Source organism: Mizuhopecten yessoensis, unplaced genomic scaffold (genome assembly GCF_002113885.1).
Source record: "Mizuhopecten yessoensis strain PY_sf001 unplaced genomic scaffold, ASM211388v2 scaffold10793, whole genome shotgun sequence".
In the NCBI taxonomy this organism is placed as follows: domain Eukaryota; kingdom Metazoa; phylum Mollusca; class Bivalvia; order Pectinida; family Pectinidae; genus Mizuhopecten; species Mizuhopecten yessoensis.
The window spans coordinates 34,386-89,796 of record NW_018408724.1 but is presented as its reverse complement, the minus strand read 5'-3'; the positions used below and the strand labels follow the sequence as shown (position 1 = coordinate 89,796).

Here is a 55,411-nt window from a genome sequence, read left to right as displayed (position 1 = left end):
CAATATGATGGTCGAGTTCTGCTTGCAATGTCCAGTTTTGACCACTGAAATCTCGGGGGAGGCCTTGCTTAAATTTAGCGCAGATCTATTTATATATGTCACGTGGTTGTTTCGAAAGTGAGGAAGTGATGGTAACAACAACAGCACGTCGCCATGTGCCATGTCGGACTCAACTAGCGGACAAGACAGCAATACTATACGTAAATAATTGTTTTCAAAGGTCATGTATGATGCAAGTGTAGTATTCCTACCTATATGTTGATGACGTGCCTGCGGTAAAATTACATCACTAATCTGGGTTAATTGAGAGTTTTAGACTGTCAGGTGACGATTTAGGATTTCTTTAATATAATTATAATTTTTACCCTTAGGGAGTGAATTTCAGCAAAGTTTGAATCGGTATATTTCATAAGAAGGTATTTTAAACATGTGTATGCCAGTTAAACAAATATGACATTTTTTCCCCGACTAGTCCCTTTAAATATCAGATATCAAAAAAAGCAACGCTCTTTTTAGGCTTTGCCTTTTCATATTACAACGGAAACTTGAGAAGTCACAGCTTACATGCTACACACGTACATGTGGACGGTCCTATATGTAATCATAGAATATAGTTGTACACGTACTGTAGCTCACATGTACCCGTAAGGTTGCAAAACCTCTGTAATAACAATCGGAAGCGACTTGTTACCATGTAATAGTTATACAAGGAAATCACAAGTAATCGACAGTACAATCACTAGTAAGTATAGCCAAATTTATCATATACACAAGCAAGTAACCATACTGTAGTCGTCGATTAAGAGCCACGGTTGTTCAAACTTCAGACATTAACTTAACAGGAATTTTTGCATGTCTCCTCATACACTCTTTTTTCATCATCGTCCCTGAATTCAATCAAAATTTATCAGATTTTTTTTAATCAGAATTGTAGAAATTAGATCGACTTGGATGTCAGCGCTTGTAATTAATGATCGGTTATGTAAGATTAAGAAGTGAATATAAATATAAATTACAGTTTATCGGGTTGAAAAGTTGCAACATAATACCGTTTTGACTAATTATACAACATGGGTAAAGATTAAAATAATCCAATTTACCTCGACTGGAGGTGTACAACAACATGATATATTTAGCTCTCGCTTCGGTGATCCCTATTTCCGGGATCTGTAGTGCCGTTCGACCAGTGCTTTTGAAACAATAATAAGTGAAATTAATTCGAATTAATATTTTATCACAAGAATAAGTTAATCTATTTATTTTTTATTTTTCTTGTAAAAATCTTAAATGGTATTGGTAACAGGATGGAACTTTTGTAAATATGTGTGGTATGTTTTAGTTATACCTAGGCTACCAAAACAACAATTTTTAGGAAATAACACTTCAAATGTTTATTAAAATTCATTTGATGTGTTTATACTGTAAATGAAAAAAAAAAAAATGCAGTAACAGCACAGGACTTTGTTTCGAGTTTTCCTTTTCCAAAAAAATGTGACAATTTTTGATATTGACTCATTAGAGTCATCGTTGTAATTGACCCTACAATCATTGTAATAAATGCTCAGGTAATATGCTAGTCGTGCGTGTAGTTATGTCTACTCAAGCTGGGGATTACCGTGGCTATTTTTAGACGTAAACAAATTATCACAAATGAGAGCTTACCACAAACACTGAACAGGCTTCACACACCGAAATCTTAATTTAATTAAACGTAGAAACAAAAAATAACGAATTTAGATATTGAAGAAACGGGAACTGTTCCGCAACGTCAACAGACATGTATAGGCCTACGGGATTTTGCTAGAGATTTTAAACGCTTGGTCATATCTTGCATGCATGATTGTGATCATAGCCATAACGTAGAATATCTTAAAATGGTAGAAATTACTGGCACTAGTCAAAATTCCATCCAACTCACCGCTACAAGTTGAACCTGATAAGCGGCTAGAACATTTCTTCGTATTTCACTTATGCGCAACAAGCTCTTATCTCAATTCTAGCCTAGAGGGGGTACCAAATTGGCGCTGGACTACGGGGAAATCGGATCTTCTGGAAAATTCCACGAAACCCAAGAAATATACCCTATTTTCAAAACCCTCTCAGGACCGTTCTTTGAAAGATATCGAATAACCAAATATATCGTTTTCTTTAGAATAACTTGGACTACTTATGTTTGGAGTTTCAGTTCGTCAGCTTTAAGTGTTAATTCTCCAGGGTGAATTATACAGCTACTAATGGTCAAAATGCCGATTTTGGCGTGTTTTACACACAATATCTCAATAACTAGATTTTTCCCAGATATAACAGATACCCAAGGAGGTAGATCGCGCTGAGTTCTACAAACCTTGAAAGTTTCAGCAAAAGTTATGGAGCCGTTTTTTTCGTACTCAAATCGCTGTTATATGCGGCAAATTAGCTACATTTAGCCGTGTTAACATTTCGTTCAGAGGAACGATAACAGAGTTATAACAAATAAAGAATTATGTTATATTGTAAAAAAAATATATATATATCGGCGTGCACTTGTAGGTGTTTCGTATTATACACAGAACCCCTCATTTTCACGTAGACATGATTGCAAACCATCTACAGAATGGAAAACCACAACCGGAAAAACAGAAGAGAGCCGAGAGAATGCGTCTTCTAATGTTTATTTTGTATATGTACAATGAAATGCATTATGATTCTTTCTTTTTGGCTTCTTTTTACCCTCACAGGGCCCAGTGTTCGTTTGAAGCTCCCAGGGTTGTATACCTTAAGCAGGGGTAAGTGTTTAATACACAAATCATTAATATGTGAGTATCTCATCAAAACACACATGATGAAGAGACGTTTCTGTAGGCCGTAGGTTTAGTTGGGTTGCTAAGGTCGGCCGCCATCTTGGATCCGCCAACTTGTTGATTGCTAAGGGAAGCAGACATCTTGGATTCAAAATGGTTGCTAGCAACCATATTGAAATTTTGAATCCAAGATGGCGGAGCAACCATCAAGATGGCGGATCCAAGATGGCGGCCGACCTTAGCAACCCCGCCCCACAGTATCGTCTATTCATCAGATGTCTGTCCGGTGAGTCTGATGTTAAGGCCAGAGGAAACCCGGGCTGACAAAAAACGATAGCTGAATAATTTACGTAATATAAGATAAAGTACAGGCTGTGTACGACGTGAGGTTTGGCTTTACTGAAATGAAGATGCCCAGGGGCGAAAACTGAAGTACCGGTGGGTGATGGTGGACCCCCGCTGAGGTAATTGGCCACCCCTGATAACAGTCATGGTCATCGTCACTAACACACCGATCTGTTCTATTTAAATATTCTTCACCAGAGTTGATAACTATTTATTGTACCTTGTTTAATGTTAAATTAGATACTGATATTATACCAGAAAACTGGACTATTGGTATAATTAAACCGATGTACAAAAATAACGGGAATCCAGAAGATCCTGACAATGATAGGGCCATCACGCTCATAAGTTGTTTGGGTAAGTTATTTACATCTATCACAAACAATCGCTTGAACAACTTTGAAAAACAGAATAACTTGATATCTAGGAATCAAGCGGGGTTCCGAAAGGGACATTCGACTGCTGATAATGTTTTTATTTTACATATATTAATTTCACTCTATCTTAATTTAGGGCACGGAGCGCACTTCAAACTGATATTTTAGAAACAAATCGTCACTTTAACACACATGTCGCACATGGATCGAAAGATCTATTCTTTATGCACTAGGTGGTATCAATAACATGATTCAAAGATCATTACGAAAAGTAGTTTCCAACGTTTTGTATACCAACCCATGTTTTTAATGGAAATTAGGCCATGCGCAATGTCACATGACTTGACGAGATCTCGCGTTACCGAAGGTATTTCGAAACGTTACGACATAGGCCGGCGATATTTTAGTCACGTGGCATTATAAGACGGGGCTATCAAAAAACTAGAGTAAAACAGAGTAAGTTTGAAAAAATATGTTTTTAGTGATTGTATTGGTTGTTTAAGGCATGTTTTGCATGTCCATCTTGTGCATAAAGAATAGATCTTTCGATCCATGTGCGACATGTGTGTGAAAGTGACGATTTGTTTCTTAAATATCAGTTTGAAGTGCGCTCCGGGCGCGGGTCGCATATTTCGGACTATCTACATATATGTATGCATAGCTGTGTCTTATTACGAAATAGTTAATTTGTACAACATGTTATCATGCATATATATATATATCAGTATCTTTACATACATGCACCTGTCCATCCTGTCATTAAATAATATATGAAATCATGTTCATGTACCTCATGTTACACATTTTCATGTGTCTGAGTGTTGAAAAAATAAATTGAAAAACTGTTACATATCCAGGTAAGTGACTCGACACGTTAGCATTTGCATTGTGATTTTTCTGAAAAATAATTCTAACAAGTTACAAACATTTTGTCAACTTAAAACATAGATTATGATTTTAAAGTAAAATAAAATCGTGCTTAGAGATATAAAAGAAGTTAAAAAATATGAAAATTTTAAATAAATTCAGTGTAAAATTGTATTTGCTTTTTTGAAATGCGAAATGAATACTTAATTATCTCATACAACCTTTAGATTTCACCTACTGAAACACGAATCAGTAGCATACCGTATATCTGAAAGAAGTTGCATGAAATTACAATACAAAAGGACGGTTTTATATACTGGGCATGTTTGTGTCAATTATAAGATATTGAGGATATATTTTGTTTCCTATCAAATTATTTTTTGATGCAGAATTAAGAAAGGAAAAATGCAATTATTATGTTAGACAAGTATTTTAAAAGAAACGTTGCCGTAATTCTTCAGATACTGTCGTTGTATAGGAGGTTAAATTCTTTGGAGATAAGGAGGCGTTGACATCGATACCGCCAAACCCAACCCCCACAATCTTTTTGAATTTTTACGGTATTTGTGATCTGAAGCTTATATGAATTCAATTGAAATAAAAAAACACATATAACGCATACAGATAGAAACACCAACCATACGTTTCCGATTCATAATGAAAAGGGTATGTTAGTGTTACTAATCTTCATTATTCACTATTATATACCCGAAACTACACACACCCGTGCACAGTGGTCGTCTTTATACTTTCTTTGTTCAATATTTGAATTAAATTAAAACAATACGTAAAACAGACGTTGTACTTCAGTCTCATAATTCAATCAGAGACGTATACAAATAGACTATAAACTATACGGACCCGCGAATTAGTTACAATAATGTTAGTTTGGACTTAATCCTGATATGTCGGAATAATCATTCTCCCGGGTGTTGGTTGAGATACATCTAATTTATACGATTTCGTGGTAGAAACCAGATACGCCGGCAAAAGACGTCCTTGCGACTTGAGACGCTTACACCATTTCTCGGGTGCTGTTGTCAGGAGGGGTGGCATTTATTTCGAGAGATATTACTCTTTACACAGCGGGATAGATCCAAACAAACCAACTGTAGCCGGGTCCCTGTGACTGAACTTAACCTTCGAAATAGCAGTTGCCGCAGGTATCAGGGGTTATCCCACGTTTGATAAATAATAAACTATATGTATCTGTATCTGTTTAACCAATAATAAAGGTAAGGCCAGGTAAGAGAAAATACCACTATTGTAGAGGATAATGAAATCAGTGCAGTATCTGCGTATACACAGCCGGTGCACGTGTTACTGTGACGTTGTTTGTCTCTTCCAATGTTTTCCTGATCTTTCTAATAGCGTAGCCTTTGTCACTGTATCTGATAATAGAGGTTCGTAATTCTGGACATAAGCGTGAGATCTTCTGCAATGCTGCCGTTTGCCTAAGTGAAATAATAAACTGCGTGCGCATCCTAACCCAAAAAGACGGAGTAGACGATCGAACTAAACAGCCGGACGGAACAGTCAGACGGAGTAGCCGAACTGAACGACCCAATGCAATAATTGCACGAGAGGGACGGCCGAAATGACCGAACGGAACGATTTAGCTGATACGAACGAAACAGACGAAAATTACGAACGGTGATCGAACGGTGAACGATCGCTTTCTGGACGCTAGACTACCGCTAACCGCACGCAAGGCGCACGCAGAACGAACTGAACCTAGGTAGATACTTGAACGTAATTCTAACTGTATTGTCCGGATGTTATGACAAAGAGATACGTATATATCCAAACACACCAACAGGCATGATATGCCCAAATCGCCACAATGGTGTACATGTAACCGAATTACATACTTTAGATATGCAACTGACGTACCCTAAAGGAACCGGTGTTTTTCGTTTTGAAATACTGACCATTGCCCGGCTGAAATTTGACGTTTGCAAAATCCTTACTTTAACCTTTTGACAAATCCGACCTTTTCGCTGCGGAATCTGAATTTTGACTATAACGATGGGGCTTTTGCTGTGTAATCGTGCATCACCTATTGAACCACATCGGCATACATTTTGCATGAATATGCAACCAAAAATGTACGTATTTATATCTTGAGAAGGCTTACATAGGCATTACTAGAACTTTAACTGTGAACACTGTTTGTTTGATAATTTCCTTTGCAAACTAAATGTCTAAGAGATGTATGAAAATGTGAGGCCTTCGGCCCGTCTACTGACATTGGAGTCTTGAGTTCATTGAAAAAAAGGGTATTAATGTTCGTATCAAAATAAAGTTGGGTTGACATTTCGTAGCGATAATGACCTCACATTATGCAATGGAACATTTTCTGTTTTAATATAATAAGATAAATGTGATTTTCATAAACTTGTTCTAAGCAACTGTGCTAGTCGGTCACATTCAATATTACATGACAAATTGAAGAACCTAATATAGTTGCAGTCATGAAACCACAAAAAAAAAAAATAGCAAAATGCTATTGCAGTTAGCCAACAGATGCATAGGCTAAAAAGTCAAATGGTGGCATCAACCAGTGTCTTCGCAAGATTTTTCGACAGCATCCTTTATTTTCTAAACAAGTCAGATTAGTTCATGTATCACAATATATACAACAGTCGATTCAAACGGTTCATGGTTATTATTATAAAAGTCCACATGATAAATTGTTTACTTTAGGTTATTACACGTCCTAGTAGTCGGATATATCACACGCTACCAAGATTCCAGATTCCAACATATTATGTTAATACAGTGTTTGGTTCATATATCTTGTTTCATTGAATATGTATTTATATTTACATTCTGTATGCTTAGACCCATTGACAAAAATTACATTCATAAATGCATAACACAGGTGTTCATAGAATCTCAGCACGTGGGAACTGATAGTAACCTGATCACACTGCGTAGTAATACACTACAAAAACTACTCACTCGGAACGACCGACCTAGATGCTTACTTCTTACATCTTAAAATATTATTGAACTGTGCTTTGTGAAATATGCACGTATTCATGTGTCCTGTGCTACAAATAAACATTGGATATGGAACTAAATTTTGTTGTGTTATTGTTGTTGACGGTTGCTAAGATCTCTCACGATAGTGTCACATTTCCCCGCGAAAAAACACTGTTCTCGCCACTGCGTTGCCCCCGTGTATAAGCAGGAACAAACCCTGTTTATTTGTTTTATTCGTTGTTATATCGATCCACTGAAAGGATTCGTCAATGTAAATATAAGGAATGATATTTATTTTTTCAACATTTATGAGGACATAACAACAATGGGATTTTGGACATATTTTACATGAATCGCTAACGCGATTCATTCAATATGTCCATAAACCCAGTGTTGTTATGACCTCATAAATGTTGAAAAAATAAATATCATTCCTTAAATAACATGTTTTCTTATTATTGATAGGTGTTTCATGTCGATATTGTACATACTACCACTCTGATTTACTTAATGTAAGATAGTATCATTGTTTTTGATCGAAACATTGTGAATAATGAATACATGTATATACCGACAATTACGCACGTACTATATAATGACCCGGTACACAACGATTTATAGATGTGTCACCGATCAGGAAGTTAATAAACAATACAACATGTAATGTGTACATACGCCCTGTAAATTTATTATTATATGTCAGTGTGTACATGTTTATACACGGGTGTATGTACACGGCAGGATGTCTGACATTTACCTGCAGCAGCAAATTGTTTATGTAACTCATCGTGAACCAAGCTTCTACTTGTTCATCGTACTACTTACAATCCGATCATCGACAGGTAGGTTGTGTTGTATTCCAACTGAATACTGTATGTTTATATCGGTATATTTTGAAACGCGATTGATTACGTATCTAATGACTAAGTATGTAAAATGTACAATATGTATAGGGGAGATAGCGACATAGGAAGTATGATTATGATTTAAACCGAGGCTTACCGAGTGTTAACGTTCAAATTCTACACTCACGGGAAAAATGTATATCCCCTATACTCACCGAAGCTTTCCATACATTCAGCGTTGCCTGCAAAGGAAACAATATACATATGTAGAGATAACGTGCACAATAATTAAACACATATTTCAAACCCGATAATATGAAATATGTGAGACATAGTGATTGTATGTACAGTCGGAAATATTTAGTCCTTGCATAATTCATTAATACATTTTTTGAGGAGGGGGGGGGGGGGGGGGGGGCTAAAGTTTCATCAATCATCCCTCCCCGTGCCACTGCCAGTCTGTGGGATTTTTCTTTCAAAATATCGGGTAGACAGGAGCAAGTTTGGCCAGTTTTCATTAAAGTCGTTCTGGACAGCAATTGTTACATAAATAGTTTTACTTTAAAAATCGAAAACAAATTTGAAATCAGTTAATATGGATAAATATTTATTTTTTAAACGGGGCATGTTTGGGAAAACCTTTTTTTTCATTTTTTTTTTTTTTGTAGAATAAATTCAAGCCAGCAACAATTAATTTATGTCTAACAATATCAATCTCTTAGTATCCGAGTCCAATAGTATACGTTCATAATTGTACTATTTTCGCGGTGCCCGGATAATGTCTTAGCATTAACTACCTGAAAAATGGAATGGAGTACAAACAAATGCAAAAAAATCTTATTATTTTTTTTATTTATTTTTTATTTTTGCGTCATTGCAAAAGCTTAAAAAGAAAGACGAATGATAAAAATAGAGAAAAGTACACAAGAATCAAAGGTCTTAACCCATAGTTGATGCTTAAATGGTAACAGTAATATAGTGTATGTAAATAAGCAGTTACCATAATGATTACATTACGAAGTACATACTGAAGATATTCTGGCTTTTCTCAGCTTTAAATGACAAAGAACAATCAAAGACACGAAAGTACAGATGAATTGTTAAGTCCTGAAGAACAATCGAATATCCAATAATGAATACATTTATAAAAAAAAATTGACCTAGGCCTTAATTTGGTGTTCCTCTTGAAATTACATGTATTTATACTTGCACATGTCAGTTATAAGCCGAAATATCTTCCTATCCATGATTATGCCGCATTTCCATTGTTTTATATTCAATTAGTTTGACGCCTATAGTGGTCATATTACAAAAACATACATACTGCACATTTTCTCTAAAATAATATGAGAAAAGTGAAGAAGCAAACGGCGCAGCAAAATGCGCCTTTTAAAAAATAAATCATGTTCTTTAAAATCGAGTAACAGAAAACAATGACAATATTCTGAGATGAAAATTCAGAAAAAAATAGCTTTGTGTTTGTTAAAACATTCAGAGAGAAAAATTCTTTGTTTTTGATCTTGTGTTAAAATGACTCCAGACGAAGATATTCAAAGATATTCATTATGTGTCCATGCCTACAATGTAGTAACAAATAAAAGCATGTGCATTGAATTGTTTGAATAAGAATGAACTAAATCAAAATATTCTAAATAATGTGGTACAGCTGCAGAAAATTCGAGTTGGCTTTAGTGAATGTATTGTCAACACTATATGATGACGCGTGTTAACAGTGATGTAACAGTCGCGTCACAACATGTTGTGAACATCAATTCGGATTATTTTAACGCAAAATACGTATGACTGGTATATATGTACTGACTTATCAGTATCAAATGATGCTATTTTGAATCCAAGGGCAAGAAAACAAGCGCATGTACTACATGGAAACAATTTTCAGCTCGAGAAAAATGAAAATATCAAAATAATATGTAGAACATCGAAGAGTTTCATCAGTAACATCGACTTGTAAAAAATGTAGAATTGTTTCTGATCATAAAAATCAGCCGGCGTTACGACAAAATGCAAGGTATTCATTGAAAATATCAAATTAATTAATTGTGCAAAAAAGGAGTATCAATGCAGGCATGGAACAACGCATGCCTTTTACGAGCCTGCTCGACCAGAAGGACGAACGATTTTGAAGCCTTCAAATAGCATAAAACATGTGACTCAGGTACGTTTTCGACAATTAAAAAACGATCCGGGTACGTTTTCGAACACGAAAGTTTGACCCAGTACATTCACTTACAAGTGTAATATTTTTTATCACATAGCTCATATTATCAGAACATTCGCAATTTGCTATAGATGTATGGAAATCTAGCAAAGACAATAGTATTTGTACACGGTCGTGTTATGGTGTTTATTACATATTCGTATGACACAATAATTTGTTTTTCATTTCGATGCAACTTTTTTCCGCTCATCTCTTTAACGCATTTAAAGAACGTGCGTTTAATTTATTGACAATACATGTACACTTAATCGGTTAAATATGATCCAATAACAACTAAAAACACCGGATAATTAGATGACGCGGTAAACTACTATTTTCCTTGTACTGTGGTATACAATAACTTCACACGTTTGATGATTAACGCGTTGAAGGATGCTAGCTCGTTGGTATTTAACGTTTTAGTTTTTTCATAAGCCATGCCACAGATATGAAATTCAAATTGCCCTCAAAGTATTTTCGTCATTACATACGCAGTGTTATTTTCTTTACATTTTTTAGATGGCTTATTCCTGTTTAACTGTTTTATCTCGCCGATACTTGCTCAATACCAATCAAGAGGTCTAGGAAAAAATGTTCTTGTCAGAAAGTAATTAATAACAAATAATGTTCGTTTATGTTGTTTCTAATCTCCTCTCTAATTTTGAGTTGTTATAATTTAATATTTCAGCGTGCCAGTCGTTTTGAAGGTCATACATTTATCATGAATATTCGTGAAAGAAAACTTAAATGTCTCTCCTTTATATGTGATACTCATTTACTGAACTGCTTCTGTTAGCAAGTGTTCAATGTATTTCATATCCCGCCAATACTTTAACATGTCAGAAGTGCATAAAAGGAAAATAAACTAAAAATCCCTGTAAAGTTAGCTTTTCTGGTAAACTTCTATTTTATGGTAATATCGACCTTGATATTTGACTGATCACATATATGCATGTATTTGCAGTTATCATATGCATGTCCAGACAAACACTCGTGTGACCCTTGGCGAAATGCCACTGATGGAGTGATACAAAACTATGTTCGATAATATTTTATTTTTATTAAAAACAATAATCAACATTTGACCGTTCAGGCACGTCATTCTAACATTCGAATTCATGTACAAAACAAACATTCTTGAGAAACTTAATAAAACTTCATTAAGACATACAGATACCAGAATACAACAAAACTGTTCGGTGAAATTATTATTATCATTATTATTTTAGTAACAGTAACATTGACTGGTCACGCACACATTTGAACATGTCTGCGTTTTGTCAAAATCTGTGAAAAGGCTACAGATTGTTCACAAGATAGTATGTCCGACGGGCGGACGGACAGAAGACTGGGCAGGTTAGGTAAACTAAAGGAGTGAAATCAATATCATTGATGTATATTTGTGCATAAAGTTTGATCTTCCTTTTCATAAGATTTTAGTCACTATTCTACGGGAGTCACTTTTTCACATGACAAAAGATTAACAAATAGTTAGGTGGTATGCTTTTTACGGCTCCTCGGGTAGGATTTCTACGAAGAGAAATGACCCCCGGGTAGGTTTTCTACGAAGAGAAATGACCCCCGGGTAGGTTTTCTACGAAGATAAATGACCCCTGGGTAGTTTTTCTACGCGGAATATTTTTTTCATGTTACACATTATGATAATGAGTTTCCGTGTAGATATATTGTTTTTTAACCAGCAAACATTTGATAAGTTTTTAATTATAATTAGTGGAGAAAATGAACGGAACAATTACCATTTATAGAGTCTTATTACAGTCTTAACATAATATAATTCATATATCACCACTCATAAATAACTATTGATAATGCATTTGTGTCGAAATCAACACAGATTTCTCCAGGTCACATCAACGAATCTTAACGCCATTTTTCAGCAAGGTGTTACTTTTTCACGCCGCTTGTGTTATGGTGTTTATTACATAGTCGTAGGAAACAATGTTTTTTTTTCACATCGATGCAACTTATATTCGATCATCTCTTCAACGGATTGAAAGAACGTGCGTTTAATCATGATCCAATAATAACTAAAAACACCGGATAATTAGATGATAGATCATGTTAAATGCTGACGCGGTAAAATACTATTTACCCTGTACTGCGTTATACAATAGCTTCACACGTTAATGTGATAACGTTATTGTAGTACATAATGATTAACGCGTTGAAGGATGTCAGCTCGTTAGTTTTTTAACGTTATAGTGTTTTTATAAACCAAGATATTCAAATTGCGCTCAAAGTATTCTCGTCATTACACACGCAGTGATATTTTATTTACAGGTTTGCTTTGGATTAATCCTGTTAAACTGTTTTTATCTCGCCGTGACTTGCTCTGTACCAATCAAGAGGTCTATGATAATTTAGTTTTAACAGAAATTAATAATAACAAATAATGTCCGTTTATGTTGTTTCTAATCTCCTCTCTAATTTTGAGTTGTCATAATTCAATATTTCAGCGTGTCTGTCGTTTTGAAGGTCATAAATGTATCATGAATATTCGTTAAAGAAAACTTAGATATCTCTCCTTTATATATGATCCATGTAGCTGGTGTAATGCATCTCATTTACTGAACTGCTTCTGTCAGCAAGTATTCAATGTATTTCAACTCACGCCAATACTTTAATATGTCCGAAGTATATACAAGGAAAATATAATAATAATCCCTGTAAAGTTTAGCTTTTCTGGTAAACTGCTATTTAATGACAATATCGACATTGACTTTTGACTGATCACATATATACAATGTATATGCATTTTTAGTAAGCATATGCATGCCCAGACAAACATTCATGAGAACATTCATGTGACCTTCGGCGAACTGACACATTATTGAGAAGCTTATGCCAGAAGGACAACAGTTGAATCGGTACGGTACTCAGAGCTTTTCCGACTATCACAACTTCCGAGGTAGATGTCGATTGCTGACGGACAAACTGACCATACAGGGTTTCCAATGATGGTTAAATAGTTCTCGTTTGGATCTAATGTACTAGGCTTTAATTAAGATAAACAAAGTGATGATTAATTCTAATAATAAACATGCATCTGGAAAAAATGTGTAAAAAATAATTTAAAAAAAACTATAATTTGTGAGGCCGTTTTGGAAACTGTGAACTCATTACTCTTCATGAAACGTCGAAATTGCATCCCTTTGGCGTTTGTCCAACCACTGAAATTGTCCTTGCGTCCCATATTTAATTATAGCAAGCTTATATGCTTTTTTTCTTTACAAGTTTCTTATGTCTAGTAGTTTGAAAATAATATGTATAAAGGAAGGTAGTATTGACGCAATATTGGTATTTCCTCGAATAGTTCGCTTGGTTCCGACTGTGTTTTTATATATTCTTTGTAAATTAACATCAGATTACTCGAACTGAAATTGCTCGAATACCAGTATTTCTCGAACTCTAATGTATCCCCGACCAATCAAAACCTTATCATTTAACCTATCGATTCGCCGAACAGAATGTCTTACCTGTGTATCGCACCTACCGTGTACCATCAGCATGCTCATTGTGTTTAATAGGAGGAGTAACGGCAGTTCCATTAACAAGCTGTATTGTTACCATGTTTTAGCTGCATTATCATTTTGTGTGCATATGCATTATTCCCAGACGATGTTTGACATCGACGTTTTAGCGGAAGTGTAAATTCAATGGGTGTGTATAGCCATACTTAGGCATTGCAATACTACGAAAAGCCTTAAAAGAATGTATCTTTTGTTAATCTCTGATATTCACTTATTTTGAATGAGCTAATAATGATTCATATTGAGATAAGATGGGCGGATGGGTCGAGTGGTAAACACATAATTGTACGAGGGGGAACAACTCTTCAGGTCTCCCTCACACCAGGGCAATAACTGTTTTATTATTCCGAAATTTCATCTGTGGCGTCTCTTTTATATACATATAACAAAAATACATCAACGTTAGACAATGCAAAGATCCCCTTTGATGTCACTGACCTGTTCGCCCTTATCCTATTAGTTCTGGTAGCATATATATACTACAAATACCTATCACTGTCAGTGTTTTGATTTTTACATCAAATTGAACAACAATTATAGCCCTTTAAGTTCTTCAGCAGTTCGCAGCCATTGTTGATGGTTGGATGTCATCCTGAACACATCGGGCGTTAGAGAGTCTAACAAAGAAAGACAACTCGTCCGATAATGTGCGAGGGGTACCGAGAGGGATACTCGACAGGGAAAATGGATCGCGTGAGGGATACCCCATGTTTTTTAGCCCTGTCATGTGATGTGTCTTAACCAATCAGACACGTTGTAAAATCGATGAGGAATAATAATAACGGTTTCCCCACTAGACATCTACGTTCCAGACGAAAACAATCAAGGCAAATGTGTAGCAAGGGGAAGTAACTCTGTTTACGCAAGCATGTGTTACTATTAAAGAGCTTCGGCGCCCGAGAACTACGCCCTTATTAAGCGGAATCACATCGTGAAGTATCGATTATCTTAAAAGATATTCAATGTTGAATTCGTCATGATTGTTAATTCCGTTATCAAATAACGTTATTTTAATAGGTATTCAAGATGTTCGTCATTTTGGCATGATCGAAGAGTTTTTGGGCATTAAACATAACTGTTGAGATAATCTGGTAATGGAATAACAAAGTTGTGCTAAAAATAGCCGCGTAGAGCAATTTTGAGGTAAAAATTCTCGCTAATGAGTTACAATAACATGTTTAAGGGCAAACATACAAACTAGTGTGATGTTTATGTTGACGATAGGCAGCCAATTTCGTTCGTATAAGTCCTAGTTTGATCGCATCATGTCATGGTGGCCTTTGAAACGTGACGCGAAGCGTAACCGTATCACGCTTCGGGCTTGAATGGAGCTGCTTGTAATCCTACCGCGGGAAATATTCCGGTTAAAAGAATGCGTTTTATGTAATATTAAAGAAAAAGGACTATAAATATAAGGATTAACTTTCTATTTAGTTTAAGTTATCGGGTGATAACTACAATGGAACTAGGGTAAATTAATCATAATCCGCTTCGCACGTTATGTTATACAGTTGTGTGACCGCACAGCGCACCAGAAATAGCGTGAGCACAACGTGCATACATCGTTCACACACCGTCCGCACATCGCCCACGCATGGTGCGCACAACTGTGCAATTAAAAATCGTTCGCCCCGTTATGCGCTTTTTTCCTAACAACTTTGCGAGTTGGTACAATTTGTAGATCAATATTACAGAATGAAAAAAATACGGAAAGCTTGTATGCAATAATGCACACTGTATATTTTACTGTAATTTCTCATCACAATGATTAAGTTTCTGTATATTTTTACAATGCGTGAAAAACAGCATTTCTGTTAGACTGTCAATAATGGGTTTGCCTCTAAGGTAGCATAACAGGTAAATAACAATTTGAAGAGTGACTGGAGATTAACCATGCCTGTGCCTGACACATAGAGCAGGTATACGATACCGTATGACCGTAATTTAAACACAAATCGACGTTTGTTATTTGCATTAAGTTTGCCTATAGCTCCCCTATACCTGGGTTTTCACACACACCGGTCCTACCCGACGAGTACAAATACGGTCAAGGTACATGTACAAAGTGGCTATGTTTACACATGTACCTGTATACGGGACTGTGGTAAAATGTTACATGTGTCGAGTAAGGTCGTTTAAAAAACTCCGAAAACACAATTTCTAAATTTAGGAAAGTATAAACAGAAATATAAGTTTACAGATGTAGAAACATACGTAAAAATCAAGTTTATATGTTTAAACACAAAACCGTATATATATTGTTAAGGCATTCCTCAATTTACACCAACCACGATTGTTATCGCACAATGTTCGTCCATCGTGCGCACAAATGTATTCAAGCAATGATTGCCAACTTGTTATCGTTCGCACATCGTGCACTCATCTTGAACCGTTGTGCGATCCCATAACTGTATATTAATGAGTAGCATGGTAAATATCGCCTCAATATGAAAAATTCACTGTAAGGGGGAACATGCAACCATTGTCGATTTCTTTAATGGTGCACCCCTTGCTATTGCAACAATACGTTTATTGAAATTAAATGAAATCCGCATTATTATTCAATGATATTTTGGGGTAGTGGTCAGATTATTTTGGTAATTGCATTTAAGCATGTACATGTAGTACACCAGACTTAGGTATACACAGACCACTACATGGAGGTGTCGTACATATAAGACTACATCTTTTTATTTTACAACAATTCATCTCCTGTAACACAGATGCTGTCACATTGACGGGGTCGTCTGAGTACGCTGTCCCCGGGAGTGAGTTTACACTGACGTGTGATGTACCAGAGGAGGCAAACAGTGACCAGTTGTACCGCCGTCCTGACGTGACTGCTGTAGCTAGTATACAAATAGCTGGTAGTCAATGTTACAACACCGCTACTGTTCCTCCTGTTCTCTGTAGCCCTGATGTGTGCTCCTGTACTACCACCTCGACTAACTATGGTACAGTGTTCCAGTGGGTCATACAGCCACAGACAGGGGACCATGGATCTGTGTGGTTTTGTCGTCGTTCCAACCCAAGTCTACCTGAAGCTGACAGGATTGTAGAGAGTCCTGACTACACACTTAACGTTGCAGGTAAGTAAATTGTTGTTTTGCGTACAAAACTGTCGAGTCTCATATATTTACTTTCCTCTATTTATCTGAATTTGACTTTAGCTTTCACATAATTGTACCTTAATCTAATTGATAACGCTGCACTGGCATTCGTATTACAGAAATTAGTTTCCCATCTGATAGTTTATCATACATTTCAATTATTGCAATATTGTAAATTTTCGTTAAATTAAGTTTGTTCCTCTTACAATATACTCGGAAAATGTTGGATTTTTTATATTAAAGAGATGTTGATATTGAGGAGAGGGGGGGGGGGGNATTGGGGGGGGGGGGGGGGGGGAGAAAAAGTTTTAACACCAAATATATTTTTGCAATGAGAATTGGTGTAGCATAAAATGTGTATAATGGGATAAATATGTATTTATAACTTTTGTTGTGTTGTGTATATCAAGCGTTAAATCTGCAGAAGAAAATTTCGTAACAAAATACGGGTACTCAAATATCTGGTCTGTGTTTAAAGAATAAGCTTAAGAATTTTTACTTACAAAATTTAAAAGAATTTTATTTTTTTTTTCAAATCTGCAAACTGGCAGTATGTATATTTGTTGCGCAAATGGTCGACACCAAAACAATCACCTTAAATCACATTCAATGCGAAATTGGTATCTTTGACCGTTTATTGCACAGAAACGAACACGTTGACATGTGATTTTATTTACGTTTTCTGCTATACCATTAACTCATTCTTCCAAAAATGAATATAGGAAAACAAGTTTAATACAGAAATTTGTCGATTTCTTAGAAGAGTTTATCCTCAAGCAGATTTCTTTGCTTTTTTTATTAACAGCATGGGACTACTTACTGCTATTATGTACGATAAGCCGGACAATTTGACTTTCCGATCGTGAACTCCCCCTTTTTAGAGCATCATCTCTGCTTCCGCTTATTACGGTGGTCACATGTCGTAGTTGATTGGGTACTCAAGTATACAAAACTGCAAAGTTTCCTGACATATCTGCATCAAATAACATGTATAATATAATGAATTTGCTTATATTTTAAGGAAGTTAATGAACACTTCAAACGAGTAGATCATTTGAGAGGTCGATATATTTTTCAAGAGACTTATAGGGATGAGATTTGGATATTTTCAAAGTTATGTAGTATGCATAGAGGTTAATTAAACGTGTTTCTTTTTGTATTATGACGCTGCCCAGATTGGTACACACCAAGGAGAGAACTGTCAAATACCACTGATATTTTGTACAATTCATACGATGGTTCTTTAAGTATAGATATTTATCAGCAAGGCTTGTGTTCAGAGAATGTGTTAAAGAGTACACGGTGACTTACAAGTATGCATGTAAACTATTTTATTACAGGTATATTGTAGTGATAGATTCTGATCCATATATCTGTACATTAGATATGGTTTTATTTGAAGATTATAATTGATGAAATACTTGCACTTCAAAAGCTTATCTTGGTTGGTAGGTAAGATTAACATGATGATAATGAAATTTACTGTAAAACCTTTGCTCTGTATGCTTTTGAACTAAATCGACGGCTATAAATAGTTATGACACAGAAACACATGAAACCGTACCAACTAATAATTTATCAAGTTTGATTAATTATCAGTTGATAAAGCTGTTTTTACAAACAAATTGCTTTGCTCTTAAATATTGTGTGTAGCTCACATTACATTCATTCTCACAATACATTCATTCATTTAATGTCGTTCAAAGAATATACTTATTGTTTGTACAAGAATAAAAATGTTAGAGACTCCTATCTATATTACAGTCTTACAGACAATTATGTCTGTTAATATGTGTAATTAGAGTATCAGGTCCTTTTAATCGCGACCAGGCAATTAGTCTATGCAAAAGAACGACAGAGATAAACGAGCGTCATTTAACATCATAAGAGGCATCACGCTTGTAATAGACTGCACATTTGTTATCTGACTCTATAATAGTATAAATAGTTGTTTTGAATGTCTTCCTCCATAATTCACTAAACATAACAGTGTATTGATACAGTTGACTGGTCACGTAGTGAACTGGAGTTTGCTACCCTACGACGTTTAGCTGAGCACACGTGAAACTGATATTTGCTACGATTCAACTGTTTGAATCATAATGTGCATAATGCAATCCAACTCACCTATATATTTTAAACATCTTGATGACAATGATGAAGAATGCAGGTTATTCGTTTACCGCTGTAATCGTTATGCCCGAATGATGGAATAATTTGAAGATATGAATGACGAAGCATCAATGCAGTAAATTAAAAATAGTGACGAAGTAAACACTAAATCATAACATATAAAATAACGTTAAAATTTTTGAATGCTAATGATTTTGATGACCCCAACACAACCCGAAACGTCATGAACGTTTTGAAAAATGACGTCACAAACAATAGCATGGTCACAACAGTTCAATGCAATTGTGCATCAATTTGAATGTTGCAGACACATTTGATGAGTTAAGCTAATTTGATTTATAATTGGAATAACTCTACTTTATTTTGAGATTTGCTTATATATATCGTAATTATACTGTCGCAAAAATCCATCAACATGGGCCATAGTAGAAATGTATGCCCAGATGAAGTTTTTGTTTTTCTATTTTGTTCATACTGTTACTCTCCCTCTTTCTCCATGTTAAATCCTGAAAATAACTGTAAATCTAAATGTAAAATAACGTTTAGACGCAATATGTTAATACTTTGTAGACAGTCCTGGTACTGTAACCCTGTCCCCACCGGGCACTACCTACACCAGGACTGAGGGGGACACGTTACCGGACATCACCTGTACAGCTGACTGTAGACCTGGCTGTACCTTTGTCTGGACAAAACCTGACAACACCAACTTTACTGCCTCAGCTGTGTTGTCACTGGGACAACTGGACAGATCAGAACACGGGACGTACAGATGCACGGCTAGGAATGTTGTAGGGGAGTCAACTACAACTACAAGTGTCACTGTGCAGTGTAAGTGCTCTAGAATTTCTTCTGCTTGTTGTGTTTTAGGCAGAATGTATCTTCCACTCGGTTTACCATCTACTTTAGCATTTTGAGCTGACTATTTGAAATTTAAAAAGGCCAAGAAAAATCAACTGGTTAATAACCTTTGAATCAAATAATTGAGAAAAATAACTTGTTGAGATTTGTATGTTCTTGATTAAGATTACTAATACTTTTTTCTGTACCAACGTTGTATCAGCTAAACATGTTTTTATTTTATTTTCATTATAAAAGTGTTGTATAATGTGCTATTCCTTGGATGAATCAGTATGAAATTTGTACAGTCGAATTAATTTAAGTTACAGAGGTTCAACTATTTTTAATATCCAAGTAGTTTCGTCCAATAAGCCATGTTGCAATGTGATGGTAATTGGTTAAACCAAAGTAAGAATAATTTGCCCCTGTCCTTTTGTCTGACGATTTCGTGTCAAAAGGTATCATATAGGAATACATTTTTTCTTTACACCTGTATACTATTTTAAAATGTTGAAATGACTGATTAAGAATTAAGGGATTATGTTTGAGCAATCTTGTATTTGCCAGTTAATCATTTTAACCTTTGATGACTCGTATATATCAAATAAGAAATCCAAGAGAGATCTCCACGCTCATCATCGAACCGTCTTAATAGTTATGTTTTAGTTTGATCTATTCATTATTGCTAGCATACAACTTCGTGTGTAAAAAGAGGAACCTAAAGTTGATATCTGTCTAATACCTCTAGTATAATAGTAATAACAGATTTGAACTGTCGAGAACCAAAATGGCTGCTAAACGACCATATTGTTTTTCTGATCAGTTCCAAAAAAGTTTTCCCATGGATAGAGTTCAGGGGACATTAAGAAAAAAACACCTCAGGTACTTCCTTCTTCTAGCTCTTGATTTTAAACTCAAATGAATATGTGGTTGGAAACAGTACGTTCATCGTACACCTTAGTACATTGTTGGTCAATTCGTTAGTAATGATCGTGTCAACTGGCTGATGTAAACGAGTTTAGTTCGTGTTGTTTTATGTAGTGGAACAGTTTCGTGTTGTTTCAGATAAAAATTCATCGATACATATGAAAGTGAGATAACAGGGCTCGACAGGCGGTTGTTACCAGTTACGATATGTGTTAGCTTTTCAGCTAGTTAAGTATCGTCTGAAAACACATCGTAATACTTGTTATTGTAGTTAACTCCCCGACAACATTTCTAGCCGTACATCTGTATGTCCCGTGTTCTGATACTAGTTAAGTATCGTATGAAAAATTTATTGTTTATTTTTCACATAACTTTGTTGATTATTTGAAAATGTGAAAGTGCTAATGTATGCTATTCAGAAAATATGTGCTTATCTTACGTCTAAAATTCAGAGTATATAGCTATTCATGTTTATTGTAGATGGTCCTGGTACTGTTACTCTATCCCCGCCAGACACTACCTACACCAGGACTGATGGGGACACGTTACCGGACATCACCTGTACAGCTGACTGTAGACCTGGCTGTACCTTTGTCTGGACAAAACCTGACAACACCAGCTTTACCGCCTCAGCTGTGTTGTCACTGGGACAACTCGTCAGATCAGAACACGGGACATACAGATGTACGGCTAGAAATGTTGTCGGGGAGTTAACTACAATAACAAGTATTACCATATTATGTAAGTATATGGTTTGCAAAATACTACTATTTCTGCATATTTTAAAAGTTTCTTTATTGACAGGCTCCTCTCACCATATTGATTTGTATCAATTCAAAGGATCTTGCTCAATTTCGTATAAGAATGTACTGACGGGCAAATATTCTACAGAAAAAAATGAATTTTATGTGATTACTTCCGGGAGGTTTCCTTTATTATTACAGAATAACTGTGTTACATAGTACCACCTCACTTAATGGTTGACTGTACACGTCTGACTTGCTTCTGATTGATCTATTTCCTGCTTTTAACATGCTCAGATTCGGTTGATGTTGCATTTTCTTTAGTATTTTTAAACCGATACAATGATAATGCTCTAATTAGGGGATAGTACATTGTTTTTAGTGGCTGTACTGGCGATTAGAACATGACATTTGGTTTGAACTTGCAATCGATAGGTCGATAGTTTAAACCAAATCTCATGTTCTAATCGCCATTATAGACACGAAAAACAACGTACTATCCCCATTCTAACACACTACGCTAAATATTTACCTTGATCGATCACCTTGTTAAGTTAAAAATACAGGTTGTCCTGGAGGTAAACGGAATAACTTTTTTATTTTATTTCCATTCTCGGAAAGTTACCCGGGTCTTCTTTTCAGAGAAGAAAATGTTTCAAGGTCAATTTCTCATAGTGGAATACATACGCGGGTCATTTCCCATTGTATAAACAATACCCGGCTCATATTTCAATGGCAGATTATGTACCCGGGTGGTCTTTTTTAATTCTTGCTGGTTAACGTTACAGAGTCGTTTTCCATTGTTAAAATATACCTGTTTCATTTTTCAATTGTAGACAATGTAACCGGGTGTTTTTTTTCCCAGGATGTACCCGGGTCACATTAAAGTAGCCGAACATATACCCTGATCATTTGTTGTTCATTGTGGAAATAGCACCAGGATCGTTTCTAATTTGTAGAAACGTTCTGGGTCATTTTCCTCTGCGAAAAATGTGCACGGGCCATTTCTTAATGGTAGAAAACATACACATCTTGGTTAAATATGTGCCTGGGTAATTTTGTATCATGATGGAAGTACCAATTCGATTTAATAATTAGCCTCATGATGTATGTTTTCATTAAATGCAAAGAATTTGCTTGCTATTAAGATGATGCTTGTGTACAGAAGGTGTGTACTATATACAGTCACTTAAACTGTTAAAAATGTTTAACACGCAAAGGGGCATCTATACTCTTAATTATGTGTACATCAATATATCGATAGTTAAAAAAACTAAACTGTAAGCCACACAACAAATACCCCCAACCCTTCTTATAAACCTATCATGTCAATTTTCATTTCATGATAATTCATACATTGCATATATTGGGCCACTGCCATGTTCTTATGCAATACCAGAGCTTGGCTATAGATGACGTACGATGTCGAGCGACTGTCAACTTTCAAACGTAAAAATAACTCAGGAATTAGAAATTAAAAACTGACTGCTTTATGGATCATACATTTTAAAATTTTAAAAACAGAAAAAACACCTGCTCCGCTCGGCGTTGAGGAATAACGTTCAAGTTGTTAAATATTACACAATATTTGTTTTCATGATATGACCATTACTTGTATCATGGTTTTAGATAATCTTAAATTAAAACACACAGAGCTTCTGCATTTCTATCTGTGTTTACAACTAGATTTCATTGGGTTAAAATTATTAATGCTTCGTATTCGTTATAAGGACTATATTCCAATTAAACTAATATTTTCATAACAATCTTAAATTCAAACACACAGAACTTCTACAGTTTGTGTCTTGAATACAGCTAGAAATCATTGGGTTACAAAAGTAAAGGGTTTGTGTAACCAACATTTGGAAACCCCCCGCCCCTTTCCTCACTCCGACCCTCCATCACCCACTTTTAAATTCCATGATCCGCCTCCGCCCCTACTATATCGTGGGAAGTGTACGATTAACCTCTTCGAACAATTTAGATAGTTATAAATGCTTTTTAATTTTGCTTTCGGTAATATCGACTCAAGTTCTAGGGGAAAGACCTGTGTTTTTTTCTTATATACCATGGATCTAATTCGACCAGATTATAGGTATAATTCCAAATTGATATCTTGTTACAACAGACAGAATTCTGAAGAATTCTGACTCGGATTTCGGGTAATTTGTTAACGGATTGTGGTCGATGCCAGGTGAAGATTTCAGCTTTGGACCCCGGGTAAGTTTTTGTCGCGGGTCAATATTTCATGTTACACCGGATGCTAGCCGAGGGTTATGTGAAAACAAAGGTATTAATACGGACCGAAAAAAACAACAATTCAAGGGCATCAACAAGTTAGTTTTCAGGTCAATTTAAAATCATAAATAAACCTCTGACCGCGTTTCATGATTTCAACTTTGTTTCATAATCAATCCGGCAATTTTTAACAAAATCCGATGCAATGTAATGTCCATTCCACGTAAACAGATCTGACTAATGGACTTTAATGTTTATGTATTTCAACGTATTTGTACTTCTGATGTATGCATACTCGTGATTTCAGATGAGAAAACCACTATCCTCAATGGTCAATGTTGCATTCACATATCAATTATAAGAATAGTAGTTATATCTACCTATTGGTGCAGGCTGTGAATCCATAGATCGAAAAAACCGAAGCTTTTAATTGTTATGTTATGTTTATTTCTTTGTCGATGATTACAGATGGTCCTTCAACTGTGCGTTTGACCCCGTCCACTACATCCTACACTCCTATAGAGGGACATGCCATCCCTACCGTCACGTGTTCGTCTGACTGTAACCCAGTTTGTACCTACAGCTGGGCAAAGGATGGACAGTCCCACAAAACAGGGTCAGATCTCCAGCTCACCAACATACAACGTGGTCAGACGGGCGTGTATATGTGTACCGCCAGTAATGGATACGGAAGTCGGACATCTAGTGACGTCAGTGTTACTGTAAACTGTACGTATTAAGAAAAGGTGGCATGACTGTCCCGTTTTTTTTATTATTTCCTCAGAAGAGAAGGAAAAGATAATGCCAGGGTTGAGGGGCCCTGTATTCAGCCCCCTTACAGTGATATCTCGACATGGGAGGGCTTACAGGCTTTCACACATTTTTCACTAATATTAAGTTAATATAGAAGAATATAGAAGGATGGTGATAGGTATTCCATGCTATCTTCTGGCACCCTGTATGTGTCTTCCTGCCTGGAATGTTCTGCAACGTTTTGAACTTGGCTGATGCAATTGGACACAGGAATACAAGTACATGTATACGTGAAGATTGAAATAGCAAATAGTCTTTTAAAGGGTTAAGTTGATTAAATATTGTATTGGATTTATTTGTTTCACATTTTTCTGTATATTTCAATTTTGATGACTTTTCTGTTTTGTTTGCCAAATGTAAGTTTACTGATTGTATATAAAATGCAAAACAAATATATTGGAATATGTGACAATAGAATAATACAAACTATTTTAATCACGAGAAGACCGGTTCTTCATGCAAACTGTTGATGTATCTTCCGAATGCTTCTATACGGTGGTAGCGCCGCCGATGATATGCATTCGGAGGGACAACGTATTATACACATGAATATAGCCAAGGGCTGTCCTATATTATTTGCTGTATCTTGTCGTTTTTCGGTAGTTTTGCCATTTACTTGTTTTAAATTGTGTGATGGTTCTATTACGGGGATAAGGATAGTTTTTGTCGCTACATGTATGGATGTAAATACCTGCTCTGGGAAGACTTCCGATTAATTGTAGTTGGTGACGTGCAACATATAAGGTATAGACATTCTGTAGTTGGTATTTGTTCTTGTTTCTTTGCATACAAAAAATCGGATGGTTGTTTACTATAAAGTGCAATAGGTACAAAAAGTGAAGTGTACAATATGTGTATTATCTAGATGGACCAGGTGACAGTATATCATTCCAGCCAAGACAAGATGTGTTACATTCTGTAGTTGGTATTTGTTCTTGTTTCTTTGCATACAAAAAATCGGATGGTTGTTTACTATAACGTGCAATAGGTACAAAAAGTTAAGTGTACAATATGTGTATTATCTAGATGGACCAGGTGACAGTATATCATTCCAGCCAAGACAAGATGTGTTAGATAGAGTTGAGAACCAGACTGTGCCAGATATCGTCTGTTCTGCTGACTGTGAACCACCATGTACCTACATCTGGTCGAAAGCAGGCACAACCTATATAAACCCACTATCTGTGTCAACAGCCATAAGGGGGAATGCAGGACAATACACATGTACAGCTACTAACAGTGTCAGTCAGGGAACAAATACATGGAACCTGATCGTCAGGTGTAAGTATTGTACTAACGTTGGGTGGGCGTTTACACCATTCTGCTGCAATTTCATGGCTAAACAAACATATATAATCTGATGCATTTGTCATTTATATAATGATATAACTTACCGCAATACACTTTTTGCTTTTTCAGTTTTGCTTCCTGTACTGTCGTCCGCCGTAACACAACTAGACACTGTTTGATCATGCCCAACTCTCCTTCACGAGTCTCTCACAGCAAAAATAGCGCGTTTCTTAAACACTAACGTTAAATTTATTTGCATAACTGGTAAAAATAGTATGTAACATTAGGGGCAGTTGTTAAGAGAAACTAAAAGAAATTAAGGACCATTACAGTTACAAAAAAGTGCCATGCCCATTAAAAACTCCCTCTTTATTCAATAAAAGTCTTTTAGAAATTAGGTATAATTATTGACGGTATCAAACTGATGAATCGCGAATTTCTCCTGTGGTATGAACTCCGACTGACTCCTACATATCATAATATTAAATATCAATTAGGTCATGACATATGAATCAACGGAGAACTTGATAAAAACGAAACAAAAACCAAAAAACATTGTTTGCCTACAGTTGTTATAGCTGATAGGAGTCAAAAATATTCCTACTCTATTGTTTTGTCGCAAATATTTGCTTTCCGTCTGTGATTCTCAGGAACTACTGTCAGTGTACGTATAACGAAATGAGTTTAACTACATGCGTAGTATATATATATACAGAACATAGATCTAACTACCGACTAAAAAACAATCTGATTTTAGTTTTTAAATTCCATGTTAAGTGTGAAAGCAGCTTGTTTTTAGTCGGTCGTTAAATCTAATTTTGACTATACTTACCTACATCACATGGACAGTTAATCGTAATTATATATATATTGAGGTAAACCTGAAGAGCCATGTGAAGGGTGAAATCAGTCTGTTTTTAGTCGGTCGTTAAATCTTATTTATACTATACTAACCTACATCACATGGACAGTTAATCGTAATTATATATATATATTGAGGTAAACCTGAAGAGCCATGTGAAGGGTGAAAGCAGCTTGTTTTTAGTCGGTCGTTAAATCTTATTTATACTATACTTACCTACATCACATGGACAGTTAATCCTTTATTATATATATATTGAAGTAAACCTGAAGAGCCATGTGATGGATGAAAACAGCTAGGTTTTTTAGTCGGTCGTTAAATCTTATTTGTTTTTTTATATTTTACATAAAGTGATGTAAAATATATCTAAAACATTTTATTTCAGTTCCTCCTCAAATAGTTAACCTCAGCTACACACAGGGAGACGCTGATGTAACTGAGAACGGATCTAAGTCACTGGTATGCTATGTAGAAAGTTACCCTCCGTCTACAATCCAGTGGTATTTTAAAGCTAACAACACAGTTCTACTGACCACTCCGGACGTACTGGATAGCACCTACACCCTGGCTGCCGCTGTCTGTCTAGACACAGGAGTCTATACCTGTTCTGCTCGGAATAGTGTCTCCAACATGGAGGCTACCAGGGATATTAACATCAACGTTTTGTGTAAGTGTTCTTTTGATATGCAACTACAGAGGTTCCCTCTTATCATATTTGTTTTCAATGTTTTTTTGTCGAAATTAAATTAATCGTCATCGCGTAGGTAAAACGACACAGACTGAATACTAATATTCGTTTCCCTATGTTTCCATAACATATCCTATATTCCTAAAATTATGTGCGGAATAATCATAACATATGCAGTAACACTGACTATTTAATCTTCTAAGCTTTTCACTCGCATATAGTGTTTCAATCGGTCAGTGGCCATTTTGAATTAACGGTTAACGACATTGCAACACCCAAGGTCTTGTGAAGTCGGTTTCTAGGGAGACACCGCCGAATAGATAAAAACAGGTAGGACAATAAAAGACATCAGGCATAACAATAAGTGAGATACAGCGGGCATTACAGTAAGTGAGATACAACGGGCACAACAGTCAGTGAGATACAGTGGGCATTGTAGTCAGTGAGATACAACGGGTTAGTAATATACATCATTAATTACAGTCAACGATATACGACGGTTATTGTAGTCATTGAGATACAGCAAGTATTAAAGTCAGTGGAATACAACGGGCATTACAGTCACTGAGATGCGGTGGGCATTGCAATCACTACGATACAGCGGGCATTAGTCAGTGAGATACAGCGGGCATAACAGTCTTTGATATATAGCAGGCATTGCAGTCGGTGAGATACAGCGGGCATTACCGTCGATGACATGCAGCCGGCAATACATTCACTGACACACAGTGAGTATTATAGTCAATGAGAAACAGCGGGTATTACAGTCACTGAGATACAGCAGGCATTACAATCACTAAGCTACAGTGGGCATTGCAATCACTAAGATACAGCAGGCATTGCAATCACTAATATACAGTGGGCATTAGACTCAGTGAGATACAGCGGACATTACAGTTACTGAGATACAGCAGGTTTTAAAATCACCAAGATACAGCGGTCATTGCAATCACTAAGATATAGCGGGCATTAGACTCAGTGAGATACAGCAGGCATTATAATCAGTGAGATACAGCGGGCTTATTCTTTCGAAGCAGAATACAAGAAAGCACAGGCTAACGTTAACAGGTTCATAGAGCTGCAGTTTAAAATGTTTTTATTATAATTGCTGTTGTAGCGTAACAATGATATTAACGAGGGACATGATAAACAATATGCAATTAAAACGCATTACATTATAAATGCAAACAAAACCTTACAATACTATGTTAAATAATGCATATTCGTTTTTCACATATGGTAAATCCATAAATTGTTTAAGCTATCGGTCAATTGAAAACAACATCTTTTATTTTGATCTTTTAATAGCAAGAATATATGTCTGTGGCTGTACTGTTGCAGTCTGTTTGGATTCCCGTCACTAGTAAAATTAAGTTAGCAACAACGTAATCATACATATTTAAGTAACTAATATATTAATAACCCAAAAATATTCGATATACTTTTTAAGCATTTCTTTTTTAGGTAAACCGCATCCATATGAAGTAACTGACTACAACCAAGCGATTAGCATATCTACATCGGCCAAACTTATTCTCCCTGCTGTGTTCATCTCTAACCCGAAACCATCGTTCACATGGACCTTCCAAAATTCCAAACTTACACCTGCCACAGAGCTTTTAAACGGTATCGACAACTTTTATGTACAAAACAAGTTCGTGATGATGAATTTATCTGCAGTGTCAGAAGGAACACGAACAGATATACAAGAAATATGGTTTGGATTGTATAATGCCACGGCAACAAACAGCCAGGGAAGCACAATGATCAGCTTTATGGTCCAAGAGAAACGTGAGCTTTTAACACTTCCTTTATGGTCTTTAAGTAATATCGCATGTTTGAAAGTTTTGTTTAAATGTTAAACACGAATGTTACATATACGTTTTTCTGGTCTAATTTATATCCAAAAGATATTATACAATTTGTTGATTAATTACAATTTTTTCTCGAAACATCAACACGGTCAGATATTGATCAATCTTTAATTGTAAAATATCCCTTCAAAATATTCTGATACAAGAAACCACGTTTTAGACAATTTCGGTCTGTAATTTTTTTTCCAATGTTTTATCTAAGCGACCTATTATGGAAGAAAAAAAAATGTCGAAAAAAAAAATCCGTTTTTTTATGTAAAAAAGTGATAAAGTCTGAATATGAAATCGAACTGTCGAGTTATTATCTAAAAATCTCAAATTACATGTAGTAACAGCTTTTGAGGTATGATTTTTATACAAAACTAACTAAATGTTCGTTGTCTCGTTACAACCTTCACATAGTTACGTTAGTGTAAACTTGCCAACTGTACCAGAACCATACAAATCATACAATTGACGTATCGCGGTCAGAAATGCTTTGCATTGAATTTCTGATGGCACTTTTGAAATGGGTTGCCATTGCCATTTTATATCTCCAGCTCAAACAATGAGTCATAAATAGACGGATATAGAGATTGTCTTTTGTCCGCTGTCGTACGCCCGGTACTTAAAACATATATGTATTGAAATCATCAGAAAATGTATTCTTCACATCGGAGTATTGCTCGAATCCTGAATCAGTACACCATCTCAAATTTGGTTTTAAAGACATATTTTCTGACCATTTCGACAAATTTGTGTTTTATTGGAGACAGATAATCAGGATTGCAGACCTGCGTTCTCGAAATGTTGTTGATCAATAACTTAACGTGTTTTTATACCATGGACTACCCCTCCGGAAACAAACAATCATTGGGGCATCTTCTCGTTTTCAATCGACGTTTCAATGTAAGAATGATGATATCGTTGTTCGTTGTCAGTTCTTACGCACACCAGTCCGAATTGTTTCTATAATAGATTGATACATTAATCATCCCATCGTGTTTTAACCGTTTCAGTTATGGTAAGCAACTGATTTTGCCTAAGTACGCAAGACGCGCGTCTCAATCCCAACGACGCGTCGTCACGAAAGTCGAAACACTCCTGTGCCGATTTAATATTCGTTTATTAACGAATTGAGAGACTGTACAAGTGAACGAATATACTGTGGAAATAAACACACAAATAGTCCTACGAAAAGTGTCTGTATCCCACATAGGCATGTGCAACCGCTCCAAAACGTCGATAAATTAGGAATTCCAGTTGCCTGAATTATTCGAATGAAATGTGCATTTCACCATTCATTTCTGAAGGATGCGATTTTATGTGATCAAAAACCGGTGTTATCAGTCGGAGTTAATGAATGTTTATTCTGCTTTGGACTGTGTATGGACTTTCTAAATATCACATGAATGTTTATTTTTTTTACTCGATTTTGTAATTAATTTCCTTTAAAAGTAAACTAGCGGCAAAAATAAACTGTGCATGCCTAACATGTGTTATAAAAGTAAATGTGTATGACGTAGAACAACAACGTTTTCAGGGAAAATTTATTTGTTATTTATTAACAGTTGCATTCCATTTTCATCGTTATGGAATCAATAAGATCCGCTCAGGAGTGACGTAAACACTACAGGGGTCAATACTGAGTTCACAAAGTTAATACCTCTTATGTCCACCGTTTGCCTGAATGCAAGCCTGGCAACGTCGTCGCATGGATCCTATCAGACGGTTCAAGAATCTGTACCAACGCTGCAGCCAAATCAGTCAACGTCACCAGTTGATTAGGTAATGCCAGTAATCTGCGCTTCATTTCAACCAAGACGTGTTCAATGGGCGACAGATCGTAGAATACAGCAGGCCAGGGCAACACGTCAACGTTCTGCTGGGCCAGAAAGTCAATAGCGACACGAGCTGTGTGTGGCCTGGCGTAATGTGACGTTGCTGCCCTTGCACTAATGGAGTGACGTGGGTCTGGAGGATCTCGTGACGGTAACGTAGCTCAGAGGCGTTCTCCCGTTGGCTGTAATGCCGCCCCAAATCATAACGCTGCCTCCGCCGAAAGACAGTCATTGTACCACACACGCGTCACGGAAACGTTCTCCAACGCAACGATACACTCTGGAACGTTCGTCACTGCTATCCAGGTGGACTCGCGACTCGTCCGTAAACAAAATGCCTGCCCAATCCCGTCGAGTAAATCACAGACGCCTTCTGCACCAGTCCAGACGTGCTACACGATGACGTGGCAGAAGAACTGGGCGGATTGCAGGACGTCGCGGACGGATAGCTCGTTCACGCAATCGGTTCCGTATAGGCCTCGGGCTTTTTGGTAGCAACCCAGGGATTGTCCGTGCAGTCAAACTTGCCGTTTGGAAGCGATTTCTCAAATGGACGAGCCGAATGTGGTTGTCCTGTTGACGTGATGTCACACGGGGACGTCTCGCACGAGGTCGATCGCAGACGTGGCCAAACTGTTGATGTTGTCGCCACAAATCCTGGATTGTGTTTCGATGGACATGTACACGTGTAGAGACAACGACTTGGCCCATACCAGCTTGAAGAATACCAATAATCCGGAGGCGGCCATTTTCATTGCATTTCCTCAGCATAGCATTAATCACAAATAAAAACGTGATAATGCTGTTTTTACTGTTCACTGGTCTCAACAGTGACCCGACAGTTGAAAAATAAACTTTCATTGTCGAATTTGATGACTTGACGAGAAAAACGTGCAAATTGGTCAACGCCTATAGAGAGCAAACTGCACGGGAAACACTGTCAATGACACACGGATAGTGTGTATGTGTCATACTCGGTCATGTGTGTGAATTTCAATGTATATACAGTTGGTAATACATGTTCTATAACAGTTCCCCGCATGCGCAGTTTCTTTTTGCCGCTAGTATACATACTAAAAACAATTCGCAGTATTTAATTCATATTTAATTATCATAATCAATCGAATACTAGCAATAATTGGGATAATCATTTATTATCACATATCAACTATATAATGTAAACATTTGAAACTCTATATTAGCCCGACATAATGTTTACTAAGACGTAAATACACATGATTTCTTTGCGATTATTTGACCATAGAATGTTTTAAAATGTTTAAATGAAAACAAATCGTAAATTCATGAATATAGATATTCAAATTCCTCCTCCCCTATATGTCCAATATATGGTTATAATTTGTGTCTGCGTTATCAAGAAGTAATTATATATTTAGTGTTACGTTTGTTTTGTCTTTTTCCTAATCTACCAAAATCCATTTAAGAGGTGGTTGAGCAAGTGTCAGTCAGTATTTAGTTTGTAGGATATAGACGCTACACACTCGGGTGTAATGACCATAACTATTTAATAGGACGTTAGACGCAAACAAACCAAACCAAACCAAACCCTCAAATGTAGAATGTGGTGTCAGAACATCAGTAAAACCTCGGTTCTGACCCGAAATATGCAGCTTCGCATGAAATATCCATATCCCAAATACTGACATGTTTGACTCTATTGAGAAACAATAAACACATTAATAGCATCCCTTTATCATCGTATATCTCCTTGTTATTTTCACTGACATGAATAAATATGATAATTCGTGATTCATGACAATAATTGAAACATACCGTTCATGTTGATTTCCAGAGAGTCCTAGTTTCCCAAAAAGACTAACCGTTGGCTGTGCAAAGCCTTATGCTGCCAAAGTATCGTGGAAGGATGGCGGCCACGCGCAATATTACCAAGTCTTTTTTAGCACTGATGAATTTCTACAATCAAATCAACCATATCCTGTGACTGTTACTGAAAAGGAAGCCGGACGTGTTATGTATAGTCTAGATATAAACAATCTTGAGGGAGGACAACTGTATTACTTTAAGGTTGCAGCATTCAATGAATACGGAAATACAACATCGCTTGATGCTGTTGGATGTACAGTTCAGCAGGGTAAAATGTTTTCACTCCATATTCACATATAGAAATGTTATTCTAATTCTGCTGAAATGGTTTATTAAGTCAGAAGTTCCATTTCGTGTTTATCAACCCACTTGATAAGTTATTGCGTTTAGTTTTTTACAATTGTGTTAACTTGGTTGATGGCGATACGCTACGTCATAAATATGGCTTTTAAATATTATTTGCGTTGTCCACATGAAGAAAATATTGTATCATTTATATTTAATTGCCGATTTTGTTTTCTAACGTAGCACTTTCCTGCGGTAGTGACAGCATGTATATAACAGGACTTGTGTTGATTTGTGTTGCCGTAGTAACGCTCCTATGTACAGTTGGACTCGGAATATTTATCAAACGTAAGTCCCCCCCCCACACACACACACACACACAAACACACAGTGAAGTATTACGACGAAACTAGTTATACAAAGCTAAGATTTTTTTTCTTCAAACAACTGTTCGTTTTGTTTCATCGCAAAACCAGCATGCATTGCTTTAAACACAATATCATATTAATAGATATATTGTACTATTACCAGATGTTTGAAGTTGGCGGGATCAACTATTTTTCCTTTATTGCTTTTACTTTATCTTCGTATATTTCTTTTTATTAATATTTAGGAAACGGTGGACTGCCTTTTCTGTAAGTAAATACAGATGTTTTACAAATATATGGACGATCATGCACATGCCGTCTCTTTGGTTCATGAAGTTAGTAAGCCTTTGATTATTCAAATTACTGAAAATAGCTCTATTTTGAAATACGTTTAAAGATAACACGCAAACTATTTTGATGTGTAAACTTATATAAAATCAGCCGAATGTATAAAATACAGTTTTCTGCTTGATAAAGTTCGCAAAAAATATTTGAGAACGACATCTACTTGATAAGGGTAAGAAAAGTATTCTCCTTCCAAACAAAATCATGGATTGTACTATAAAATTTTCAGGAAATGCCGGCACCCGCATCCGGGAGAAATCCAGAGCGTTCAACTTTCAGAACGTCGTAACGTCAATGAAGCACGTGAGATACATTTATAATCTCAAAGTTCTACGCGTTATTCTTGTTATTAAGGAAAATTTACTTTGGATTGAAATACATTTTCCTGAATTTTGTCGATTTGGGTGAAATATTCCATTGTTGGTTTCAACTGCAATAGCAAACCCAAGTCAGAGTTGCTTTGTATATTATTTTTCCATCTTGTTGAATTACTCATAATGATAATAACCAGTGATTCGCTTTTTGCGTGTAATTGAAAAAATAACAGGACTAGTTTTATACATTTATCGTCATTCATCTTTTTTTTTCTCTATCGGAACTGTCTTCGAAATTAACCTGATGGTTTTCCGTTTTTTTTATCCAATTTCTGGTATATAAGTGATTTGTAAGTGTCATTATTGGTGTCACAGAAAAAATATATTTTGAGATGAACTTATTTTTAAAAGGAATCTTGATAATTTTCCCTATTATTTACAATGAGAATTAGCAAACAGTTTTACATCATTATATTTTTCATCATTATATTTTTTTATAATATTGATATACGATACATCTGTAGCTAAATCTACACAAATTTGGGATTAATGTTTTACTTTAAAAAAAACAAAAAAAACAATACGATCCAAATAGCGATAAAAAACACGTTAATTTGTATTCAGGCCAATATTTGTTGTTAACAAAAAGAAAAAGACTGTCTAGTTTTCTTTCCAAGTAATAATTTGTATTTAACTTCGTATACATTTTAACAACAGACATACGCTCTATAGAGTTTCTGTTACGATGCCGCTAGGGGACCAAAGTTTTGTTCGTGGTGGAAGAAAACCCATGGAGGAAATACACCCTGCCATTAAAGTAATCACCTGCAATAGCAGGGTTGTGTTTCGTGTTTTCCAATCCATGCCGTTTCAACTATTGCTTGACACATACATTTGAACACCTTTGGCGATTTCTTCTTAAAATCCGCATCTTTAGTTAAATCAACAATCTCGGCTTTCATCCAAACATCTTGTAATATCATGTCTGCAATATCAAGGTAAGCTGACTGTAAGGTGGCACTTTATTTATCTATGTTTGAATTTGTTTGTCCATTTTTGTTTCGCGTTCATTATCAGTTTTTGCTCCGAAATAATGTTTTTTCTTTGTTTTTTAGAAAGAATGTAGAGTGAAAGATGAGATTGACATTTGCATTTACAATCTAATTTACAGATACGAAAACCGACAGAGAAGAAGAAGGGTAAGATTGCTTGAACATACATTACATACTTGTTTTCAACGTTTTGTCTCATACTTAGTGAATTGCTGTCTTTATTAAACAAAAAGCAATGCGTCATCGAATAACCAAAGCTTGCATCATTTAATTTATGAATTTGTATTCTATGTAGATTGCAATATGAACAACTTGATACAAATGCAATCGCGAAGCCGTCTGTATACTCTGAAACCGGAAGTCATCATCACGGTAAGACAAATGAAACTAAAGTTTGCTAATGCTCATGACAAACATCAATATCAGGGGCCAAAATAATTGAATGATTTTATTTAGACTGGAACACATAGAAATATACTTGGGAACCCAAATCATGTAGAATTACTGTGCTACTTTGTTGGTTTGAAATATATATAGGGAATATTTCATGTAAATAGCATGCAAGTATTTCAATACACACATACTATCTGTATTTTACGGGTTATATATTGTGGTTATTGAAGTCGCCAATTCAAGTACTGCCGGTAATGTGATTTGCCTTCGTCAAATATCTTAGCCGCTTGATGTTATAATTATAAGCCGCTAGCTTTGTTCTAGAGTGTCTTATCAACAAATAGGCAATCTTGCAGTTACTTTTAGAATCAATAGTATAATGATTGGTATTTACGGTGTGGTTGTGTAGTGAGCAAGTATGTTAACTAAACGTCGCATAAACTTATTCAATTGTACATTAATTGAATTTTAGGTTACCAGAACAATCCAGTCAACGACGGGTGAGTACCAATTGTGAGACATTTCGTCCGACCTTTGAACAATTATTGTTAGTTTTCGTTCTCAGAATGTATTGCAACTATATTGTTTTTTAAATTTGGCACGAGAGTTTAAACTGGACATTTACTTACTCATACCTTATTTGGACTGATCGAAAAGCAAAGATGGCCGAAGTTATTTGTTGGATCTTTCTCAAATGCACGGACATAGATTATAATATTCGGAATGATCGGAAAACTAAGATAGCCGACAGGTAGCCTTCTTGAATTTTCAGAATTCAATTTGTTAGCCTATTTTTCGGAACTACAGGAGTGATCTTTGTCAAATTTCACGTGCATGTTTCAAAAGGTTCCCACTTATACATAGTATTTTTTGGACGGGTTTGGCAATTAACAATCCCACAAGACAGTCACCTTGAATGCTTGAATTTTCTCACACTATCTTCCAAAGAAGTACATGTCAAATCTTAAACTTTTTTCATTTATTGATTCTTAATGGTCCAACGATATGCATATTTGTCTTTATGGCTGAAAAAATGGACCTCAAAGGATATACGTTTGACATGATTAAATAGGTCAAACTGTATTCTTCACTTAGAAAAAAAAGCAATGTCATCATCTGCAGTATGAAGCATTGATCAAAGCTGTCACAAGGTGCATTTACATGACTCAATACAACAGGTAAAAAGGATTAAAGAAGAGAAAAGATCAATCTTGCATATAACCTATACAGATAGTCATTACAGTTCTATATTTATATAATTTCGTGTGAGTAGAAATAAGAGTACATGTATTTCTATTAGTAGACAGTATGAGTCATTGGGAAGGCGATTTACTGAAAACGTCTACGACGAATGCCAAAGCAGAACGTCCGGTAAGTGGTTTTGTAAATTTGTTAAATCGATGATAATCATATACTTCCATTTTATAGATTACGTTAACAAATTATTACAAAACTTAACAATGATTATTTTTGTAACAATCGTCTATGTCATAGATTTAAAATGTAATTGACATTACCGTCACTCTATATAATGCTCATATAAGGAACTAACTTATAGATAGATAATTATGTTCGCATATACAAATTCAATCCACCAAAACTGCATTCAACCGACATCTTGGATCATATAAGAATAAGACAAGATAAACGGGAGTTATTGTCACTTATCAAAACACATCAATACAAAGTCTGCCAAACTCAAAACACAATCGATATCAAACTTGCATATTCATGTTAATATTAGAGATTAGTTTAAAAAAATATCATGCGTTGTGTCATTACGTGAATCAAAAATAACAAATGATCTATTAAATAAACCCAAATCAATAGCTTCTTCAAATTATTATTTTATAAATAAATGATAATTACATCGCTGGCTAATGTTTCAAGTTGGTGAAGGCTCACAAAATATTTTCATATCAATAATCATATACCAACCAGGAATAACTGCGTCAAAGTAACGACGTTAGAGCAATAATACCTACATGCTACCAGTAGGTTACCAGTTGCCAATGAAGTATTGCCAATCAGAAAAGTATATGACATTTGTTTAAACAGTGTTTTACTCCTCTGGCATGGTCACTTTGGCTTCTAATTGACATATTCGAATAAACCTTTATCGGACTTATTCTAACAAAACTTAATGCAATCATAGTTCTAAACATGTATCATTGTATCGGTTTTATTTTGATACTTTAGGATAAAAAGAAATCTGACATGGCCACCGCGGTCTTACGTCATATGGAACATTTGCACTTCTTTTTTCAGTTCAAGCATTACCATGAACACGTGGACGACAGTGTTTTGCTGATCCTCTCTTTCTAACGATGAAGTTGTATAAGGATATTGTCGATTAATATGTATCCCTTCGATTTTTTATATCTTTGTCATTACTTTTAATGTGTTTGATACCGTTTTTTTCTAGTTTTTTTGTTTAGTCAATGGTAACGTTTTTTTTCAAATACGAAAACAAAAAAATGAATTGTGGAAGATAACTATTTCTATTTTTTATTTCTTATAATATTACAAAATACCGCGACGGTGGAGTTCACGTCAGTTGAGGAATGATGAAGGGGGGTAACTTTTGTTATTTTAAGAAGTAAGTGTTTGGTTGATTTTCCATCGACCTATTGATTCATTTATTTCGTATTTTTACTGATTATCTTAAGGGTCTTTGGGGCAGACAATGTACAGTAACCACCTCCAGCCCACAGTTTAACTTTATGTTAAACCTTAAACAGTGACATAATCACCCTTTATATTCTCAGGGAACAAAGGGATATACGTCAACACAACCAATGCAGGGAGTGCTGCTAATTCCGGAGAATGTAAAACAGCCTTCGGTTGATAAAGGCGCATTCAACAAGTAAAACTTAGTGAAGAATTAAAAGGAAAATAGGACACCATTGAGTTCATCAAATATAGATAAGAGATATGCAAATAAACACATAACTACCGATGGTTATGTTTGAAACAACCTCGGTGTTTATGTTCACATTCTGGTGGAGCGGGTAACCATGAGAGTGTGTCGTTTTATTATTAAATTGTTGAAGGATGGAACATGATGTGTACTAAAATTACATGTTTTATCATAGGCTGGAACTGATGTGATTTCGACGACGCTTTTAAATGCTATTAATATTGGTGTTGAAAATAAACTTTTGTTGAATTATCATTCGGTAACACGGTAAAAGCATCACATCCTCCCGAGAAATAATGTTAACAGTCATCGGTATTGTTACTCCTTAGTCATGCTATGCATTGCATATACGTTTGCAGAAGGAGGACTTATACTCACATGAATGAAATCCGTTATGTGTATGTAATAATAATTGATATTACACATCCCGGCTACTTTATACATGACTATGACGTTTTCCTCTCCTTATTTATGTTGCATTTCATTTATTAATGTTTTTGGGATGCTGATGTGATAGAAAAGTAAATGTATCATGCATATGCTAGCCCAATTATTTTTTTATCTTAAATATGTTGCGATAGGTATCATGTTTAAAAGTTGTGTCATATGAACATTATTCAATTAACATACAAGTATCACTACACATTATAAATACCATATCCTTTCCAAGATTAGGTGATTGATGTGTGTCTTACTCCAGGTGGCTGGCTATTCTTGTACGTGATGTGTATATGTCTAGTCTGAGTAAGCATGCTAGGGAATTTTATATCTTATATATTGTCATGTTAAATCTTTGTACATTGTATCCAGCACTCGTCTCTGTATCATTTAACATTTGCTTGATTTATTTTTTTCTATAATATGTTTCATCCTATGTTATCAGTTGCTGATTTTTATTTTTCAAAGATCAGAAATAGATGCGACAGGATTATGATACATGGCACTTGTATTCGATACTGTATGCAATTAATAAGTATCTTATTATATACAATTGTATAACAAACAACTCTAGGTCGACTCCTGGTCGTTCTGCCTCTTTACAATTCTACTCAGAATGAGATAAATAGCCTCCTGGTTTGGTCGATCACATACTTCCAAGTATCACTTATAGCCAATTTGAGTTAAAAAAAAAAAAAAAAAAAAAAAACTTATGCACTGGATAATTCCTGTTACTGAGGCGTAAACCTCTACTTGAATTAGCTATTACTTTTTCCTGTTCAGCCATGGTTTAGTAAAGGACATCTCCTAAACCTTCTCAAGAGGCATCTGTATTCACGATAATTGGTTTAATGAAGTCGACATAGGACAAACCAGGCGGAATAGCTAGTAGAACAATAATTGTGTCAAAAGCTCATTGCTGGCTTTCACCTCCATAAGAAGGGAATTGCATTCCCTTTTGGTACATTGGCAGCCTTGCGAATACAATGAGCTTCAAACAAAAATCATATAAGGATTTTAAGAATTTTGCATTGTATTTTCTGAAACTTCTGTAGTACCTTGTTAAAACCTAGGAATGACAACAGAGTCTTGATGATGGCAGACATTGACTATGTTTTAATGACCTCTAAGTTGTCTGTATCTGTTTGAATTCTCTCCTCCGATACAATGTACCCGAGATAGCACACCGATATAATATGCACATTTTTTTATTTAGACATCACGTGGTGGGGTATCATTTAAACTAGCTAAAGATATTTTTTCAAAGAGTCGCTTGTCATCATGGAGAATTTTATAGTTGTGATATAATCTTGATTGCATATATAGGGATGTTAAATCTCATTGCATTACACAAATGTTTATTATGATTTTTTATTTCAAGTAATTTTATAGCGTCCTATACGGCTTCTTTTTATGTATTTAATGTTAGCACTGCTTACTGGTGGCCAGGCTAGTCTTCAGATTCCTGTCCGCGTTCCATCATATGTATGTTTACATGACTGATGTCCATCTGTAGCATATTTTAAGAACCTTACGGATAATATCGACCTTAACATACCACATTACACAAACAAACATGTCTATATAACGCCGTGTTGAAATGTAGTCTCATCACAACATGTCTGACTGCACACAAAACTCCTCATACTGCCGTGGTGACCTTGTCCTGATGCATGCAATGATCCAAATATGTGGTTTGCAAAAGACGTAAACTTTACCGGCATACCAGACAGCTGTATAGGTAATACAATATGAGTAGAGCATACACACGCCTCCTTCGTAGGATGAATGTGCTTTAACTCAAAGTCAACAAGCATATCAAATTTTCTCTTTCTCAATATCTAACAAAATAGCAGGTTTGTTTACTATTGGTGTGCATATCCACTATAAAACAAAATTAAATGAAGTACGCCCACTGTTCGAACATAATTATTGTCGAATTTACTTGAATTACTTGTTTATCCAAAAAAACGCACAGACATGGTACAATGCTGCTGGTGTCCAACCGACTGGCATGTGTTGTTGTTTATGTTCTTAAGTTACAGTTATGTTCATAGTGTTGGTGTCATACATGTAATCGCAACAAAATGAATATTTTCACTGTTTCACAACTTCAATATAACCATCAACTATTGTCATCGTATGTGCCAGTACCACTGTTTCCTCAAACAACCCATGTACTGGTTAAACTGTTCTAAGCACCATTACAAGTATTGCTACTGTCACCTTATGTAGTAGTATAATAATTGTCACCCTATGTACTGGTATCACTGTTGTCACCATATGTACTAGTACTACAGTTGATACCGTATATTACAGTATTACTGTTGTTACCATCAGTTACTGTAGTCATCCTAAGATGTAGCATTCCTGATGTCACCCTATGTTTTGGTTTGACTTTTGTCACTCCATGTACTAGCATTACATGTGTCACCCTATGCACCAGTATAACCGTTGTCACCCTTTGAACTAGCATTACTGTTGTCACCCTATGTGTCATTATAACTGTTGTCACCCTTTGAACTAGTTTTACTGTTGCCGCCCTATGTACTAATATTACTGTTGTCATCATATGTAATAATATTATTGTTGTCACCCTATGCACCAGCATAACTGTTTTCACCCTATGTACCATTATTCCTGGTGTCACCATTTGTACTAGTATTACTGTTGTTACCCTACGTACTAGTATTACTGGTGTCACCATATGCGCTAGTATTATTGTTGGTGTCATACATGTAATCGCAACAAAATTAATATTTTTACTGTTTCTCAACTGAAATATAACCATTCTCTATTGTCATCATATGTGCCAGAACCACTGTTTCCTTGCAACCCCAGTTTGCAAACAGCCCGTGTACTGGTTTAACTGTTCTAAGCACCCTTAAAACCACATGTACTAGTATTACTGCTGTCTCCATATGTAGCAGTATTAATTTTGTCTCCATATGCACTACTTACTTTTGTCACAAAATGTACCAATATAACTGTTGTCACTCTTTATACTGGTATAACTGTTAAAACCATATGTACTAGTTATACTCTTGCCACCCTATTCAATCGTATAACTGTTCTCATTGTATGTAATAGCATTACTGTTAATGACCCATGTACACATTTTACTGTTGTCACTTCATGTACTAGTATACATGTTGTCAGCCTATGTTCTTGTGTAACAAGTGTCGCCCTATGTACTAGTATTACTGTTGTCACTCTATGCAATAGTATTACTGCTGTTACCCGATGTACTAATATTACTATTGTTACCCTATGTACTATTATTACTATTGTTACCCTATGTACTAATATTACTGGTGTCACCGTATGTACCACTAATACTGTTGTCACCCTTAATGCTAGTTTAACGTTTGTCAACCTGTGTACTATTGTTACTGATGTCGCAGTTTATAAAAGTATAACTGGCGTCCCCTTATGTCCTAGTATTACTCGTGTCACCCTATATACTAGTTTTTTTGTCACCGTATATGTATGTACCATTGCTGCTGTCATCCTATGTACTAGTATTACAGTTGTCACTCTATGCACAGTATTAGCATAACTGTTGGCACCCTGTACGAGTATAACTGTTGTCATCATACGCGCTTGTATCGATAATGTTACGCTATGTTCTAGTATTACTGGTGTCACCCTTTGTTCTAGTATTATTGATGTAACCATATTTACAGTACTAGCATAATTGTTGTCACCCTGTGTAATAGAAATAATGTTGTCATCATATGCGCTAGTAGTGATATTGTCACCCTATGTACTAGTAGTACTGATGTTGTCACCCTATGTACTAGTATTACTGCTGTTATCACCCTATGTGCTAGTGATACTGCTGTTGTCACCCTATGTACTAATATTACTGTTGTTGTCACCCTGTGTACCAGTACTACTGTTGTCAACATAGGGGCTAGTATTGCCGTTGTCACTCTATGTACTAGTATTACTGCTGCTGTTACCATATGTACTAGTATTACTGCTGCTGTCTCCCTATGTACTAGTATTACTGCCATTGTCTCCCTATGTACTAGTATTACTGCCGTTGTCACCCTATAGTAGTATTACTGTTGTTGTCACCATATGTTCTAGTATTACTGATGTTGTCAGTACTAGTATACATGTTGTCAGCCTATGTTCTTGTGTAACAAGTGTCGCCCTATGTACTAGTATTACTGCCATTGTCACCCTATGTAATAGTATTACTGTTGTGGTCACCCTATGTACTAGTATTCCTGTTGTTGTCACCCTATGTACCAGTACTACTGTTGTCAACATAGGGGCTAGTATTGCCGTTGTCACCCTATGTACGAGTATTACTGCTGTTGTCACCATATGTACTAGTATTACTGATGCTGTCACCCTATGTACTAGTACTACTGTTGTCAACATAGGGGCTAGTATTGCCGTTGTCACCCTATGTACTAGTATTCCTGTTGTTGTCACCCTATGTACCAGTACTACTGTTGACAACATATGGGCTAGTATTGCCGTTGTCACTCTATGTACTAGTATTACTGCTGCTGTCACCGTATGTCCTAGTATTACTGTTGTTGTCACCCTATGTACCAGTACTACTATTGTCAACATATGGGCTAGTATTGCCGTTGTCACCCTATGTACTAGAATTACTGCTGTTGTCACCCTACGTACTAGTATTACTGCTGCTGTCACCATATGTACTAGTTTTACTGTTGTTGTCACCCTATGCACTAGTATTTCTGCCGTTGTCATCCTATGTTCTAGTATTACTGCCGTTGTCCCCCTATAGTAGTATTACTGTTGTTGTCACCATATGTACTAGTATTACTGCTGTTATCCCCCTATGTACTAGTGATACTCCTGTTGTCACCCTATGTACTAGTATTACTGCTGCTGTCACCCTATGTACTAGTATTACTGCTGTTGTCACACTATGTACTAGTATTACTGTTGTTGTCACCCTATGCACTAGTATTACTGATGTTGTCACCCTATGTACTAATATTACTGTTGTTGTCACCCTATGCACTAGTATTACTGCTGTTGTCACCCTATGTACTAGTATTACTGCCGTTGTCACCCTATGTACTTGTATTACTGCTGTTGTCACCCTATGTACTAGTATTACTGCTGTTGTCACGCTATGTATTAGTGTTACTGCTGCTGTCACCCTATATACTAGTATTACTGATGTTGTCACCCTATGTACTAGTATTACTGCTGTTATCACCCTATGTACTAGTGATACTGCTGTTGTCACCCTATGTACTAGTATTACTGCCATTGTCACCCTATGTACTAGTATTACTGTTTTTGTCACCCTATGTACTAGTATTACTGATGCTGTCACCCTATGTACTAGTACTACTGTTGTCAACATATGCGCTAGTATTGCTGTTGTCACCATATGGACTAGTATTACTGCTGTTGTCACCCTATGTACTAGTATTACTGTTGTTGTCACCATATGTACTAGTACTACTGTTGTCACCATATATACTAGTACTACTGTTGTCAACATATGCGCTACTATTACTGTTGTATGTTGCCCTATGTTCAAGAATAACTGTTGTAACCATATGTACGAGTATAATTGATGTCGCCCTATGTACTAGTATTACTGTCGTTACCTTATGTACCAGTATTACTGTTGTCCCCCTTATATACTAGTTTAACGGTTGACAATTTGTGTACTAGTATTACTGTTGTTACCCTATGTACTAGTAGTATTGGTGTCACTCTATATACTGGTTTAACGATTGTCACCCTATGTCCTAGTATTACAGTTGTCACCGTATGTGCAAGTATAACTGTTGTCAATTTATGTACAAGTATTACCCGTGCCACCCAATGTACTAGTATTTTTTTGTCCCCCTACATGTATGTTCCATTGATACTGTTGTCACCCTATGTACCAGTATTATTGTTGTGACCCTATGCACTAGTATTACTGGTGTCACCCAACGTACTAGTATTTTTTTGTCCCCCTACATGTATGTTCCATTGATACTGCTGTCACCCTATGTACCAGTATTATTGTTGTGACCCTATGTACTAGTATTACTGGTGTCACCCAATGTGCTAGTATTTTTTTGTCCCCCTACATGTATGTTCCATTGATACTGCTGTCACCCTATGTACTAGTATTATTGTTGTGACCCTATGTACTAGTATTACTGCTGTCACCCTATGTACCAGTATTATTGTTGTGACCCTATGCACTAGTATTACTGTTGTCACCCAATGTACTAGTATTATTGTTGTCACCCTATGCACTAGTATTATTGTTGTCACCCTTACTGTAGTCACCCTATGAACTAGTACAGGGGTATCAGCGTTTCAGTTGACAGATTTTGCGTTTTCATTCCGTTTTCATTCCATTTCATTCCATTTCATTCCATTTCATTCGCGTTTTCATTTTATTTCGTTCTCAAGATTCAATTCGTTCCGTTTCCGTCGCAGAATATTTTTTTTTCGTTTCGTTCTGCTTTGTTCCATGTTAAATCCTCTCTACCCTAATCGTTCCGTTTCGCTCCGTCCCAGTCCGTTCCATCGGCGAGGCGCTTGTACATTGATGTGAAACAAAAAGGCGGCGGTAACTGAGGCAGCCTCAACAACTTATCGACTCAGGCTTAATGTATAAGAATCTCACGAACATACTTTATTTATACGAGCTCGTCGGTTCGGAATGAGAGAAAAAAATAATACGAATGCACATGTCGTCATGTGCGACTATTTTCCTCTCATTCGCGATAGGTACCTGTGGTGATAAGTGTGCTGTGACCCGTATCAGTACATTCAAAACGAATGATGTTACGAACCGTGCGGCTGAAGTTATTACTATCCCGGGGGGAGGGGAGTATATTAGCTTACAAGATTCTTTTTTTTTTATTACAGGCCTAATGGGATATTAGTAATTAGCATACTCATTTTTTCTCTGTTTGACAAAACCCTAGTCAATTCCACATCTTAATTCCCATACCACAGCACAGGGACCTGATAATTTATTACAGCTACCTGCTATGCCTGGTCATAAACCAAGGTTTTCAGAGTTTCCAAATTCGTCAATGTATTGTATTGTTTATTCAACTTGAAGCCTTACGGCTCATAAGCATATATAGCAACGTATAATTGATACAACAGTGATATGAAATACCAAATAATTATAACATCATGAATGAAGCATAATCTTGTACTTCGTATGTATAAATGGACAGTATAATTCTTTAAATTATTATAAAGTACAAGATTAATAAATTATTGGAAGATGGACAGCTCTTATAAAATTACCTCACCTAAGTGTACTGTGGCTATCGGAAAACAGATGAGGTGACAACATTTTCTTAATAACCGGGGCTCAACAAAGAGTATGTTAATTATAAAAAAACAAAAAAAAACAGGCATACAATTTGTATACAGTGGTGTAGTGATCAGGGGATGGACAAAACAATATCTGTTAACCTGGAAATAAACAAGTACTCAAATGTAAGTGTGATAAAAAAACCACAATAACCTCAGGTTGGAATCTAGACCGTTCTAAAAACTTGATTGCAGATATTTTCCTAAATTACACAGCTCTTTTCTGTTATGTACAGCCAGCAGCCGGACAAGTTTATATGAAGATAGGCGGCTCCAGTAATACTTTTTAATGAACTTTTTACGAATATCAACATAGAGTGGACAAATCAGAACAAAATGGAACTCGTCCTCTACCTGGTTTTGATTACAATAACGGCATAACCTATTCGCCCTCGGAATATTACGATACCGACCTTCTTCTACATATAACTGATGCGATGAAAGTCGTAATTTCGAAATAAGTTTAAGATAAGCATCTGGAATAGACTTTGTCNACCTTCTTCTACATATAACTGATGCGATGAAAGTCGTAATTTCGAAATAAGTTTAAGATACGCATCTGGAATAGACTTTGTTAGATAAAATTGTAACGTAAAGTTATCTATCAGGAATTTATACAAATAATATTTGGATGATCTTTCAGCAAATTCATTCCTTGTTTGAATAAAAACATCTGTCAAACGCTGCTTGAAACAATGTAAAAATACCCTTTCATTATCAACATAATGAGTTAACCAGACATTACCAAAACCAGAGGACAATAATAATTGTCTAACTTGACAGCGCCAATTACAGTTTCGGTGATTACATTCATCCATATCTTCATAGACTGACTTAAGAACACAATTGTTGCATTTAATTAGTTTCAACCAATATTTGATTATTCGACACTTCCTGATGATATGCAAAGGCAGACGTCCTAATTCCGAATATACCATAAAAGATGGCGTACCTTTTTTTACATTCAGAATTCTTTCTAAAAAATCAACATGCACTTTTTCTACTTTGTCCGCAATATTGAAACCCCATGTTTCGCAACCGTAATTAAGAGTGGAGGAAACATGGACATCAAAAACATTAAGTTTAGATTCTACATTGAGGGACAAATTGTTACAAATTCTTAACGCATTATACATACATTTACGACCTTGTTCAGCAATAGTAACTTGAGTTTTTGTAAACTTACCATTAAAGCTGAGCAGTACACCAAGGTAATTAAATCTATCAACAATTTCTATTTAATTGCCATTAAAGTTATAAAAATCAGCTCGTAATCTTCCGCCATTACGAAATACAACAATTTTTGTTTTTTCCATATTGACTGTCAATTGCCATTTGTCGCTATATTGTTTTAAGGAGTCTAACATTTTCTGCAAGCCAGAGGCAGATTCTGAGAAAAGGACAGTATCATCTGCATACATAAGAAGAAACAGATAAATATCTCCTAAGAATAAAGCGTCACAGGAAGTATTAATAAGTTCATTTTCAAAATCATGCACATACATGAAGTAAAGGAAGGGAGATAACCCCTCCCCTTGCATCAAGCCTCGTGAGCACGAAACAAATTCAGACAATTCAGACTTATATCTCACACAGGACTTTAAACCTTCATATAAAGATTTCAAAATATTAAATAATTTTCCTCTGATTCCATTATGAAAAAGGTTTCAAAAAAAAGTTATTTCTATTCACACTATCGAAGGCCTTACGATAGTCAACAAAACGGCAGTAAAGTTTACGATTTTTAGAAAGCATTTTCTTAATTATACCATGTAAAGCAAAAATAGCATCATTAGTTCCAAAACCAGGTTTAAAACGATGTTGTACTCCTTAGACCAATCTAGCAGTCTATTGTTTAAAACACTAGTAAATAATTTAGACAAACAACTTACCAATGTGATTCCTCTATAATTATTTGTATCATTGGCATCACCTTTTTTGAACAAAGGGAAAATGATACCCTTAAACCATATTGAGGGGAAGACGCCAATATCAAAAATAGCATTAAATAGTTTTGAGAGAATAGGGGCAAATGTCTCCTTATGTTTGACAAAAAATTCGTTAAGTGTGTTATCAATTCCAGGGGATTTACCTAATTTAGCGCCTTTTAAAACACTCATTCCTTCTTATTTGTTATAGGGGAATCTAATTCGTCATAAATCTGTGAATTGTCGTAGTCTAAAGTTGGATCATCTGTACCATCATCATGGCCACTACTTACAGCTTTAACATTTTCGAAAAAGATTCAAATGGTTTGTGGGTCAGTCCGACTTTTTCTTAAAATATCGATGAAAAAGTTTAGGATTTTTTCTGCGTAACAGACTTAAACGGTCTCCCTCTGATCTAAAATATTTACGTTCTTACGCTTGGATTCGACAAGAGACAACCTGTTGGCAGGGGTTCTGTCGGAATTAAAAGAAAATAAACTGCATCGATACAATTTGTACAGACGTCTACATTTATCGTCAAACCAGGGTTTATGGGCACGATATATTAATGTATTGTCAGATGGTGGAGTAGAAAAAGATTGACAACATGGGTTAAATATTTCATTTATAACAGAAAAAAAATCAATACCGTGATCTACTGAGACAACAGAGTACTGCATGTCATTAACAATATTATGTAATAAATTAATGTTCTCATTTAAATTACTATTCATTTGAGCTTCTTCAACAGCGTTCCATTTATATGTATATAATTTAATTCTGTTTGAAACGAGCATTTCTATTGGTTTATTTTTTATGTTATCAGCTCATAACATAAAAAAAAAGCTGATGAAAGGACTACTTTCGGTCTGACCGGATGTACCGCTGTTGGACCGGAAGTAAAATAATAAAATATTGTCGTCTGCAAAGTGTCATGGCTAGCTTCAACATTGGAAACGCTGTCGACATATTAAGTCTAAATGAAAGAGATGAAATACCTGAGCGATTGATGCTGGAGTCAGCTGATTTGTCACCAGAGACCACGCAGTCTTTAATGGTCTTATTTGAAGATGATATGGAAGATGTTAGGGGTTTCGGTAACACACCTACAGCCTCAAGTACTGCAAGTCTAAAAGATGTTCAGAAAATGAAGGAAGATTTGAAAGTAGGACAATTAAATGCACCAAGTCGTTTTAGAAAAACGAATGAAGAAGATTTGAAAATAATAATAAAAAAACAGACAATCAAAGTCTACAAAACGTTCAACGTCATGGGGCATGAACGTTTTTCAAGGTAAAGGAAACAATTATTTACTAAAATAATGCACGGACTTAATGTAATTCCGTGAATAATGTAATTATTTAATGAACGAAATGTTCGAAAAGTAATTAGACCAACTCAATACATTTAACACTGTTTAAGCTACTATAGATAAAATTAAAATAATTAAGGTACTATAGGGCTTTATAAACAGGAGGTAAAATATTCTACACAGACCAGGACTTGAACCTGGACTTCCCATGCATGGCATACATGAGTACTCTATCTTAAGTTATCTGTGTTGACGAACATGTGTCCCTCCTATAGTATCTACCCTTAATCCCTACTATACTGTATCGTGTATAAAGAGTAATTTTTACATTTCAGAATGGTGCATGGAACGAGATGGTCAGAATATAACTGATTTGGCAAATATCTCTCCTGAAAATCTGAACAAAAAATTAAGGGTGTTCTATGCCGAGGTGGTCCCCAAAAATGTCGAGCAGCGATCCAAGGAAATGCCCGTAAAACAAGCTGCCGAATATCATAAAAATTCACTGAAAAGCATGAGAGCGGCCATAAATATACATCTTCATGATTTAGGTAGAGATATAGATATTGTACGCGACAGGCAGTTCAAATCGGCAAATAACATGTTGGATGGCTGATTGAAGCTGAACGTGAAGGAGGGGGCTTCCAGACCAACAAGTCACAAGGCAATAATAAATTATCAAGATTTGGAAAAAATAGGAACTTACCTTCATTTTTAAGAAAATCCTATTATCCTCAGACTCCGCGTTTGGTACAAATTGTCAGTGCATTTCGTGTCGAGGGGCTTAGAATTTCACGAACAGCTGTCACCGAATTCCTTTGAATACAAACGGGACGAAAATGACAAAGAGTATGTCATTATAAATCATGAAACTAAACAAAAAAAACCCGACAAGGTGGCTTGGAAAGTGTCGAAGCTCCAGCTGGCAAACGCATGTATGCCATCGGCGATGCACGTTGTCCGGTTAAATCCCTTAGAGAAATAATCATGAAAACAGATTCCAGTGCACAGTCGCTTTTTAATCACTGCGACATAGATGCCATAAAGGATCCAGAATCTTGTGAAACATGGTACACTAATAGATCCGTAAAACAATATCAATTCACACGTTTCATGGCAGACATTGCGAAAAATTCCCACTGTTCGCGACCTTACACTGCCCACTGTCTCCGCGCCACGAGCATCCAGAAACTGACTGATGCCGGGTTTGAGCTTCGTCACATAATGTATATGACGGGTCATACAAATGAAGGTTCTATCAGGAGCTATAACCGTGAATGCTCCACAGAACAAAAACGGAACATGAGCAACACACTTGCATCGGTTATCCACACTAATCCTCCAAATTGTGCTGTGGTGTTGAAGGGAAACACGCCATTAGCCTTACCTGGCTCGACGGGTACTGTTGCTACCACAGAATTTTGTGCCGCCACCGTTGTGCTTTGTCGCGTCCAAATAACCAGATGATGTCGCAATCTAGCGTTTCAAGCAGTGTACTGTCGTCTGGATTGCTGAGTCATTCAACGTTCAACAACTGTAGTTTCAGTTTCACTCAATAGATTGAGGTGAGACATCTCAATGTCAATTTTTCTCATTCCCACGCAATGAATGAAAGCCCGCGAACTGTGCTTTTGTAACACGGGTTTTGATTGGATGATGTTATGACGTCGGCGTATTGATTTTTTTAACTGATTTTGTAAATTGCATCATTTGATGCGTGATTTATCCAATTAAATGTTTGAAAATATTTAATGTTTTTTTATGTGTATAAGAATTAAACTATGAGCATAAACATTAAGGTTTTTTTACGTTATTTGGCCATAACATAAAAAGGAGTGTACTCTGAATAAACCGCGAAACGGTTTATGAAAAGAGTACACTCCTTTTTTATGTTATGGCTCAATAACGTAAAATAAACCCATTAATGTTAATGCTTAATTATTGTTAAATTACTTTTAACGTTATTTACAAGATTATCACCACTTGCATGTACTTTAATTGGACTGAATGTTATATTAAATTTAAAATTAATTGGCGCATGGGTGACACGGGTAATACTTGTACATAACAAATCAAGCACATTAAATTCAGTGATCATACCAAAGGATTTTTTTTTGTATGAGAACATAATCAATTACACTTGACCCCAAGTGATTGTAGAAAGTAAATTTATCCGTGTTATCATCAGGCGATCTACCATTGCATACCCGAAGGCCGGTTCTTTTACACAATTATAACAGTTTACGACCAAAAGTATTAACAATACTATCATCAGATATACGATTAGACATAACAGTATCATTGTCGTATACAAAAATATTTGAGAGCATATTGAGAGTTGACCTAGGCACAGTGTCTGACTCTATGTAGTCAACTGAATTTCCAATTCTACTATTTAGATCACCGGCAACAATGACAGTACCAAACTGTGAGAAAAAAAACAACATCATTTGCAATGACATCGAAAACATCGTATTCGTACAAATTGTAGTATACATTGTTGACATGTGGTATATAAGAAAAACAAATATAGATATCAGCGGTAGCGAATTGCCTGATTTTAATCCACAGAAGTGCGTCTAATTCAAACTTGACACAGAAACATCAACTTTCTTATTATATAATTAAACAAGGCCTCCGCCTTTTCCCTTTTGACGAGGGTACGACAAGATATCGTAATCAGCATAGAGGAGAGACTACAGTTTAAGTCACTATCATTACTGACCCAGCATTCAGACAAAACAATAATATTGGAACCGGAAATGACGTTAATAAAACCTGGGTCGACTAATTTATGTTCCAATCCACGATTAACATTCCATGAAGTGATTTTAATTGGATGTCTTTCCCCTTGACACCCCAACAGCGGGATTGACTCCGTTATATTAGCTGCACCAGGCGGGGTGGACGTGAATCGCCTTTTTCTCTTAGGTTTTCGGGAGGGGGGCGTGAAATGCCCACTCACAATGCTACTGAATGAGACTGCAGCTGGCTTTCTGTCGCGTACGATACGCACACTGCCGTGTTGATCACCAGGAACGTACAGTTTACCCTCAATATATGGTTTGTCGCGAACCATTTTGGTTTTTAGATTGTCAGCCCTTGCTTTCTTTTTATAGGGTACAACAAACGCCTCCTTTCCTCAATCTCCGCAGGGAACTGCTCGTTAATGGAAAATGGTTTTCCATTAAGATTCCAAGATAATTGCAGCACATGAGCGAGGTCCTTATAGAAGATGAAGCGTGTAACTATGGGCCTCGGCTTACCAGGTAAAAAAAAAAAAAAAAAACGATGCACATTACCTAATTCGATGCGGTAATCAATACCTAGCTCGAAATGGAGAAAGACCCTGAGCTTGTGCGCGGTATTCTCATCTTTACCCTCACCTAGAAGCCCGTGGAATGTAAGATTATTGTTCATGGATCTCCATGTAAAACCCTTAAACATGTATAATTACTCTGAACACCTTAGTTAAGGTCCAAATATAGCTATTGCAAATTATCGGTTGGGAGCCTGAAGTTGGTTCCTAGTTCCTAGTTCCTAGTTTAAGGTAAACGGAACAAGGAACCAGACCCTTGTTCCGTTTAACATAAACGGAACTGGGAACCAGGCTCTAGTTCCGTTTAAAATTGAAATAACACCATCAATCGAACTTCGACCAAAATACTAGGTGTGCTTCAGAAAAACACAATAGCCAGCCTCTTATAATCGACTGGAAACTCAAATCCAAAGTCCATTACAGGAATCGAACCCACAACCTTTCACACGAAAATTAAGACTACCATAGCCTATATAAAGTAATTGGTCTTATGCGGAACTGAGAGTCAGACTCCAGTTACATTTTTCCTTAAACGGAACTGGGAATCAGACCCTAGTTCCGTTTTTCCTTAAACGGAACTGGGAACCAGACCAGGGTCCGTATAGTAAACGTATATGTTTTTTTTGTAATTCTTTCCCTGTCTACTTAGCAAAACGGAAGGTCGAAGGCCCGTAGTTATATCTAAATCAGGGCAGGAAACAGTGTCAGACTCCAGTTACGTTTTTCCTTAAACGGAACAAGGAACCAGACCAAAGTTCCGTATAGTAAACGTTTACTTTTTTGTAATTCTTTCCCTGTCTACCTCGAAAAACGAATCGTCAAAGGCGCATAGTTATAACTGAATCAGGTACAGGAATCGAACCCACAACCTTTCACACTAAAATTAAGACCACCTTAGCCTCTATAAAGTAATTGGTCTTATATGGAACTAAGTGTCAGACTCCAGTTACGTTTTTCCTGAAACGGAACTTGGACCCAGACCCCAGTTCCGTTTAACATAAACGGAACTAGGAACTAGACCCTAGTTCCATTTAACATAAACGGAACTGGGAACCAGACCGGGTCCGTATAGTAAACGTGTATGTTTTTTTTGTAATTATTTCCCTGTCTACTTAGCAAAACGGAAGGTCAAAGGCCCGTAGTTATATCTGAATCAAGGACAGGAATCAGTGTCAGACTCCAGTTACGTTTTTCCTTAAACGGAACCGGGAACCAGACCCAAGTTCCGTATAGTAAACGTTTACTTTTTTGTAATTCTTTCCCTGTCTACCTCGAAAAACGAATCGTCAAAGGCGCATAGTTATATCTGAATCAGGTACAGGAATCGAACCCACAACCTTTCACACTAAAATTAAGACCACCATAGCCTCTATAAAGTAATTAGTCTTTTATGGAACTAGGTGTCAGACTCCAGTTACGTTTTTCCTGAAACGGAACTTGGACCCAGACCCCAGTTCCGTTTAACATAAACGTTACTGGGAACCAGACCGGGCTCCGTATAGTAAATGTATATTTGTTTTTGTAATTCTTTCCCTGTCTACTTCGCAAAAATGGAAGTCCAAAGGCCCGTAGTTATATCTGAATCAAGGACAGGAATCAGTGTCAGACTCCAGTTACGTTTTTCCTTAAACGGAACTGGGAACCAGAACCTAGTTCCGTATAGTAAACGTATAAGTTTTTTTTTGTAATTCTTTCCCTGTCTACCTCGAAAAAAAAAACGAAACGTCAAAGGTGCGTAGTTATATCTCAATCAAGTACAGTAATCGAACCCACAACCTTTCACACGAAAATTAAGACCACCATAGCCTCTATAAAGTAATTGGTCTTATACGGAACTGAGATTCAAACTCAAGTTACGTTTTTACTTAAACGAAACTGGGAACCACCCCCAGTTCCGTATAGTAAACGTATACGTTTTTAGCTGACCTGACCGAAGAGCAAGTGAGCTTATGCCATGGCCCGGCGTCCGTCGTCCGTCGTCCGTCGCCCGGCAATTTTTCCTAAAAATCGCTACCTGTCATAAACGACTTTGAACACATTTGGTCAGACACATGCTGAGGGGAAGGGGAACAAATTTTGTATAAACCGTGGGTCTGGTCCCATAGTGGCCTGAGCGGCGGGGCCGAATAGGGGTAACATAGCAAATTCTTCAAAACATTCTTCTTCTGAAGGAATGAAAGGATTTGGTCCATATTTGGTGTGGAACATCCTTGGGTAAAGGGGAACCAGGTTTGCCCCC

General features: G+C 36.1%; 1 protein-coding gene across 2 annotated transcripts; it reads left to right on the top strand.

The window, feature by feature from the left end:
- The first annotated feature begins 8,072 nt into the window (after nucleotides 1-8,072).
- LOC110462418 (hemicentin-1-like) lies at nucleotides 8,073-39,590 on the top strand. Of its 2 annotated transcripts, none has more exons than XM_021516365.1 (17): nucleotides 8,073-8,199; nucleotides 16,695-17,060; nucleotides 19,785-20,045; nucleotides 21,462-21,722; nucleotides 24,431-24,691; nucleotides 25,802-26,056; nucleotides 27,313-27,594; nucleotides 29,080-29,406; nucleotides 33,123-33,422; nucleotides 33,683-33,787; nucleotides 34,053-34,074; nucleotides 34,382-34,455; nucleotides 35,638-35,665; nucleotides 35,814-35,890; nucleotides 36,384-36,411; nucleotides 37,215-37,282; nucleotides 38,680-39,590. In XM_021516365.1, the coding sequence occupies exons 1-17, from the start codon at nucleotides 8,100-8,102 to the stop codon at nucleotides 38,757-38,759; spliced, it is 2,895 nt and encodes a 964-aa protein (XP_021372040.1). In that variant the 5' UTR covers nucleotides 8,073-8,099; the 3' UTR covers nucleotides 38,760-39,590. The 2 variants fall into 2 exon arrangements, with proteins under 2 accessions (XP_021372040.1, XP_021372039.1); XM_021516364.1 differs by having other exon boundaries at nucleotides 37,212-37,282.
- The last annotated feature ends 15,821 nt before the right edge of the window (nucleotides 39,591-55,411 follow it).

Bases quoted from the DNA above. Each gene is read 5' to 3' on its own strand.
- LOC110462418 (XM_021516364.1), top strand. From the start codon at position 8,100: ATGTCTGACATTTACCTGCAGCAGCAAATTGTTTATGTAACTCATCGT. The intron at 29,407-33,122 runs GTGAGCTTTTAA...GTTGATTTCCAG, and splicing joins CTTTATGGTCCAAGAGAAAC to AGAGTCCTAGTTTCCCAAAA. The intron at 36,412-37,211 runs GTGAGTACCAAT...TATTTCTATTAG, and splicing joins AACAATCCAGTCAACGACGG to TAGACAGTATGAGTCATTGG.